General features: G+C 36.5%; 3 protein-coding genes across 4 annotated transcripts; all 3 read left to right on the top strand.

Annotated features, from left to right (window-relative positions):
* Positions 1-8,780: 8,780 nt before the first annotated feature.
* Positions 8,781-10,828, top strand: LOC133854448 (non-specific lipid transfer protein GPI-anchored 7-like). Its single transcript, XM_062290659.1, has 3 exons — positions 8,781-9,171; positions 9,797-9,832; positions 10,542-10,828. Exons 1-3 carry the CDS (start codon positions 8,862-8,864, stop codon positions 10,637-10,639), a joined length of 444 nt encoding a protein of 147 aa, XP_062146643.1. The 5' UTR covers positions 8,781-8,861; the 3' UTR covers positions 10,640-10,828.
* Positions 10,829-16,296: 5,468 nt separating this feature from the next.
* LOC133854234 (FAM10 family protein At4g22670) lies at positions 16,297-26,303 on the top strand. 2 transcript variants are annotated; one of them, XM_062290325.1, is made up of 12 exons: positions 16,297-16,520; positions 16,607-16,658; positions 16,773-16,919; positions 17,017-17,104; positions 17,192-17,272; positions 17,390-17,454; positions 22,784-22,924; positions 23,700-23,816; positions 23,905-24,058; positions 24,095-24,165; positions 24,459-24,516; positions 26,012-26,303. In XM_062290325.1, the coding sequence occupies exons 1-12, from the start codon at positions 16,411-16,413 to the stop codon at positions 26,107-26,109; spliced, it is 1,182 nt and encodes a 393-aa protein (XP_062146309.1). In that variant the 5' UTR covers positions 16,297-16,410; the 3' UTR covers positions 26,110-26,303. The 2 variants fall into 2 exon arrangements, with proteins under 2 accessions (XP_062146309.1, XP_062146308.1); XM_062290324.1 differs by having other exon boundaries at positions 16,298-16,520; positions 23,905-24,165.
* A 22,465-nt stretch (positions 26,304-48,768) lies between these two features.
* On the top strand, positions 48,769-50,363 carry LOC133854921 (MYB-like transcription factor ODO1). The gene is made up of 2 exons (XM_062291198.1): positions 48,769-49,148; positions 49,677-50,363. The coding sequence occupies exons 1-2, from the start codon at positions 48,886-48,888 to the stop codon at positions 50,164-50,166; spliced, it is 753 nt and encodes a 250-aa protein (XP_062147182.1). The 5' UTR covers positions 48,769-48,885; the 3' UTR covers positions 50,167-50,363.
* Positions 50,364-58,882: the final 8,519 nt, after the last annotated feature.

Below are 58,882 nucleotides of genomic sequence, written 5' to 3'. Positions count from 1 at the left end.
CACAATGAACGGCTAAATTCGTAATAGGGTGTTGATGTAGCCCTTTCCAAGTAACAATGGTTTAATTATATTTTAATTTGAAATTTTTTATGTGCATGATTGTTGTATAACTGTGAGAATTAATCTTATCTTGTTTTAGAAAGTCTTTTATATTGATTTAACTCAATCCTTCATATTTTCTATGATTATGTGAATGATTGTTATACAACGGTTTTAATTGACATATGATTAAGAGAGTTAGATAGGTCATGCCTAAGGAATACGGATTGTATTACACCCTAGTTTAGTGTAATTTAGGTAGATAGTTCATACCAACCGAAGATGGATTATACTATTCCATTGTTGCACATTCAAGCTCCTTAACTTGCATATGTCAATTCCTTAGTATTGTTATTTGTTTAATTTTGTATTGTTTTATTGTTTTCAGATTTTAAATAAACATGCAATTAATTTCATTGATTTTGGGCTTAAACCACACTTTAAGAAAACCTAGAAAATATGGTTAAGCTTAACCAATTATAATAGAAGATTTAGAAGATGTAGTTAAGTATAATCAAATCAAGGAAATGATTAAATCAGAATTTCTCCAATTTGAGTCAAAATCATATTAGATTCAAATTTGGATTCTGCACATATTTCAGTATTTTGATCATAACTTTTTGCTCAAGTATCTGATTGCGATAAAATTAGTGACGTTGGAAAGCTAAGAAAAAATAAAACAAATATGTTTGAAGCAGGTTTTTCCTACTATGGATGATTACTATACCAAAATTGCCCCGCAATAAATGATCGCAAATCTGGACGAATCCTATTCCAATTTGTACTAGGATTGCTTCCTAATTTGACTAGAAGACTCAAGTATGATTTTTATGGAATTCCTAGGACTTCTTTGGCTTGTTTGCTCCCTATAAATAGACCCCTGAGTTTCAAGAGAATGTGCGGTTAGCTTTCAACAGAAAATACTTCTTGGAGGCTTGATAAGTTGAAGAGGAAAAGAACATGGCAGGAGATCATCCCAACACCACGATAAGTGGCTAAATTCGTAATAGAGTATTGATGTAGCCAGTTCCAAGTAACAATGGTTTAATTGTATTTTAATTTGGGATTTTCTATATGCATGATGGTTGTATAACTGCGAGAATTGATTTTTATGTTTATATTCAATCATTATGAATTTCTTATCCTTGTTTTAGAAAGTCTTTTATATTGGTTTAACTCAATCCTTCATATTTTATGTGATTATATGAATGATTGTTATACAACGGTTTTAATTGACATATGATCAAACAAGACAGATTGTACTATACCCTAGTTTAGTGTAATTTAAGTAGACAGTTCGTATCAACCGAAGATGAGTTATACTATTCCATTGATTGTGTATATCCTATTAAAGACGTAGCTAATTCATGCCTAGGGAAAACAGGTCGTACCGCATCTTAGTGGTTAGGTGGACGGTCTGTGCCAACTGAAGATGGATTATACTTATTTTTTAGAGGTAATTTATTGACTACTCGAGTGAGAAGAGCCATTTATCATGCATAGTATGAATTTTTCTTGTTAATTTATGATTGACATTGTTATGCGGTGAGTGGTGAAATTAATTCCCTATTCTTTTTCCCATCACTACAATATTTATTTTTACGTCTTTAGTTTTATTTTTATTCATTTCTTTCTCCCTCTCTTCATTTCTCTTTCTCACCCTATTATAAAAATAAATAAATAATTATTAAAAATATTTTTATAAAATAGAGAAAGAATTTTTTATTTTTTATTTTTAAAAAACATGTACGATGTTTTTGCGTACATGTTTTTGAAAAGTGGTTAGATATAATAGAAAAAGTAGTTTTTAGTTAATTATTTTAAATAGAAATTTAGATAAGTCATTGGAAATGCTCAACAATAACGGACGATTAAGCTACTTCCAATCAAGTCTAAACAAGAATTCTAGCTTAAAGGGATTGGATCTGTGTTGTTGTTTTAGCTGCTGTTTGTTTAAGTTACTAGGGTTATTGTTTCTCTTTATAGGAAACTACTGTATTTGAATTTGTGTTAGTATTTCTCTTTCCAACAGTTCTATTTTCGGACTTTAACAACGCTTTTACGGTGTCAGCCATCTTTTGGTGGTTGTTGCTAGTCTTAAGTGGGGATGCAGATGGGCTTATCATAATCTATTTTCTTTTAGTTTTTATAACCGCCTTGCATGGCCCCTTGAAAGGATTGGGTTATTTGTTTGATCAGTTTCTTACTTTTTATAATTATTTTAGAGCTGTTTTAATTTGGTTTGGGTCTACTGTTAAGGAGGTCACCCATTTTTCATTAATAGAATCGTCCACTTCTTCTTCCTTTAGGATTAGAAGTGAGAATGATCTACTTTTATAACCCTTTTCCTCGATCAGTTAAAAAAAAGAAAAAAGAAAAACAAGATCAAGGATTGTCAAATTTCACTTGGTAATCAAACTTAAACCTCAATTTTAAGGAAGCGCGTTTGCAGCCACAAAATCCTTGCCCACTCTACAGGATGGTTACACTAACTTTGATTTTAGGGTTAGGTGGAAAGTTAATCTAGATCTAATCAATACTCATCGGTGCCTAAACCAAAACTTCTAAATGCAATAAATACTTACTAACATAAATTAGTTATAAACTGATTTGTAATAATTAGCTACAAATCAATCTAATAAAATAATATGTTGTTTAATTTGTGAAAAATACATATTTTTTTAGTGATACATTCTTCAATGGTATGTTACTTTATTAAATTGATTTGTAGCTAATTTTTGTCCGCCTACTTCTGTCTAAACCAATATTATTAATCTCTCAATTTTCTTTTTTTTGGTTTAGTCCCCTAATTCCTTAAAAAAAAATCCATAACGTCGTCTTACATTGGCTGCCAAAAAAAAAAAAAAAAAAGAGAAAAGAAAGAAAAAAAGCAAGGTTTACATAATTCCTTGTTGCCTGGCTGGCGATAACCTGGCATCATTTTTCCTTTGGCCTTCCAACGCGCTACGATTGGGTCCCCGTCAATACGCCAAAGTCAACATCCCCAAAGTCCGCATCACATAGGTGGCGCTTGGCGCTCGGTGCTTTTGTTGAATTTTATCGTTCTTTTGCTTTTCTCTGTTGACTCCGGCGTAGTCTTTGATTTTTTCGACGACCCAAAATGCATTCACATTACTAAAAACCACTTTTTAGGCAAATTTGAAAATTCTCAACTTCTATTTAAACTTAAATAAAAATACCCACGTCACGCGCCGTATCATAATCTATATTAAATTAATTATTTTTATGAACTTAAATTTTTTAAATGAATAATGTTATTTAGAATATCATTATATAATTGTTATACGATTAAAATAACGTGACAGTCGAAATTATCATTCATATCAATAAAAATTAAAGGTTGATTTTCATTATTATGTCATTCTAATCGTTTGTATAACAGTCGTATAATAATTGTCTACTACATAGCATTTCTGTTTTAAAATAACTTGTGAGTTTGAGTCTTGTCTCCATAATTAACTTTCAATTTCAATTAAATATATTACATGCTTAACTTAAATTTTTAGGATGAGCGGGTGATGTACCGCATGGCGACATGGATGAGATGTGATATTTATACACACACTCACATTCGGTGTGAGACCCGTCTCACATGCATGGGTCTCACACTAAATGTGAATGTGTGTACAAATATTATTTGCCGACATGGATAGATACACAAAAGTGAGAGAAAACAAGAAGGCAAATGATATTTGTACACACTTTTTTGTGCACATTTCACATGTATAGATCTCACACCAAATGTGAATGTGTGTACAAATAACAGAACTCAAACAATAATATTAAAAAATAAAGTTGCTTTAAAATTTTTCTTTTTAAAAAGGGTACCCTTTGTCTCAATATTTCAGAAAATTATCTCTTTACAATATTTTTTTTTTGTTTTTAAGATAAACATAGCCTGAGAGACATAGAGGGTGAGAGAGGTCTTTTAATTTAGTTTGAGATTAGTTTTGGGTGACGCACAATTAGTGCTGGGAAAAGCTGGCGTGTGGCACCATCATACGGCTTGAAAGGTTGCATGAGTGATTGAGTGTTTTTTTGTGTGTGAATGAAGCTTCCAAAGCTCTAAAGGTGTGTTTGTTTCGTATAAAAAGTTGAATAAAGTTGAATAATATTCAACTTTTTTTAAAAATAAATCATATTTTATTTAATTTTTTTAAATTTTTTCAAATTTTATCTCACAAAGTCAAACCTCGTAATTCGCGCAGTATATTCGAATAGTATTCGTATTCAACACCCAAACGGACCATAAATAAACAAAAGTCCTTTTCGGTATTCCGTTCACATTTCACACTTTTTAGGTGATTTCTAATTTTTAGTTTTAAAGACCGTTTATTAAATAGAGAATTGATAGGACCGTCACCGCTCCTCCTTTTAATATTAAAAAAAATAATTTTAATAAAAAAAAATAAAACAAAACAAAAAAAAAAGGAAGTATAATTCTACTTTTAAAATTAATTTTTTAATATTAAAAGGAGGGGAGGGGACGTTTCCCCTCCCTATCAATTCTCTATTAAATATAACCCTCAGTTTGTGGGGTACCAAATCGCACTATTTAAAATGCCGTCATACAAATTACATGGGCCCATCACCCACCCACCCAACAAAAAAACAAGACTGGGCCCATTGCGTGTGAAGTCACACTCCTTGCTTTTACATTACACGAGGATAAGGCTGCTGCTATCCTAGCGCTTCTAGCAGTTTCTCATTTTATTTGTTCAGAGGTAAACTACATATAATTCCTTTAAATTATCATTTTATTATTAATAATTTTTTTCAAATTATTATTTATGTCAATCTCTTTTTTTAAATTATTAAAAAATATCAATGTCCCCCTTAATATTTAATAACAAAAATATCTTTCATAAAATTAATTTTTTTTATTTTTTATTTTAAAAATAATAATAATAATAAAAAGTTATACAAAAATAAACAAAAATAAAAACAGATTTTTCTTTTTCTTTTTCTTTTTTCGTTTGTTTTTCTATTATTTTTTTAATAATTTTCATTTTTCTTTCATTTTTTTTTCAATTCTTTTGTTCTTTTTTTTCTTTCTTTTTTTTTTATTTTCCTTAATTTTTTATTTTCTTTTTTTTAAAAGCTATTTTTATAGTTTTTATTTTTGGTTTTTGGTTTTAGTATTTGTTCGAATTTATAAAGAAATTTTTGTCTTATTGAAAAAAATTTAAGGTCATTTTTATTGTTTTGTTGGTCTTGAGGGAGATATTGACATATTTTGGTAGTTTGAGAGGGATATTGACACAAAATAGTTTGGACAGACATTGCCAATTGAGTGGTAGTTTGAGGAGATATGTGTACTTTTCCATTTTTTTAAAATTTACAGAACAAAATTACTTTTTATTTCACTATCTAATACACTCTACAATAGCTCTTTTTTTTTTTTTTTTTTTTTTAATCTTTGGATATACCTATTGAATATTTTTTCTTTATAAAATACAAGTTTCCTACCAATCCTCACATTTTTTACAAAATTTTAACACAATCCCTAATAGAAATATTTTGCATTAAAAGCTCTACCCTATACATTGGGTGGCACTGTAGCATACCCAATGTTCAATAACCTACATAAAGCTGTTGTAAATGATGTTTTGTGGGTTTATTACTTTTCCTTTATATATATATATAAGGAAGTGTAGTAACTTTAGGGTAGCTGTTGGGAATGTTCTGACACATTAACACTCATAAAAATAAATGTCATCTTCATGTCTGATTAAACATTTTTCAAGCTAGCGAGAGCAGCCCTAGAGAGAAAAAGAAGAAAGAAGAAAGGTGTTTGAGGAGGAGGGAGGCTCCACACCTTCCTCCCTCAAGTGGTGATTCCCTCCTAGTCCTTATAGGGCTATAGAGATTTTTTGTTTTTCCCTGACTTAGATCCATTGGAGCCTTTGTTCTCCTAGTCCTTCTAAAGTTATGGAGCTTTAGGTCTCCTAGTCCTTCTAAGGCTATAGAGCTTTGCGTTTTTTCTTATTTTTTGTTTCTTCAGGCAGGGATGAGACGCCTCGTAGGAAAGCGGCCTCTCCGTCTGTGTCGCCGGCGAAAGTTTGGCTGAACTTTCTTCTTTTACATCTAGTTTTGAGGTTAGATCTATACTTTTCCGTTCGTTCGTGCAAGATACGCGCAGTTTCTCTTCCAATGTCGGCTTATGTTGGGTGTTTTTTGTAGTTGTTTTTTTCTTTTTTTCTTTTTAGAGTAGTTTTTGAAAGTCTGTCTGATAAATTTGCAGATTTTACTGGACTTTTTATGACTTATTTGCTAGATCAGTCATCTTTTCTTTTTTAGGGTAATGGAAATAATATCTAAATTTGGGGTAAACCTTTCAAGATAAAAAAAAATAAATAAATAAATAAAGCATTTTTCAAGGTAAAAATACCTTAATGGAAATAATATCTAAATTTGTAAATTTGGGGTAAACCTTTCTTGTGAATCCAAAATATTTTCAAATTGTTGTCCAATTATTTAACACCTGCAATCAATGATTAAGATCAACCTAGTGGAACAAATAAAAAAAATCAGAAGGAAGGTTTATTCAGCCGTTAGGGATTTAGAATATGGACCGATCACATAAAAAAAATAAGACAATTTTTTTGTCATTTAATGGGACTCGGTTAACGGGGAGACTATTCTACAGTGAGAAAAATCTCTGTTCTAGATCCTTTCGAAGCCTTGAGAGTCGCTCAACGTGATGAAATCAACAAACAGCAACATTAAAAAAGAAAAAAAAAAAGAAGAGAAGTATTCAAATGCAACTCATGCTCAATTCAAACTCCAATTGCTGTTGGTCCTAATTGAAAGGTTGAAAGTAAATTTAATAATGGGTCCAAGATTAAGGGAATTATTTAAAATATAATTCACCCATCGTCGGCTTGCACAAGTCTAAAACATATTTATTTGAAATAATGAAAGAAAAAACTAGAGCAGATTGTCCAGCAAGAAGTTGTTCCTTTGTTAAAATTTTTGTTTTATATTTTATATTTTTTTTAAATAAAAATATTAACAAACAACCTAACTACTAAATACTTTTAAAAATATAAAAACAATTTTTTAGAACTATGTAACATCAAAACATATTTTCAATACATAATTATTGGAGATTGTCAAGACCATGGGATTTGATGAAAAATAAAGAAAAAAATGGAGAGAAAACAATGCATAAAAAATTTACATGCTTACATTCACAAGAGCGAACGGATTTATTTATTACAACTTATATATAACCTCCATTGAAAATTCTCGGTATACTCTAAGAACAATAATACTAAGAACAATTCTAAAGACTTATGCATTTTTAAATGCAAAATGGTTAACCAAAATCTACTTTATCTATTTTAGCTAATGAATTTTAAAAGGTACCATACATCTGATTATCTATTATTTCTTTATATTTTCTCTTTATTATTGCTTTCTTCCTTTTTTAATGATCGTATTTTTTTTATTGACCTTTTTTTTCAAATTTTTTATTTTTTTCATACAGATATTTTTCTAATGGTCATATTTGTTAAAACGATCATTTTTTTAATGCAATAATTTTTCAACTATCATTTTTCTAACTATTATTAAAGTTCACTACTATTATGCATCATGTTATAAAAAAAATTAAAATTCTTGAATTGTTTATATTGTAGTGACCAAGTTCGATTAAGACTAAGAGAAATAGTGTAACTCCACACTATTCACAAATCTAAGATAAATAAATTTTGCATTTTTAGTAGATAATGAGGTGTATAAGAGCTTTTTTTTTTTATTTTTTTTTAATAATTTTATCCTCTTTTTTACAGGAACGGATACTCCCAAGGATGCAAATACCACCCCAGTAGAAGCATCGTAAATAACTTTTTAAAGTTTGAAAAATATTAAAAATTATGTAATAATTTGAAGGACTTGGTAATAAGTTTGTACGCAAGCGATTTCTCTAATAACGTGTCTAAGAAAGACATTGACATGGGAAGTTGTAACCACCAAAATATCTTCCTTAATGGTCGCCACTTCAATTACATAATAATAATAATAAAAAAAAAATTTCACAACTCAAATTCATAATTCTTATGCAATTCAAAACACATCGGTGAAATTCATGCATAAAAAATACTTAAAAAAATGATATTTACACAACAAAATTTACACAATTTTTACATAACATACTCATATGAGGTGGGAGTGTTATGTAAAAGTTGTATAAAAATCTCTTCCTTAAGACTTATATACATAGGTCTCACTGATGTGTTTTGATTGTGTAAAAATTGTGCAAAATATTCTTAATAATATTACATTAAATGCAGAAATTAGTATGGTGAAAATATTAAAAAAAAATCAAAACAAAAAACTGGAAAAGCTAAAACGGCCATGGTGGTTGTACAAGATTCATCTCTCAATTCATATATATACATAAAAGTCTCACATGTGTCTTGCAAGAGTCACACTTATTTTTATTTTTAAATAAAAAAAATCAAAATTTATTATTTGATGACAAATTTATATATATATTTTTTTTAATTTTAAAAATTAAAAGAGAGTAATGAGAGACCGTTGTTTGCCCCACATATAATTTTTCAATACATTAAATGCTGCCTATAATTTTTCAATACATTAAATGCTGAATTTGGTAAGACCAAAATAATAATAATAATAATAATAATAATTATTTGGCAAAGCGAAAACGACCACGGCTCCTTCGTTGATATAAAAGGACCAGAAAACAGCTCCAAAGTGAGGAATTGTAAGAGAGGAAGACGAAGAGAGCAGAGTGTCGGAGAGAGAAGCAGAAACCCCAAGAAGGAAAAAAAATGGGTAACTGTAACTTGCCCATCTTGATGACCCTTGTGGTGGTATCCGTGGTGGGGTTCACGAGTTTAGCAGAGGCACAGAGCGCAACTTGCGCACAGAGTCTGATCCCATGTGCCAACTACATCAACTCCACCAGCCCACCGGCCAACTGCTGCAGCTCAATCAAAGACGCCGTGGACACCCAGCTCAGCTGCCTCTGCGGCCTCTACACCAGCCCTGGTTTGCTTCAGTCTTTCGGCGTCACCGTTGAGCAGGCTCTCAAACTCTCCAAGGCCTGTGGTGTTGACACAGATCTCACTAAATGCAATGGTACATATTCTTCTTTTTATCTTCTTATAATTTTTGTCTTCTTGTTGATGAGCCTCAACCAGCTTTTGGGTTTGCCGTTTGCTCCACCCGTTTTTTAATCCTTTCTATCAATTTGAGACAAGAACTTGTATGGGCCACTAACTGCAATATGCATGTCTCTATAATATTTTCTCTGGAAATTATTACCAAATTAATGAACATGAAAGATATTAGAATTGCTAGCATCTTAATTTTGTCTCTAAATTTCCTTATCTTGCCTCAACTTCATGAATCTTGAATTTTCTATATTTCGTATGAATTTCCTAATTTAGGGAGATTGTTCATATAAATTTGAGCAATTTTACACGGTATAATACCCTATGAATTGAAGAGGATCTCTTGATCCAAATTTTACCGTCTCTCAGCTTGATTCACCCTGTTTTTACATTTTTTTTTCAACTAAGCTAGTTATAGAATTTTATTACCATAACTTCAATTTGATACCCAAGTTTATTTTATTTTTAAAATTTTTGTTTTGCGATTTTTTTTACATTTTACTTACAAACGCGATTCATTCACATGCATTCTTATTCTCAAGTTACTTTTGTATATTAACTAATTATTTTCCTAATTTTTCCTACCACAGTTACAGCCGCTGCCGGTCCTGGATCTTCCACCCCAGGTAACAGCTTCTCACTAATTGCATTTTTTTTTTTTTTATTAATTATTATTGGTTGGGAAAAGACTTAGATTTGGAAAAATGGTTGTTACTATTCAACAGAAGCAAATATCATGATCGTTTAATTTAGTTTGGTTACTCCATTGTTCTGAGGTCAAACATTTGATCATTGCAAGTGTTGAACAATCATGGTCTAATGGAGAATCTTGGGGTTAGGTCTACCATTCTTTTTGGCTATCTTAGGTGAGCTGATCGGCCTGCCCAACTGTTAAATAATGTGCTATACATAATTTGAACCTTAAATATGTAAAAGTTGACTAGGGGTGACGCCAGCTCAATTCTTGGGAACTAAGTGCTCTTCAAATTTCTGTATCTTAGTTCACTTTCTTCTCAAACACTTGAAATTTTTTGACAATTCGGATAGACAAAGGCCGCTATTGATGGAGACTTCTCATCATCAATGAAGCACTAAAAATTTAAAACTCTAACGAGCCTGTTTCGATTTACTGAAATCAGAACACAGATTAAAAAAAAAAAAAAAAAAAAAAAAAACTTGAGCAGCCGAATAATTTATGAAGATCTGTACGTGATACTGGTGGTAGGCAGGGTTTGGTCTCAGCTCTCAGTGAAATGTGTCTACTTGTGAAGAAGTAGATTATCTAGCAATTTATGTCCTCTTAACGTTGTTGTCAATAATCAATATTTATTACAGGAGTAGTACCTGGACCGGACAAAGGTGGAGCAGGCAGGATAGGGTGGACTGGCTTTTCAACTTTATTCTTCGGCTTGGCTTCTATGATGTTTTATTAGGGCTTCCTACACACAGGAATAGATTATAGATAGCGTGCGTTATCAGGATAAATAATGCTGAGATCATTTCAGTATTAGGCAGCTGCCTTCCGATATCTTATTTGTAATTTTTACATGTTCTCTATTGATATTTAATTCATTTGAACAATGTTATTATCCTACATCATTTACTTAATCATGTTTTGCTTACTGCATTATTCAATATTACATTCATGTCGTGCATGGTTCGAATGATAAGATCAGATCATTGCGTTAGATTTTTCACATATCGTCTGAAACAAGTTTGTCTTCAATTTCTAAAGCATTTATAATCAATATATTTTTGCTATGAATGGAGTACCGTTGATTTGGTTTTATCAGTAGGGTTGTAAATGAATTAGTCCGTTCGACAACCCGCTTGATACATGTTCAGTTAAGTCCAACCTGAAGTCGGTACTGTAAAAACTCACTTATTACTGTAGAAGTCCTTTCGAGTAGTAAGTTATACATACCCGACTCGTTCGACATAACTCGATAGAAGCTCGTGAGTCTAGCTCGCATAAAGCTCAATTCGACTCGACTCGACTCGTTAACTCGGTCATATATATATATATAACTTGAAGAGATCATACTTCCGTTACATGAAAACATTATATAGTTTTTTTGAAATTCCTGAAATTATAATTTCTGAAATGCGTATATGAATGGAATATGATCAAGATTTTAGTAGAGGGAGAAGAGAAAGGATGTTAGAATTGTATCTGGCTTTGGAAGAACCCAATGCCTTCCTTCAACAAAATGTGGTCTTGAATAAGTGAAAAGAAAGATGTTGTAGGAAACTGTTCTATGGCATGTTGTATGCCCCAGTGCAATTAACTAACTGGAAGTTAACTTCATAGTTCGTTTTTCAGTCTTACTCGATGAAGAACAAGACTACATGGATTTCATCATCTCTTAAGAGAGAATCTGCAGCGGAAGACTTTCACTTAACAATAAATATAGCAATTCAAAGCCTACAATCACAAAATAAACAACTAGCGCATTACTAAGGCATCATAACATGGATAATCACCACATGTTAGTAAGACCAGTCTCCGAAATTACTTAAATATTACAACTTAATACTATTACTCATGAAAATAACATCAAAAGAGTCAAGGCCTAGTATTGATTAGATAAAGCACACAGATAATCTCAAACATGCTATCTTTTTGATTTCATCGTCCTCATCCCACATTGCCTTAAGCCGAACCAGATCAAATTCTTGGAAAATCACACGGATCACATCCTCCAAACGAACCATCCTCCTCTCTGGCATTGACATCTAAATTACTAGATATAAAAAAACACATGTTTCATAGGTGGAAATGATCCACAACTTAATGAGCAATAATACACATGAATCACATGTTATCATGAAGTGAACTCAGATGCTTAAGATATAAATCACATGCAACAATGTACAGTTATAATTTTTCATTTCGTAAATGGTCATGAATGCAATATAGATATTGTTAGTTTGTGATTGGCTGCATTCTGTTGGACAAAATCATTTCTATGTAATATTGCTTATTAATTAGGGATACTAATATACTATTTATATTCAGAGTCTACATTTCAATTATGTGCTTCAAGAAGATTCTGTGCGGATTTCAAGACAGAGAAGTTGAATCCCTTGCATCCGTCTGGACGTCCTTGTCAACCGTTCGAACGCTCATCAGTCAAGCAACATCCGTCCGGACGATGTGGTTATTCCATCTGGATTCCCATCAGTGTTCAGAAGCTTCGAACTGTTCAAGGTTGCATCCGTCCGGATGTCTCAGCAACACATCCGGACGCCATTTAGTGTTCAACAAGTAAAAAGATTTCCTTCGAAGACACAGACATAGGAAGACAGCTGCAACCGTCCAGACGATAAGTTTACACCGTCCGGACGCTATCCTTGATAAGGCAAGACATGGAGCAGATTTGCAACAGTCTGGACATCAGGTCTACACCGTTCGGACACCAGTCCTTATTATGAAAATTGTGTGCAGTTGAAATGCAATCGTCTGGACGCTAGGGTAACACCGTCCAGACGCGGCCCTATTCAGGAAAGAATATCAGCAAATTTGGAAAGCCGGTTGCACAGTTGGCCGTCCAGACGCTCTCAGCAACCGTCCGGATGCTGCTTAGAGAAAATCGTATCAGACTCGATTTAGGTCTTCTGTAGCCTTTAAATATAAGCCTCTAGGCATGTAATTTGTAAGAATTCGGTATTGAATTCCTTAGATTTTAGAGAGTATAATTTAGGAGTTATTGTGCTGATTAGTTTGCTCTCAAGCCCTTGTTCAAGTGCTGTTGCTGTGCTCGTGTTGAAGTTTATCTTAGGGAGGAGCCCTAAGGTAAAAGATTCCATTGAATACTCCTTCAAGTAGGTGACTTGGTTGAGAGGCTTTCGCATTGGGTTATGCGTCAGAATTCAAGGTACGACCACTGTATCAGGGGTATGTGAGTGCTACTGCTTTGTAACTAGTTTTGTCTACTGAATAGTGGATATCCTAGGCTTGGCTGTACCGGAGTGATTTTTTTCTTAATTGAGTTTCAACTTCGTTAACAAAATATTTGTGTCATTTAAATCCCGTATTTACAATATTTTGTTACACGTTGCACACACACATGGTTAAATTAAAAGTCTCTTTAATTTTCAATTGGTATCAGAGCTTGGTACACTCTGTTTAGATTTATTTATTAAGTGTTATCTTTTTTACTTCTATTTTATCTTACCATGTCTCAAAATCTTATGACCGTTCCTGCCTTTGACGGCACAAACTATAGCAATTGGAAAGCTCGTATGTGTTTCTTTTTAAAATCCATTGATTGTTGGGAAACTATTGAAACTGGTTGGACTAAGCCAGTGGATACAAATATTGAGCTTTTAACTGAAAAGAACGCACGACTTGCCAATGACAAAGCCCTCTATGCTCTATGTCAAGCTCTTTCACCGTTTGAATTTACTAAAATTTCAAACTGTGGAACTGCTCAAGAAGCATGGCAAATCTTAGAAACAACATATGAATGCATAAAACTTGTTAAATCTGTCAAACTTCAAATGTTGATTTCTAGATTTGAAGAGAATAAGATGCTTGAAGATGAGACATTCATAGAGTTTTACTCTAAGACGAGCTACCTAAGGAACTCGATGGTGAGTCTTGGAAAGTCCGTCTCAGATGTAAAGCTCATCCGAAAAATTCTAAGATATTTGCTTGAGCGTTTCAGAATCAAGGTGACTACCATTGGAGAAAGCAAAGATTTAGAAGAGATGAAGATTGAATAGTTGGTGGGATCTCTTCTAACCTATGAGCTCTCACTGCCCCCAGTCAAGAAGCTGAAGACTATTGTCCTCAAGGCATCTAAAAAGAAATTCAAAGTCTCATCTGAAGAGGACTATGAGAAAGAAGAAGATGCAATGGCAATGCCGGCCAAGAATTTCAGAAAACTGATGAAGAATGATAAATTCAAAAAGAAATTCTTCGAAAGACTAAAGAAGGCCCCTAAAGAGTCTAAACCTGAAGAAGCTGAGAAGAAAGACCCAAGGGCCCCAGATGTTTTGAATGCTCAAGCTTTGGGCATATACAGGCTGACTGTGGGAATTTCAAGCAGGGAAAAGAAAAGGCCTACAAAGCGACTCTCATTGATGAGTTCAAATAAGAAGAATCTCCTTTTCAAGATCAGTTTCTAGCCTTTGCAGCTCCACATGAAGAAGATGAGGATTCTTACTACTCTGAGCACAGTGATAAAGATGAGGAAGAACTCAAAGAGGCCTATAACATCCTCTATGTAGAGTTCAAGAAGTTGATGGAGACTCATAAGCAGCACATTCATGAGCTGAATAGTTTACAGACTGAGAAGAGTTCATTGTTGCTCAAGATACAAGATCTAGAGGAGAAGCTACTGGAGGCACAATTTCCGCTGGAGAGGGTAACTGATGAGAAGCTGACCCATATGTTGTCAATCCAGAAGAGCCCAACAGACAAGATTGGACTTGGGAGTGTTTTGGTTGTGGAATAACTAGCGGGTTTGTCTAAGTCTCTTGTGGATTTGGTTTGCCAATAATGCCTGCGTGGGCCTATTGAGTGCTCCTAGATCGGGTATTCGCCATGAGTAATCTTTTATTTTTCGAAGAACAATGGCTTGATGGCTTGAATAACACTATTGTTTTCTCTCAGATCGCACTAACTATTTATACAGTGGTCATGTATGTCGAGTTATTGATACTGGAGTCTTACAAGAAAACCAAAGGTGAGAGTGATACGCTGGTGGTGATGGTGAAACCACATCTGATACCTTCGTTAGTGATAGAATACAAGGAGGATAGGAAGAATTTGGATATGAATAAAGCTAAAGGAATGTATATGGTCAGAATGTACCTTGATCGCCTATTTTCCTCACCTTTTGTAGAGTTTGTGTGTTATAGATTGGTGCATACCAAATAAGGAAAGAGTCATCGGCCAGGGGATAACCGATTGCATTTGCCAGTTTCGTTTTCAATATTCGTCAAGGTCACCGACCTTATTTCCTTAATGGTCACGTTGTCAAAAGATAAGCTCCTTAGGCCTGTAACCGACTTTCCATGAAGGGAAGTGCCAATGCTTGCCTTACTTTTTGATGTTTATTTGATTGACATGTCATCTTTTTTATTGTGATTCCTTGCCTTTTTTGTGCTTCCAAGTTTGGCGAATTATAAATAAGTATGATCTCAATTCCCTTATTTGATCCATTTCTATTTGGGGCCCCAACCATGGAGTGTAATTGGGATGAAAATCCGGAGCCGGTTCTCGGTTATTCATCAAAATCGGTAACCGGCTCTGGGGTAGCAGGTTATTGAAATTTACTAACCAGCTCCAGTAACTAACCGGCTACCCCGGTTGGTATTCGGTTATCTGGACCGGGTACTGATATTTCATTGGTGAAAAGGAAAGCGAAGGTGCAGAGGCTAAGACTTGAGACGTGGAACTACGAAAGGAAGTAAGGAACGAAACTCAAAAAGTTGAAAAGTGAAAAAAAAAAAACCCTAGTAACCGGTTATATTTTAAATTTCAAAATATTTTTTTATTTATATATATATACCCGATTACCTGGTTATAATCGGATATATTAAAATGCTAAAACTGGTAATCAGCTCTTGGTAGTTAGTTACTGGTTGGTACTCGGTTATCGGTATAACTGGCCAAATTTACATCCCCAAGCGTAATCTCATACGCTAGCCTCTTAATTGGAAAATATTCCTATGTGTGCACTATTTTGATGAACATGGGCAATTGGTTAGGGTCGAGCTGTCTTTCGGGCCCATGGGCCCTTTAGGGTGGGCCCATTAAGCTATACCATGCCCTAGTCATTCCATTTTGTATTTTAAACTATTTATTAATATAATTGTATTGATAACATAAAACAAACTATAGATGTTGTTAAACATGGCCAAATATTCATGTACAATATCGAACTTTTGTACATGTCCAAAAAACCTGAATGGGCTGTTGAAACGCAATAAAAATTGGCCAATTTAGAAATCAAAGGAATCGAATTTAAAAACAACCAAACAGTTCTTGCCATGAGCTTTACTGGAGTAATGCGCGTGAAGCAGCCCACAGTTTTCAACAGTGCAAAACCAGACCCTAGCTTTAAATTACAAAATAGAACCTACTAGAAGAGGGCAGAGTCCCCAGTACTAGTCTCGCCGCTTTCCCTTCTCCTTTGACGAGAAAACCGAAAGAAAAGCACCGATAGCAGAACCAATCCAATAGAGAATAGAAATGGACGCCTCGAAGCTGAACCAACTGAAGCAATTCGTCGAGCAGTGCAAGTCCGATCCCTCCGTTCTCACCGACCCTTCCCTCTCCTTCTTCCGCGATTACCTTGAAAGGTTTAAATAAATCCATTCCTAACTGTTCATTTTTTTTTTCCAAATTCCTTTTTATCTGTTTAATCGCACCAAAACGATCGTTTCAGCCTCGGCGCCCAGCTCCCTCCCTCTGCGTACGAGCATGGCGACTCCAAATCCGTACTCTCTCACTCTCTCTTCGCTTTTTCTTTTTTTAATTTTTTATTTCTAGGGTTTATCACATGTATTTGAGTGTGTATGTATGTGTGTGTGTGTGTGTGATTGGGGGTGCAGAGGAGCTTCGTGGTGGAGGAGAGCGACGAGGACATGGATGGCGGGAAGGGAAATGCGGACGATGAAGTAGAAGAGGACGAGATAGTCGAGTCCGATGTCGAGCTCGAGGGGGAGACTGTGGAGCCTGATTGTGATCCTCCGCAGAAGGTCCTCTTCCTCTTCAAATCAAATCGCATTTCTAATTGTATTGTGATCTTTTTGGTGTGTCTGTGTCGTATTGATGGAGGTTCTAATGTATTTGCAGATGGGAGTTCCATCAGTCGAGGTCACAGAGGAGAGCCGTGATGCTGCGCAGGCTGCTAAGGCTAAAGCCATCGAAGCCATTTCTGAAGGTATTGAATACGAATAATGATACATATAGATGTAGATATGTGTCTCATGAGGCATTTTGTGAATGGTGTGGTATTGTGGAAATGTAGGAAATTTAGAGGAGGCGATTGAGAATCTCACGGAGGCGATTTTGCTCAATCCGACGTCGGCAATTATGTATGGGACCAGAGGTACGATTTGGCTTTAGCATTCAGTGTTACTTGACGTATTTTTTGTTTGAACTTGTGAGGATAATATTTGGTTTTCTTAAATGTTAATAATTGGTTCTTGTATGATGTTTTCTACAGCTAGTGTCTATATCAAGATGAAGAAACCAAATGCGGCTATCCGTGACGCCAATGCAGCTTTGGAGGTCGGTATTGTTTTCTTTATATGTAACGAATAAATGTGATTGTAATTTTTCTTGTGGTTCACACGATGTCTGCTGAATATGTATATGCTTGTATGTATGGATGATAGGTAAGTATAGTTCCATACATACTACTTTGATCTAGTTCTTGATGATTGAGCTATTAAAGCCATAGTAAGTTGAAGGTAGTTTGTCATTAGTGTATAAGGAATTATGGTGATTTGTGTAACTGTGTTTGATGCTTGACATCTGGTGCTGGAGAAACTCTTTCAGCAATTATGAGCTTATATTCTTTTCTCCCTCCCTTTCTCCTCCTAGGTTGCACATGTAGGTGTGTTTGCTATCTCTCTGCGTTGGTCCTTCGGTTCTCTTTGTATTGTAGCATTTCTGGTATTGGCTTGGTGAAGGTTGTCACGGGTTGATTCTGTCGAAGATGTTTGGAGGGATTGTTGCATGGTCTCTGTTACTTTGAGTTTGCTGGTATAACGAAAGACCCACAAGGAGGTTTTTCTTCGTAGAATCGAAATCATTTGAGTTCATTCTCGAGCCATGTGGTAACTTCTCAAGGCTTTGGGTTGTAGAACATGGGAAGGGTAACCTTAGATTGATTTTTGTGGGAAGGGAAGGTGATCTTTGGTTGCTTGTGACAGTCGATGGTGTGCTCTAGTGTAGTTGATGTTATGCCACCTTCCTCGTGCAAAGAGGGCACACCCTTTGTATTGATTCCATGTATTCCTTGGTTAATTCCTCAACTCCTAGTGCGAGGCAAAAGGAGAGCTCAGAATGGGTTAAGAGATGCATGTATGGTTTAGAAAAAGTTTGGGAGTTTTTTACGAAGGGTTTGAACAAGAGGTTCAAAGGTGTTCTTTCCTATAGAATACAAACATAAGGGTTAGAAAGAAGCGCTAGGTTCCATCAAAAGAGATACAGGGAGCATTGTTAAAGGAGTTGGTGAACTTCTCAATCTGGCAAGTTCAGTGAACTATGATGCCAATAGGAACCTGCCCAAACCCTGCCCATCTTCTTGGTATCGTGGTAAGTCTTGTACCCTGTTATGAATCTAAACGTTTGGAATGTTTGAGGTAGGGTTGGCAATTTTGACACGACCCGCGAATTCGACATGAACATGACACGAATATATAGGGTTTGGGTTTAGGCTATAACCCGTTTATGACTCGTCAACCTGTTTATGACTCGCCAACCCGTTTATGACCCGCCAACCTGTTTATGACACGTTTATGACCCGCCAACCTGTTTATGACACGTTTATGACCCGTATGACATGTTTATGACACATTTTTTTACCAGATTAGCTAAACAGGTTGGCACGCCAACTCGTTTTGCCAAGCCTAGTTTGAGGTATAAACAACGCAGGGAAAAAGCTCAGCATTAGCAATTTATTGAGAAATTGGAAGCTTGACTTAGTGTGTCTTCAAGGAACAAAATTGGAGTGGATTTCCGCCAGTGTTGTTCGGGGTTTGTGGGGTGGATCATTCACATGAATTCCTCTGCCACCCTTAGGAACCTCGGATGGTATTCTCTTAATGTGGGATAAACGAGGAGTGAAATGTATTGAGGAGGCGGTGGCCACTTTCTCCATCTCCTGGAAATTCAAATGTTATGGACCAATTCGTTTGGGCTTTCTTAGGCGTCTATGGTCCCAATACTGATTTCGAAAGGTATCCGTGGGAGGAATTGTTAGGGATTTTTGATTGGTGGGAAGTCCCTTGGTGCATCGGGGGGAATACTTCAATGTTACTTGTTTCCCGAACGAAAGGGTAGGGGCGACTCGGTTTACTTCTGCCATGTTGGAAATTTTAGATTTCATTTCAGAGTAAGGGTTGATACCCGTTGGCTGGAGGCATCTTTACATGGTCTAACAACCAAGATCCCCCTGCTATGTCCAAAATTGATAGATTTCTAGTTTCTCTGGATTGAAAAGAGCATTTCCCATATTTGATTCAACGCTGTCTTAATTGACCCTTATCAAATCATTATATTATTTGGCTTGATATCGGTGGTATGTCTAGAGGATTGTGCTCATTTAAATTTGAAAATATGTGGCTGAAAGCAGAGGGTTTTGTAGACATTGTGAAACAATGGTGGGATTCATATAAGTTCTTAGGCACCCCCTGTTTTGTCCTTGCTAGTAAGATAAAACGGCTGAAAATTGACTTAAAGTGATGGAATAAGTAGGTCTTTGGTAATGTTGAGGAGAGGAAGAAATCCTTATTGGAGGAGATCCAGTCTATTGATCACCTAGAAGAGGAGAGAGTCAAGAGGGCTAAGGCGAAAGCAGATTTGGAGAATGTTGTCCTTATGCAAGAAGTTAGTTGGAGGTAGAAGTCTAGGGCGACCTGGTTAAAAGAAGGGGATCACTACATACAAGATTTTTTCACCACCTTGCTAACTCTCGCAGGAGAAATAACTTTATCTACAGTCTATGTATTGACGATATTGTTACCTCTAGGGTTGGCAATTTTTGACACGACCCGCGAACCCGACACAAACACGACACAAGAAAATAGGGTTTGGGTTTAGTATAATCGGGTTCGGGTCATAATCGGGTCAACCCGATTAGAATCGTGTCAGGCGGGTCAACCCGCGGGTTGACCCGTCTGACACGATTATGACCCGGTAATATTATAAAAAAAAAATTTAGTGCAAGTGAAGAATGGGCTTTTATGACACGGAACCGGTCCTGGACTCCTGATGGTTCTCGAAGATTCTAGGGTTTTGAGGATGGTTTTGCCATCGTTGGATGGGAATCAGAGGTTCTGGGAATCCTGGGACGAATTGAACATCGAGTCGCAGTGTGTCAACGCGTACACGCCTTCGGTGAAGAAGCCGGACCTGCCGGCCCCGTACTTGGGGTTTCTGGAGGGAGTGGCGAGTGTGCCAGAGTTCATGTTGGGGCTGATGAGGCTGAAGGAGGAGTCGAAGAGAGCAATGGAGATGAGGAGGGTTATGGAGGAGCTGAAGAGGAAAAAGAAGGACCTGGAGAGGATGAGGACGGAGAGAGAGATTCGTGTATGAAAATCTGAAATTTGAATATTGGATTCTTGATGGTAACAGCGACGAAGACGGAAGATCCAGCGCTTGATGGTAACAGCGAGTTAGCGATGAAAGACGGAAGACCCAGCGCTTGATGGTAATAGTGAGTCAGCGATGAAAAACGGAAGACCCATCGCTTGATGGTAACAGCGAGTCGACAACGAAGACAGAAGACCCAGCGGCTGAAAGCCTGAAATTGCTGAATGAGTGAATTGTGTTACCCGGGTCGTGTTCGGGTAACACGGATGGCAAGCGGGTCGTGTTCGGGTTCCACAATTCAACCCGATTAATAATCGGGTCAGCCGGGTCGACACGAACCCGACCCGCCAACCCGAATTGCCAAGCCTAGTTACCTCCGCCCAACTGGAGATCAATGACACTATCATTTAGTATTACAAGAATCCCTTTAATGAATTTGTTAATTGGTGCTCCAAAATAGATGGATTGGAGCTTCCGTGTATAGACTCTATAGAAGTAGGTGGGTTGGAGAGACCGTTCCAAGAGGAGGAAGTTCTTCAGACTTTCCTTAATATGGATGGTGACAAAACACTGGGCTTTGACGGCTTCACTATTGCTCTTCTTCGGTCTTGTTGGGCTATAGTGAAGGGTGACCTTATGCATGTCTTAATTTTCATGAGCACGAGCTGTTCGAAAAGGGTCTCAACACTGCATTTAGTGCTCTCATCCTCAAAAAGACTAGGCAGTTGGGAGTAAAGGATTTCAGACCTACCAACCTAGAGGGGAGTGTTACAAGATTTTGGCAAAAGTTCCTGCTATCAGAATGAAACAGGTGTTGGGAGTGTTCGTATTGAACAATTAGAATGCCTTCATAGGGGGATGACGAATTCTAGACTCATTAGTCATAGCTAATGAGTGGGTGGACAACAGGCTGAAATCGGGTATTCCTAGTGTTATTTGTAAGCTAGAATTGGAAAAAGCTTACGACCATGTCAACTGGGAGTTCCTTTCCTATCTTATGGGCTGTCTTGGCTTTGGTTCTAAATGAAGGAATTGAATGTCTACTTGTATCTCCATGGGCCGCTTTATCTTGATTACTGGTACTCTACATGGCTTATTTGGTGGTTCATGAGGCCTTTGCCAAGGGAACCTTCTCTCACCTCTCCTCTTCGTGATTGTCATGCAGGCTCTTGGTAAAATGCTATCTAGAGCTATGGTTGGGTGTAATCTATTAGGATTCCAGGTAGCCACCCAAAATGCTGCCTTCTTTGAAATTTCCCATATTGTCTTTGCTGATGATACACTTATTAAATGGGTGACCTCCTGGGAAGTCCTCGTGTTGCACCCCTCGTTACATATCAAAAAAAGATGATACACTTATTATGTGTGATGCAGATCGTGATCAAATCTATAATTTGATTTACATCCTCCTGTATTTTGAGGTTTCGGACTTGACGGTCGACCTTTGAAAATTTGAATTAGTTGCAGTTGGTGGGGGTGGTTTGCATTGGGAAGAGCTGGCCGACGTTCTCAATTGTATTATCTTTTCTCTTCCCTTGAAATATTTGGGACTTCCTTTGGGTGCCTCTTTTAAGTCAAAAGCTATTTGGAAGGGAGTGGTTGAGAAGATGGAAAGAAGATTGGCTAGTTGGAAGAAGATCTATGTCCCGGGATGGATGCTTGACTATAATCAAGAGTACGTTATTTAATTTACCTACATACTTGTCACTTTTTCCTTGGAGTGTCTCCAAAGAGACTCTTTGGGATGGACTTGGAGGTGAGCATAAGTTTCATCTGGTGAATTGGAAGACTGTATTCCCCCTGGTTTCTAGAGGAGGGTTTGGAGTTAAGAATCTTATGCTGTTCAATAAAGCTCTATTGGGGAAATGGTTATGGAGATTTAGATCTAGTTAAACTTTTTGGATTCTTGACACCCTTAGGGTGGGTGTATCTCTAGTGTACTTTTTGTGTACGGCTTTGTCTTCTTTTTTTTTTTTTTTTTTTTCTTTCAATAAATTATTATTCATAAAAAAAAAAACGTAGCACATTTATCAGCTTGAATACATGTATTCTTATTTTGATGAGATGATCGACTCCTGTAAAGTTGTGACATCCTGGTTGATTAAGACATCCTGTGATGTGCACGGTTAGATGTGCAATGTTTTTTTATTGGAATTTGTTGCGAATTTAGCTTGGAAATATGTTCATTTTATTCAAGTTTATATGCCAAGTTAAGCTACATGTTCAAATCTGTGTTCAAGAGCTAGTTGCATGCATTGTGCAACGTGACAGTCTGAAAAATGAGATTACATTCTCTCAGATTAACCCAGATTCTGCTAAAGGCTACAAGTCTCGTGGCATGGCACAAGCAATGCTCGGTCACTGGGAAGAGGCTGCAAAGGATCTTCACCTGGCATCAACGCTAGACTATGATGAGGAAATCAATGCTGTTCTTAAGAAGGTTTCTTTTCTCTCTCTTCAAATAAGTAGTCCCATGATTGGCTGATTCTTAGTTTTAGGAATTCTGTATTCTTTAGATATGTTGATATCTGTTTGTGTGGTTTTTGCACCGTGTATTGTACCACATACTGTTAAAGTCATATTCTTAGACTTACGACATAAGTTGGATATGTGCAAGATAAATGTTACTTTGCAATAAATTACTCCTCTTCTTGGCCATGTTAAAAAAAAATGTTTTTATTCACTGAGGTAGACAAAGATTGTAAATGAGTTTATTGCTAATGTGCTTAGATGCAATTAAAAAAACATGTAAATGAGTTTGATGAATAGCTAGGCTTATTCTTTCTCATTTTTCAAAGAAGTGGTTTCTCACACTGTATTTTGACATGAAAATGAACTTCCTTACAATTGTCATTTTATCTTTTGGAGAAAGATTGAGAACTGGTCTGCTTATCTATAGCTGACCAGATTTTGAGTTTACGAGTAGCTTTCTCTTGCCTATTGAAAGATGCAGTTAAGATTTTATGCATCTAGAAGGTGCAAATTGTTTTTGCATATGAAACATGTTATAGTAAATGTATTTTGTGATGCTGATAACTATTGGCCAATGCGTACAAATTGGCATATTTGACATGGCTAAAAATGCCAGCGCAGGAGACTTATTGTGGCATAAGTTTTTACTTATTTAGGCATCTCTCTCTCTCTCTCTCTCTCTCTCTCTCTCTCTGTGTGTCTCTCTCTCTCTTGCATCTCACAGTGACTCCTGGACTGTCCAGGTGGAACCAAATGCACACAGGATTGAGGAACACCGTCGGAAGTATGAAAGGTTGCACAAGGAAAGAGAAGAGAGAAAAATTGAGCGTGAAAGACAACGTCGCCGTGCAGAAGCTCAGGTGACCTTTTAATATTTGGCTCCTTACAAAATGATCCAGCAACCTTTTTGCTATGAGAATGACAAATTGCTCGTGCGTTCTGTTTAAGGCTGCATATGAGAAGGCCAAGAAGCAAGAGGAGTCATCTTCCAGCAAGAAACCTGGAGGCATGCCGGGCGGGTTTCCGGGTGGGATGCCTGGAGGCTTCCCAGGAGGTATGCCTGGGGGCTTCCCAGGAGGTATGCCTGGAGGTATGCCTGGAGGTATGCCTGGAGGCTTCCCAGGAGGTATGCCTGGAGGTATGCCGGGTTTCCCTGGTAGCACGCCAGGAGGGGTGCCTGGAAATGTTGATTTTGGCAAAATATTGAAAGTAAGTTTGATGGGACTTTGTAGATTTTTCTTTAATATGTTCATCATGATTATTGGTGATACTTTCTAGCTAAGTACTACATTTGAGTCTGAGTATTTGAGCAAAATATTAGTATTTTTTGCAAATTTGTTTTTGGCTCAATTACAGAAAAATATGCTATGCGATGAGCTATTTCCTGCATATGTTCTATCTCTTCTTCCATAGTGTTATATCATGCAATTCAGTGTTTAAGTCTGGGATGTGTTTCATAGACTGGTTGTTTGATGTGTTTTTGCTTTCTATTTGTTGAGTAGGACCCTGAACTGATGGCGGCATTTAGTGATCCAGAAGTCATGGCTGCTCTTCAAGATGGTACATTTTCTATAATCGGACTCTTTATTTTAACTTTTGACTATTTTTCAGTTTTTTCTTAGTTATTTAGTTATTTGTCATTTTTCATATTTTTTTTCGTATTGGATTGAACAGATTTACTTAAAAATAAAAATAAGAGTTGGATTAAATAGATTTAATTTCTAGTCTATTTAAGTTATATGACGTCAATTTTAGTCTCATCCATTAATATCTCAAGCTTCTGCTCTTTTTGATACATGAATTTGCAACTACACCATCCCTACTCCACTTCTTTAGTTGATATTTAGGCATTCTTTACTGCAATGGTTAGCACTTACTTTTTAGTGGCTCAATTATTTTGTATGGTATAAAGGCGGCATGGGTTGTGTCCTGGTTGGTGCTTTAAATAACGTTCTTGCTTCTCAAAAACTTTGAAAAAGAAATAAAAAAGAAAAAACAAAAGGTGCATCCTAGGTACACTAACACTATGAAAGGAACTGAAGTGATAAGAAGCATTTAATACGATCACTCTAATCACAATAACGTTAACTACATCTTTTACTTAGTAGGTGAAAGCAGACTTGAGATTTCCTTCGTTTTGCCTTCACAATTTGCAAGGTACAAATGCCACCAGATGGTGGGGTATGAATTCTAAGACTACCTTGTTGATAAGATGATAGATTTCTTTTGTGAGAGGTATAAGATAGATTTCTTTTGTGAGAGGTATTTCTTGTAGCTTGAGAAAGTGAATATCTTCTGTTAAATCACATTAGAAATAGTAAATTTAATCATTTAATTAATATTTTAACATCTTCTTTTGCTTTAGGTATGTGCCGCCATTAGTTGTCCTGTGAGGCAGTTTTGGAAAGAAAGTGGTTCTAGTATAAAATATAATTGATTTACAAAACAGAAATAGATATTAATACATTACATGAACATAAGCTGGAACATGCTCTTGAAAAGGTTCTGTCCTGCCGAAGGTTAAAACGAAAGAAGAGAAAGCAATAAGGAATCATGTTTATGTTGTGATGCATGTTGTTGAATGATCTGATCAAATCTATGGCCTATGCAAGTCTGGAATGTCAGTCAAAGTAGGATCCATTGAGCTGTATGTACTATTTTTTTTTTTTTTTGGTCTTTTCACATTACTACTTGTCTGCTTATGATCTTGTCTGGTGTATCTTTGGTCATCTGGTCTTGAATATTGAGCGTGTTAATATCTTAATGAGCTTAATTTAGGACTCGAAGGGAATGTATGATTATTTTCCCCTTTAAAAGTATCTGTGAATGTAACATGATGTGGCTAATGCTGTCAAAATATGCTCATGAAAGGGCTGATTGTTTTCTCAAAAGTTTTTGTGTGAAAGCTACTTGATCTTGCTGTATCGTTGACGTTATTATTTTCAACTTCCCTTTTCCCTCAGAATCTTGCTGTGTGTACAGATAGATGGGTCACAAAGCTTAATAGGTTGTTTGACTGTATATCCTTTCCTCCTCTTGGCTGATGATTTTGCAGTAATGAAGAACCCTGCTAATCTTGCAAAGCATCAATCAAATCCCAAGGTGGCTCCCGTAATTGCAAAGATGATGAGCGAATTTGCAGGACCCAAGTAAACTGTTTCAATGTTAAAATGGTGTTTGTGGGAGATCAACTTTGTGTAAGTTCTGGCAGGCAGGATCTTTCATGTTAGTATGTTACATTGAGGTGAGATTGTCAGTTCCAACATCCAAAACCATGATGGTGTGAGTAACAATACCTGTTTATTTCAGATTTGAAAAAAGGTTTAATAGGAATGGTGGTTTGATAATCTAGGGCTATATGCACTGTCAATACTGTCGGAATGCCCCCCTTTCCCCTCCCCCCACAAGCAATTCAAATTCGTTACTAGGAAGCAAAAGTACAAAAATAGAGGCCCAGATCTAAAAGATCCAGCCATTAGAACAGATCCTGAAGTGGCTGAAGGTCCAGTACAGCAAGATTTGGTCCAAAGGCCAAATAAAGGGGGCCGTGGTGAAGAACCCATTGTAGGAAAACAAAGTAGACTTGGATATGATTGAGACATACCCGTGTATCATTGACGCCGGTGTCAATTGTTGTTGGAGTAATTCTAGATGTTATACTCATGTCTCTCTTGTGTATCTCTAATAATGATGTGTCTTTTAAAATTACTATTGAACTTGTGATTGATTATTATTGAATTTTGATAAAATGATGATTTTGAAAGTAGACAAGAGGAACATTAGTATGACGTGTAGAATTACTTGTGTTAGAGGGGATGAACCCTCAATGAGAAAGGGCTGCGATACCTTCCACGCGGATCTGTGGATGGTTGCTTGGGAGGACTCTTTCCCTCCTTTTCGCATGGCAAGCACAAGGGATAGGGACTTCTCTAGGGGGTTTTTCCACGTGACAACACTTTTGTATATGGCTTTCCTTTTAGATGGAAATGGCCTAGGGGGAACAAGTAAATTAGGTAATGCTCACCCATGAGTATGATGTAGGCCCAACCTTGGTCATGCTTATCATATATATAATTTTTTTTTAGAAGAAACTTTACTTGGTCCCTTTAAATTTTCAGCGCTTTTGCGATCATCATTTTAAATTTTAAAAACTTTAAATTTAGTGTAACCAACTTTAAAAAGTTTGCAATATGGGTAAAGTGGCCCATTTTGCTTGCTCCGGTCTAATCAATCTTCAAGAGTTGTTGCCTATAAATCCCGCTTCATCAAAGTTTTGATCAATTTTTGCCCAATTAATGCACGTTTCTTACTTAATATGCTTAATTTTTAAGAAAGTGCTAATGGCCTCGTCAAAAATTTAAGGTAAGAAAGAAAACTCTTCCACACTTAAATTGCTTAATTTTCTTCTTCTTCTTCTTCTTTTTTTTTTTTTTTTTTTTTTTTTTTTTTTTTTTTAAAAAAAAATTTATTTATTTTAATTCAGTTGCTTCAAAAATACGTATCAATCGTCGTTTGTGTGTCAATATCATGTGGAGATGTAGTACTAGTGGCTAGTGCAAAAGCGTGAAAAAGGCTCAAATTTTGGGAGGTCCGTAGTACCAAAGCAAAGACCGAGTTAAATAAATGGCTAATCTGGGGTTCATTTGGTACTTTTTCAGGCCTCAATTTTCAGCTGATTATGATGTTGATGATATCTTTGAATAGAAAGAAGTGATCGAGCTTTTATTGATGACTTGGTGGTGAGCTATCTTACTCAAGACAATGCCTCTCTCTGGAGACTATGACTGCAACTCATACAAATCAAATTTTGCTTTCGTGGGGATGGGATGCATGTGTCATTTTGTCTATTATCGTTTTCTGACCAGACGAAGCATCCAAACTGGACATGGCATCTACTCCCGAACGATAAAGCATATTTAGAAACTATATTATTGGAAAAAATTTCGGTTGCCCAAACCAAATTACCATTCAATTGACAATATTTTTCTCAAATTTTCAATTCGGACAATGTTCGTCTTAAACTATAAAAAATTGTCAATGTTCTCTCGATGACGAAAATACTCTTAGTAAAATTCACAAAAAAAAAAAAAGAAAACTAAAAAAGCCAAATTTAAAAATTAAAAGAAAAATTTAAAAGTTTTTTTTTTTTTTTTTAAAGAAATTAAAAATAAACATTTTTTTAAAAATAAAAAATTTTCATTTGTTTTTTGTTTTTTAAAAATTTGTAATGGTATTTTTGTTTTATTGAAAAAATTGTATATTATTGAGAAAAGTCCAAATATCCCCCTAAAAAACTATCACTTAATTGATAATGTCCTCTCCAAACTTTCAATTTGGACAATGTCCACTTTAAACTACTAAAAATTATCAATGTTTTCCCAACGCCGAAAATACTCTTAATAAAATTAAAAAAAAAAAAAAAACATAAAACCCAAGGGTGGCCAAATTTAAAAATTAAAGAAAAAAATTAAAAGAAAAAAGATACGTTGCGTTTATAATTTTAAAGACTTAACTTTTCATTTACCATTTTAGTTATTTATAAACGTATCGTATCTCAAATTATTACATCACCCACCTGAGCTGCTTGTCCTCATCAATATCATATTCGATTTATTTCCCATTTTAGGTCCACAAATATAACCACAAATACACATCAAACTTTCCTACCAAACTTTCTTTCTCCATTTTAGACATTTATTCTACCCCTGATGTGTCTTGTGGGACAAAAAGCAACCAAATCTTGGCTTCACCCAAAAATCAAAGATATTACATCCTTCACATGTCTTATCATTACACCACTACTTTTGGAAGTGATTGTTTTGGAGCTTTCAGTTCTGAAAAATGGTCTCCCTTCTAATTGAGTGGCTTCAAATTTTTCAGCGGTCCGATTAATTCTCAAGTGTGTGCACCGGATCATTCGCTTTCCTATTCGAGTGCTTCAACACTAAAACTTTTGATTTACCATTTTAGTTATTTATTTTTACTTTTTTTTTTTTCTTAAAAAAATTTTCTAATTATAATTTTCGATATTTCACCACTTTTTTTTTTTTTTTTTTAAAAAAACATACTTAAACTTTAAAAACTCTCAATTTAGGGAGTCCATATATATATATATATATATATATATATATATATATTTTTCAATTTTAATTCTCTGTTAAATCCTATCAAAATTCTCAAAATACCCTTGCGCTTATTTATTTTTATTTATTTAAAAAAAATTTCAAAGATTTAAGGATATGTATTTTTCCAAATTCTATTAAATTCTAACCAACACCTAAATCCTAATATATATATATATTTTTTTTCATTTTTCAAAAAAAAAAGAAGGTATTTTAAAATTTTTGATAAGATTTAACTGAAAATTCTAACTGAGGGTTGAAATTAAAAAAATTTAAAAAATAGATACCCTAAGTTGACACTATTTAAAGTTTGGATACATTTTTAAAAAAAATGATAAAATATCATGGGTTAAAAATAAAGTTCTTCCTTTTTTTTTTATTTAAAATATTATTTCTTTATCTACTTTTATTATTCTAAAAAACAGAATCAAATTAATTATATAAATTATGCACGGTTGAGCTACAATGGTAAATGGTTAGCTCAGCAAACCTTAGCTATTTTGACTAGTGGGATGCTGAACTTTTTTGAAATTTTTTTACTACATAATTAGTTAAAACAACCTTTTAAACTAATTGCATTGGCAGAGTCTTTGATTAAGGTTGTAGCTAGTTTGTGTGGTATTTTTTTAATTTTTTTATGTTAATTAAAATCTATACCTTAATGACGACTGCATTACCCTCTAATTACGTAATTTAGATGACTTTGCAAATACAAAAATATATATAATTCAATTGTAGTGGAGAATAGTTAGGTCCACGTTTTGTGAGTTTCAATGTGGTAGCTAGAAAGTCGCTTTAAGCTGTCCTTTGATGCTGCTTTGAGCCATGATGATGTCATTTTGGCTTCGGCTGCATCATTACAAAGGGGATAGTTAATGTAAAACTGTAGACGTTGGTTTTTTTTTTTTTTTTTTTTAAAGATATATTGTTAATTCATGTAAGGGTGTTTGAAATACTGAAATATGAGTATTTAGATACTGTTTTGACTTAAAAATGAAATCTACTGTTAAAGCTCATGTCTTTCATGTAAGAATCAAATTTTCTTAAAATAAAATATCAACTTAACTCATAACATCGGAAAAATAGTTAAGCGTGTTTACTTACAAAGATTAAACGGTAAAAGTAAGCATGAAAACGAAGGATTAGAGATTTAGTTAAGCTTATTACAATAAGGTACAAGCTCTCCAAACTTTGATGAGCAAAACCTCTAAAAAGCCCTCTTTCTCTCTCTCTCTCTCTCTCTCTCTCTCTCCAAACTTTGATGAGCAAAACCTCTAAAAAGCCCTCTCTCTCTCTCTCTCTCTCTCTCTCTCTCTCTCTCTCGCTCTCTCTCTCTCTCTCTCTCGCTCGCTCTCTCTCTCTCCCTCTCTCGGGTTTGGGTGTTTGAATGGATGAAAAATAGGACATAGGATTTACTCTTGGTCCTTAAATAGGGCCCTCCCTCTCTACATGGTTATAGAATTTTCTTTCAAAACTTTGTATGAGAGCATCGATCGTTCGACCTTTAAGTCGATTGTTCGATGCTACCATCAATGGTCGCTGAATCCTAAAATTTTTAAAATATTTTTAGCTCATTTTTGTGGAACACTTGTACATGTGTGCTATAGTATGCATATTTAAAAGGAAATGCCACACCTTACTATAGACTTTAATTGCAAGAGCTCAATAATAGGTTTGGTGAAAGAACGAAGAAACTTTTGACACTAAATCTAAGATTTCAATTGAAACCTTTTGAATTTGATGTACTTAATCATCCGAAATTAAAAAAATTTGACTGCCATTGTGGAACTATGTCAAGAATTGGTCGAGACAGAAAAATCATAGACATACCATCTTATTGATAGATTGATTTGTCTTGTTTTGACTCTCCCAATCTCTACAACGACTACCAAACTAGCATTTTCAGCTATGAAAGTTGTTAAAACATGACTTCGTAACATAATGGAGGATGAGTTTCTTGCAAATCATTTAGCTGTCTACAATGAAAGGAAAATTGTTGAAAGTTTCAATTTAGATTTGATACTTGATGATTTTGTTTTTCTTAAAAAGAGTTGGTTGCAATTTTAGACACTTTGTTTTTTTTTTTTTTTGCATTTTTGTTTCTTAGAGTTCATCTCTTAAAAAGTCACGTGCTACGCACCGTGACTGTGTTTTCGTGCAAAGAGACAGAAGATCTTCTTTACCATAGATACTTTGGGGAGGGGGAGGGGGAAGGGGGAAGGGGGGTCGATTGTCACTTTTTGAACATTGAACACCAAAACAATAAGTGTATTTTCCAACTTTTTATATTGTTAGTATTTTATGTTGATTACATTTTGGATGACAAAAATACTTTACGTAATGGTTGCTATTTAAACAAGATTATCGGTCTTATTTAGAATCTTCAAGTTATATGGACAGTGTTTATTTCAAGCCATGTGCCTTGTTACAAGTTTCTAGAAGATGTTCATGAAGATTTCATGCGAATTCCAAGTCAGCTAGCTAGTTCCTGTGCAACTGTCCGGACAGGCCTTTGAAGGCGTCTGGACACCCCGCAGTGTCTAGAAGCTTCAGCGTTGAAAACGTCCGGATGTCAGGGCAACACCGTCCGGATGCTAGGTCAAGCTTCTCCAATTTCTACACGGAGTTGGATTTCAGTCGACACTTATTTGGGAAGTTTTTGCAAGACGTCCGGACAATGTGGCAACACGTCTGGATGCTACCCAGCGTTTCAAAATATTTCGGGTTTTCTTTACGGACGCGGAAAGGAGTGATAGTGAAGACCGTCCGAACGCTCGGCCAAGCCATCCAGACGTGACCTGTTATGGGAGGAATCGAGCTATTCTAGAAAGGCGGTCGCAGAAGACCGTCCGGACGAGGCTAAATTCCGTCCGGACGCCAACTTATCAGAGTCTGAATTTGAGTTGAAATAGGATTTGTAAAGCCTATATAAAGAGGGCTCTAGGCTTGTTATTTGTAAGAATTCAATATAGAATTCCATAGTGCTTAGGGAGAATTGAAGATCTGTTAGCTCTCTAGCCGTTGTTGGTGTGTGCTACCTTTGTTTGTGTGAAGTCTATCTTAGGGGTCGGTCCTGAGGTAAATGAATTCATCAAAAACCCTTCAAGTAGGAGACTTGGTTGGGAAGCGTTCATAATGGGCTTCGTGTTATAGTTAAAGGTATGACTATTGCAATAGGTTTTGTGAGTACGAGTGCTTTGTAACTTGCTTTGTCTTTGGATAGTGGCTTTCCTGGGTTTGGCTACCCCAGAGTGGTTTTTCTCTTCACAGAGTTTCTATTTCATCAACAAATATCTTGTCTATTTTATTTTTCACATTTAAGATATTTTGTTGCACATGAACACACACTTGGTAATTTAAAAGTCATTATTTATTTTCATATATATAACAAAAACATAGTATATTGAAAATATAACTCAAGACTCCAAATAATACCTATAAGGGGTGTTGAATAGGTGTATGTATAATAATGCAAAATTTAAAAATAAGCAACCACACAAACATTCAGCAGATATAATGAAAGCGATAAATCAGTCAACATAAGTAATTTGATGATGAAGTGGAAACTCTTTGAGCACTTCAAAGAGAAAAACTAATCTAGGACAGCCAAATCTAGGAAATCAATCAATTATAAAAGAATTCCTTCTCAATCCAGATTAACCCTGGAGCGTGTCGACACCATTACGAATTTGTGTTTTTGCAAGAACGATAAATATCGTTTCCACAGATGGTGCCAAACTGTTAAGGACAGTTTCCGAATGGTGATGTGTCAAGCTCCAATTGGGTCTTCGAATGAGAAATTACAAAGAAGTTCACACTTACAAAACCTTTGAACTTGACACTCTCTTGTACTAGACAAGTGACCCGCTTGTTTGCTACCATAGTAGTTCCCCTAGAACCCCTGGATAATTCTTCTATTTGATCTTCTTTTACCGAAACTTCGGTAGGCTAATAGTTTTTATGAAGAAAAAGGGTGTGTGGTCTAACTCAACAAAACTCTAAGAGAAGGAAAGCCATGAATACTCTTGGGTCAATGAATCCTCTCTTAGCACATAGCTCTATGGGTTAAAGTCCTTTAAAAAATCATGCATGTTGGTACAGTTTTTGGTATGGTGTGAGCTGGCGATCACCAATATTCTTCACGTCCCAGAAATCCTCGTTCCACTGCAAAAAGAACCAACATCGTCAAGAGAACGCATCGAGGTTACCAGTGGGTCTCACTTCGATGCCTAAGTACGTTTCTAAGGAAAAATAATGCTTAAGCACCACAATTTAGTCTTAGGTTTATACTTGGTGTAAGGGCTTATTTATAGGCTGAGTGATGAAGGCTTCACTGCATTAGGGTTCTATGCTCCTTTCTTGACCTAGGAGTGTGGTCAGAGTTTGGCTTGGACTCGAAATCCACTACCTCCCCAAAATCGGATTCTTTCCTTACCTATCTCAAAGCAAGATTCTAGGTTGTAAATCCGGGATTAATATTAGTCCCGTATTTCCAGGAACTAGGTGCGATCGCATATTGCCAGCCCCGGTTAGTTATGTCAGTACCTGGGGCAGTACCTTCCCAAGGCTTCAACGTATCCAAATTCATACTCGTGGACTCGTACCTAATGGATTATGAGCCCGTAATTGCCAGTGAGTCACTGTAGACTCAAGCTCGTAATCTTCGAAGGGCTGGGCCGAGTGGGATTATTTCTAACGGTTACCCCTCAATTCCCTTATCCAAGCTGAATTCTTGGATAATGGGAATTTTGTCCTTTTCATAACCCGAGCTTCAGTTCCACCCGGGGTTTCGAACATTCTTCCAATTCCTCGTGTAATGTACTGTTTTGCGCTCATGTGTCAACGCTTTGAGGCCTCGCCAATTGTAACCTCTCGAGATTCCATGCTCGCGGTGGCACTCCGGACACGTGTCCATGATCTGGAGGTTTACCCATCGTTTTGGCTGTCATTCAGAGCATGCTTGGATGTGTCTTTCTTTGGCAGGTCAATTCTGCACGCCTTTTGATGGACCCCCCACGATGAGTTGTCTTTGTATATACACGTCGCTCCACCTTCTAGCATTTTTACCGTTGCACTCCCCAGAATATGACGGTCCGGGGCTCTGCCTAAGGTACTTAATGATTACCTGTTGGGGATAGCCATCGTACTGCTGCCACGTGTCCCGAGGATTTTTAGTATAAATACCCCATTCCTTTTGAACTCACATTTCCTTCATTTGTGTTTTTTGCCTTTGAAAACCTCCACCTCGCCTCCTCACTTTCCTTTTCTCACTCTGCAACCCAACCTTCTTCTCCCTGGAAAAAATGTTGTCCTCCGGCAGTTCCTCTTTCTTAGGCAATGATCTACTTGGGCAAGACAGCCCCGCCGTTCGTCTAGTCTTTTGCAGCGAGGATTAGCACATGAGGGTTATTCCGGACGATGAAGCCTCGGTTACCAACTAGGTCCTTACCAACAAAGATACTTCTCTCGACTTGGAATACACCGGTGGACTGTGCTCTATCTACACGGTGGCAGATGAGACATTTTTCTGGCATAATTTTGACATTTCTGTGTCTGTGCGCATCCACTACCTTGGGCCAGACCAGGGTGTCTTCCTGGAATCCGGCTCCGAGGATATTTGCTTTCAAAAGTGGATGCTCTTGGCTAGTTTGCATTTCCAACTCCAGCCCATCACTTAAGAATTACTATGCTATTTCCGGCTGGCCCCTTTCTAGATAATGCCCAATGGGTGGAGGTATTTCCTCGCTAAATATTTGGTGTGGTCGGAGATAAACCTTGATCATCAAATGTTAGTCCTGGATTTTTTTGCCATCTATCGAGTGGTGTACAGCAAGACTGGAGTCCTTGCATTCATGGTCCCGGCCAAGCTCTAGTTTGTCTTGCTTAAGCAAGTTTACTCCAGCAATAAGAACTGGTTTGCATAGTTCTTTTTTTGTCTCAAGCACCTGGGAGTCGACTCTGTCTAAAGGTTTCCTTGAAGATCAGAGGGTGTCCCGGGAGTGGGGTGTACTTAAGAAAGAATGTAAGATTTCGTAGCTTTTGTCCGTTTCCTATTTCCCCTCCTTATAGTGCCTTTATTTATTACTTATTTACCTCCTTTTCTTTTTGGGCAGGGGAGGAAATCCCTGCCTTGACTCACGAGCAAAAGAGGCGTGACTAAGCGGTGCTCGCATTTTCCTAGCTCCTGGTAAACACTGACAAGATGAATTATGACTCCATCATTATTGATGCTGCCCTTCGGGAGAGGTTCGGCTATGACATTCCCAAAGTCAAGGTCAAGCTGAAGCGGAGACAAAATTTTAAGAAGGCCAAGGCCTTTGGGCCTTCAAAGCCAACGGTTTTTGGGGCGTCCCTTGCGAAGAAAGCCTCAAAGAAAAAGGAGTGGGCGAAGAGGAAAGTTCCACCCATGAATAAGACTCCACCCGGGTCCCCTAAGCTATTCCTAGGCCTTCAACCAGTTCTCCTCTTTCTTCGGGACTTTCCCTCCAGCTGGAGGCCATTGATCAAGGGAATCCTGGGGTACCTTGGATGGCGGAGCTTTCCCTACAGCTGGAGGCCGTTGTTCAAGGGACTCTCGGGGCTTTTATTTATCATCAACCGGGCGATGGCTCGATGACCATCTCCTCGAAATTGGGCTCGGGCTGCCACGCTCTGAAAAGTGCGCTGGGGGTTCGCGATGGGCCTCGGCTTGGTGGGGGGAATCAGGGAGAGGTCTTGCTCGGAGTTCTGTCTTACCTAGCAAAAAAACGTAGGGCGGACAAGGGAAAGGCCAAAGTTGGCGAGTCTTCCAAAAGGCTTTGACTTGGGACTCGGGAGGGGCAACTCTTCAGCCTCCTTTCGGGGACCATTTCTTCCTTTCCTAGACCGAGCTTTATTGAGTAGGGGGATTCAGATATGTTGGTCATTCCTCTAGCGATAGGAAAAATGCTTGACGCTGCCCCACCAGCGACAGTGCCCTGCCTCCCCAGTCCCTTTGCATTCAGGGGCGTCGTTCTTTCGGAGATTCTTCATCCTTCCAATCCCCCGGTGAGTTCTCCAAGAGTTCCTTTTTATATCCGGTGCTCCCGAGAAGTAACCCCCCAAGAGCACCAGTGCGGTTTGTAGGGGTCCTCCGATGCTAGGCCCTTCCGGTCGAAGGGCACTTCTGCTCAGGTCCCTCGATGAAGGTCTTCAGGGGAACCCTCTCGAGGCCATCACCAACCTTCTTCCGATGGATTACATGAAGGGGGTCATGAGAGTCTCGCCCGAACGGTTAGTGTACATGGTCATCCACGACTACTACATGGTGAGTCCCTCGAATTTTCTGTTTTTGTTTTGGCTAAGTTATTTTACTTTTCTTGTGTTTTACTCCCGGGCTTTACCTTCCTCTTTTAGTCCTCAATTTGCTAGGCGGGGCTCTTCAAGGAGTTTGAGGAAGCGAGGAGAGGGTATCTTTCTTAGGTAGTGGAGCTCTGACATATGCTGGTGAGGTCTAGTGCTAGGATAAGCATTTCAAGGAGCTTCTAGAGGTGAGGGACCGGGATTTGAAGGAGAAGACTGCTCAAGCAAATGAGCTAGTTACTTTGTTGGATAGCTACTCGAAGAAGAACTGAGAGCTGTTAGCTTAAGCGCCTGAGGTTGACTTTGCCTCCATTAAAGCTATTGAAGAGCATGCCTGGACCCTGGAAGAGGTTGGAACATTTAAGGGTCTAGAGCTTAATCTAAGAAGGCCCAGGAAAATGCCCAGGACTCCCTGACAACCACCAAGACTATGCTTCTAGAGTTTGAGGGAGACTGTAACAAGCTCAAACTGAAGTATACGTATTGGAAGGCCAAGGCGCTTCGGTATATGAAGCAACTATCCTTCATACCTTGGCTCCGGGACCAAGTGTGGACTCGAGGATTCAACTGAGGTTTCAAGTCCTTTAGAACCATGGTTTTGCTCCAAAAACCGTGCCTACAAACTTCTTGCCTATCCCACAAAGGGCTGTTAAGGAGGGGGTGGAGATAGAGTCAGAACTGTTCCTCGACGTAGCTGAGGATAACATCCATGATCTTTATCTTGAAGATGCCGAGATACCTCCTCTTCCTCCGACTTCCTAGGAGTCTTTTGAAGATGAAGACGAACCTGTTGGGGGAAATGCCCCTTGATTGTACTCTTGTTTGTTTTTTCTGTACATATGAATTTTTATAATCTTTTTTTTTTAATAGTAAATGAAGAGGAGGATTTTTCTTTCTGGGATGTGTGTTTATATATATATATATAACACATGTGTACCCTCCCCCATCACTGGGGCTAAAGTGTAAATTAGCCCGGGTGATTGAGAGCCTGAGCCGGGATACCTTGCAATTAGGGTAGTATCTGGTCCTCAAACCCTTCCTTCAAGACTTGGTTTGAAAAACCCAAGTTTTTTAGAGCTTGGGCTCGAAAACCTTGTAACTAAGGTGAAATCCGGCCTTTCTTGAAGATATGGTCCGAAAAAGCCAAGTTTTGTAGAGCTTGGGCCGGGATACCCTGTAACTAGGGTGAAATCCAGCCCTTCCATGAAGACATGGTTTGAAAAAACCAAGTTTTGTAGAACTTGGGCCAAGATACCCTTTAACTAGGGTGAAATCCAACCTTTCCTTGAAGACTTGGTTCGAAAAAACCAAGTTTTTAAGTTTGGGCTGGGATACCCTGTAACTAGGGTGAAATCCAGCCATTCCTCGAATACTTAGTTAGAAAAAGCCAAATTTTTAAGCTTGGGCCGAGATACCCTTCAACTAGGATGAAATTTGGCCCTTCCTTGAAGACTTGGTTTGGAAAAACCAAGTTTTTTAGAGCTTGAGCCGGGATACCCTTTAACTAGGGTGAAATCAGACCCTTCCTTGAAGACTTGGTTTGAAAAATCCAAGTTTTTTAGAGCTTTTCCTTGCCTTGTTTTTCCTAGGGTTTTCTCCTTGCCTTTTTTTTTTTTTTTTTTTTTTTTTTTTCCTTAGGGTTTTCTCCCGAGAAATGATAGGGGTACCAAATTTTTTTACCAAAAGATGGGTACCAAATGATGTGGAGCTTATTCATTGGTACTTGTAGCATTTCTTTTTATTAATTGTTTTGATCATCTCCAATGAATAAGTTCCACATCATTTGGTACCCATCTTTTTGTAAACAAATTTGGTACACCTAGCATTTCTCTTTTCTCCCTGCCTCGTGTTTCTCGATAGAATCTTGTACAATTTATGGTCTTTACTGATATGGATTTGAAATTATTGAAAAACAACAGCATAGCTTGAAAGAGACATAAGTGAAAATATAAAGAAAAAATGAAGTGCCGTGACACTACTGCTAGTTTCTCTTTAAGTGCTCCACGTTCCAAGGTCTCGGTAAGGGTCATCCGTTTGCTACTCAGAGGTAGTAGGTACCCTTCCTTTGAGATCGAATTACCTAATAGGGGCCTTCCTGTTTCGGTCTTAGTTTTCCTACGGCGGGGTCTGCAAGACCCAATCTCCGACCCAAAAGTCTCGATGTCTGACCTTTTTATTAAAGTACTGCTCTGATTTCCATTGGTATGCTACCATTGTGAGTTGTGTCTTATCTCTTTTTTCTTGTAATAGGTCCAAGTGCAACCTCATACCTTCATTCTTTAGCCCCAGGTTGTAGTGCTCAACCCGGTAACTCAATGACCCAACTTCAACTGGTATTATTGCCTCGGTGCTGAAAGTTAAGCGAAACAGAGTTTCTCCTGTAGGGGTTCGGGTTATTGTTCTGTACGACCATAGTACCTCCGACAAGAAATCTACTGAGTCTCCCTTTTTGTCCTCGAGATTCTTTTTCAATGTTGTCATCATGGTCTTGTTGGTTGCTTCAACTTGTCAATTTACTTGGGAGTGTATCGGCGTAGAAAAGTAATTCCGGATACGTAGTTTCGCACACCATTTTCGGAAGGAATCATAGTAGAACTACTTGCCATTGTCTATTACAAAGGCGTGTGGAATGCTGTACTGGCACACGATCGACTTCCATAAAGAAGTTTCAGACATTTTCAGCCGTTATCGTTGGCAATGCTTCTACCTCGGCCCACTTTGTGAAGTAGTCTACTGCCACCACCAAAAACTTGCATCCCCCCTTTCCTACGGGTGGGGGGCCCATGATGTCGACCCCTATTGCACAAAGGGTCAGGGTGTCGAGACTGAGCTTAGTTCTTCCAGGGGGTTCTTCATTACTCTGGCGAACCTATGGCATTTGTAGTAACTTTGTATGATCTTTGTTGAGTCCTACTTCATGTGGGGCTAAAAATAACAGATCTGATTGCTTTGTGGGTCAGCATCCTACTTCCTGCGTGGCTGCCGCATACTCCCTCGTCTATTTCGCGTAAGACATAGTTTGCTTCGGCTTTAGAGATACACTTGAGGAGGGGTAATCCCATCAGTGGGAAATGAACCGGGACTATTTTATCCCGGTTTAGCTTTAATTTCTCGAAAGCCATCCAATACAGTATATTTGCCGAACTCTCGTTATCTCCCAAGATCTGATGGACATTGTGGTTTGCTATTGTCAGGGAAACCACCAAGGCATCGTGGTGGAGCCAAGAAATCCCACATAATCGTTGTTCAAGAATCCTTTCACTAAGGATTCTTTCTTCTTAGACTTTGGGGGCCTTTCTACCGCATATACTTCCTAATTTTTTACATGCTGGGCATATGCCTTTCTGCCTGAGTTGGATACGCCTCCTCCTGCAAACCCTCCGGATATAGTTCAAATTTTGGCTATAATAACCTCTTGATTGTTTGGCTCTTGGCATCGCTGACTCCTACTCTTTTCCCGCCTCCGATTGTCCCTTCTTTCTTCATTGTCTTGGGGAACATTGTCCCATCCCCTGTCATCATGCCGAGGATGGCCTCGCGAGTGGTAATCCTAGGCCTGATGATCCTGTGGTTGATATTCCCTGGCTCAATAGTTCTGAGGATGGTGGTCTTGGGGTTGGTTATCCTCGTGGATCTCACTCCGATGCCTAAGCAAGTTTCTGAGGGAAAATAATGCTCAAGCACCACAATTTAGTCTTAGGTTGATACCTGGTGTAAGGGCCTATCTATCAGCTGATGATGAAGGCTTCACTGCATTAGGGTTCTGTGCTCATTTTTTGACCTAGGAGCATCTTCAAAGTTTGGCTTGGACTTAGAATCCTCTACCTCCAAAAAGTAGGATTCTTTCATTACCTATCTCAAAGCAAGATTCTAGGCTGCAAATTCGGGACTAATTTTAGTCCCAAATTTCCAGGAACTAGGTGCGATCCTGGATTTTTCGGGATCGCATATCGCTGCTCCTGGTTAGCTATATCGGTTCCCAGGTCAGTACCTTCCCAGGGTTCCAGTGTATCCAAATTCATACTTGTGAGCTCGTACTTGATGGATTACAAGCCCGCAATCTCCAGTGAGTCATTGTAGATTAATAGGCTCGTAGTTTTCAAAATGGCCTGGGTCGAGTGGGAATTCGAAGTTCTTTGGCCCACGTCCAGATGGAGTCTGAGGGCGTTCGAACGGTTGCTAGCTATTTCCATGTCTGAAAAGGAATTCCAAAATTTCGCGAACTCTAGAGAGCGTCTGGACGCACTCACTTTCTGTCCAGACGCTGATCCGTCTGGACGTTTCTCTTGGCCGTCCGGATGGTCAAGTTGTATCATTTTTTATTAGCTTTCCAACGACACTAATTCATCTCAATATGATACTTGAGCAAAAAGTTATGATAAAAATACTGAGATGTGTGCAGAATCTTCCTTGAAAACCGAAAATTGACGACTTGTGTAGAATCTTCCTGAAAATCAGAAATTGCCTTCTTGATGCTTGTGACACTGATACTTGTAATATTAAGACCCTTTCCATCTGAAGACTCTGAATGAAACGGCAACCCTATATAAAGTAGCAACCTTACATGGCAGTAATTTTGTCAACAGAATGTAGCCAATAAAACTACCAAGTTTGACTCATTTCTAGTTCGTATGACTAAGTTTCATCAATTTTAAATTTTAAGGTAAAATATGGTTTTACCTTATAACTTTCATTTGAAAGTTTTCTTAATTCATAAAACAACTATAGAATCTAAATGATAATATATTTTTAATATTATAATTTATTTTTACAGATGAATTTAAAAGAGGTTAAATTCCTCGAGTGTTACAAAAGGCCTTACCCTTCGACTTTGGAAAATTTGCACATTCAGTCCAAATGTGACCAAAACCTGAACATTCATGACATTGTATGCCATGAGAGTTATTATCCTTCTCTTTCTTTCTTTGGGTGACTCTACCAAAATCGCCCTTGAATTTCTTAGCAAACTTAGAAGAGGTATTTCTAAAGTTTCTCTTCTAAAGTTTGAAAATTTTCTGAACCTCATCGGAGAAGTCATCGGCCTCTTTCTTGATAGTATTGAAAGTAATAGACTTGCTTTTCTTAGAATGAGGCAAAGTGTGCTCATAGGTTTGAAGAGAACCTACAATCTCTTCAACTCTCATGGAGTCAAGGTCCTTACTTTCTTAAATAATAGTGACATTGGGTCTAAATTGTTCAGATAGAGATCTCATAATTTTTCTCTCCATTTTAGAATCATAAACTTTCTAGATTAATAGTAGAATTACGAATGGCATTGAACTTGACATAAAATTCATCAAAGGTCTCATCCTTCTACACCCAGATTTCTTCAAATTTGGAAATTAAAATTTGAATTTTATAAGTTTTAATAGTTTTTTCATCTTGGGCCACAGTGTGAAACAACTTGTCGTTAACCACATATCGATTATATTCGAAGAATTTCAACTGGCCCTTTAGAATGCCATACAAGCTTACCCCCCAGTTCAGTTCTACGTGTCTGGTCCATTCGGTTGACCTGTGATTTTTGATAACATCACTTATAGTTGGCGGGATGTAGAAATTTACATATACAATAAAACGATCACCATTATTTTATAAACCACAAGAAATTCTTACGTAGTCAAGGTACCAATCACAAAATGTGTCCCAATGTTGTCGGTGCAATTCTCTGTCCAATAGTCGGCCCCTATTGGAGCCGTGCCTCAGCTCATCCAGGTGCATCCTATATGTTTGCAATTCACATTTAGAATTCACAAGTGTATGTTTGAGTTGAAGTAAGATGTCTTAAAAAAATATAGCTCACGTGCGCAATTGAAGAAACTCGTTCGAGTTAAAAATAACATATCGATGAACCTGTGTCAATGTCCGTTATTCGAGGTTTACTCGTGTTACCGCCCCTAGCCTCATCGAGGTTTCTTTGAGGCCTATTGTGGATTGTGGGTGCGTTCTTTAAGTATCTCGAACAAAATGTGAGCATTTCATCTGCTAAGTAACCTTCCGTTACAGAACTCTTAGGTATAGCTCTATTGCGCACTAATGATTTGTACCGTGGACCTACATAGAAATTATCTCTTGTATTATTTCTCAACTGGATACATCCACCGATAGTGCACAGGTCCACCAAACCGACATTCACGAACTAAATGTATGACAACATGAACCATGATTGTAAAGAAGCTCGGCGAAAATATTTGTTCAAGCTTGCACAGTATGATAGGGATTTCAGCTTTGTGTCGGGCTAGATCTTCTTCTGTCAATGTTTTCGAACATATACCCGTACAAAATGCAGACAACTCTATCAAAGGTTTTGCAATCTTCTTTGGCAAGGATCCATGCAAAGCCATTGGCAGGAGTTGTTGCATGAGTATATAGTTGTCATGACTCTTCCGACCACAATGGTACTGGCTTTAAGGTTCACACAACGGGACACATTGGGAGCATATTTGTCGGGTACTCTGACATCTCTGATCACTTACAAAAAATTAATTTTATCCTCATTAAACATTGTGTGGCATGCCGCGGGCAAATATGTTTTGCCTCACCTGTTGGTGAATGGATAAAGTTCTTTTTTCAAACCCATTTTACGCAAGTCCAAACGTGCTGCGTGGTTGTCTTTTGTTTTTTCTTTTATGTCTAGTAGCGTCCCAAGGATATTATTCGTCACATTTTTCTTTATGTGCATCACATCAAAGTTGTGTCGTAACAAATTATCCTTCCACTAGGGCAATGTGAAGAAAATACTTTTCTTCTTACATACCACATCCTCATTTGCTCCATGACCTTGTTGCACCGTTCTTTTTCGTTTGCCCTTCCTGTGTCTTTATGAATAAGAACAAGTTCCTGTAATTGTCTTAGGATTTCATTGCCATTTGGTACAACAAGCGCAACACCCAGCTCTCGTTTACCGTCAAACAATCTTGCCATCTGTCGCCACCTATGATCCGTATATATATAACATATATTGTATAGTTAGTATATATATATAAACACACATATATCACATCACACATGGTTAATTAACAATAGTTATATATTATAATTATATTATAGTTACTTAACTATATAGAATCTATTAGACTTGCTACTTGCTCACATTATACATATATATACCATTAATTAGTTTATGAACTCAAATGCCATTCTCAACGTGCTTGAACTTAAACACACATTTCGTAGATCGACTCTAGTTCGAGATTGACAATTTAAGCTCAACTCATAAATGAGCCGATCTCAACTTGTCTCAATTACATCTTGGCTCATCTCAATAGCTGGCTCTAGTTCGATATCAATTATTTAATTAAGCTAAACTCATATATAGTATATAACAACGGTAGGTGTTTTATACATCTCGACTCTACTTGGAGGCACTTTAGTTAAAATGATTGTTAAAACGGCTCCAACTAAAAACGGCTTAAAAACCTGGTTTTTTTAAGTGCCGGTGGGTTGTTTTGATTTTCATCTTTATCATATTCAATAATGTTATATTAGTTGAGACTTTGATAATTCGGTCATTGGACCACAAAAAAAAAAAAAAAAAAAAAATTTAAGTAAAAAAAAAAAAAAACTGTCATTTGTTTTTGGCATAACGATAGAATATATAGTACATTTATTAACGCCTTTTTCTATGTAGTGCTGGGCTGCAGTATTCTGAGTCTTTGACTAAGGTCACCTAATCCTTCACTAACTGATTGACGGTTTGACCGTTTGAGGAATTAATCGTATAGAAAGTTTTCAAGGGTATAGTATGATATTGTTGATTACTCTCATGTTTGAATCTTGAACAAAAGCAATAATTTTTTATTTTATTATTATTATTATTAATTTTTTTTTTTCTGATATTGGGGTGAGGGGAGGGTCCCCCGTTGCAAACTCCTTAATAAAGCTTTTGTTGTCCATCGGCCTAGAGTACTACTCTAGCGTACGTATGCCCCAAAAGACATGTCACCTGCACCATTTTTGCTGTTTGTTTCTTTTTCTTTTCTTTTTTTAAACTTGTTTCACATTTCTCCTTTGTTTGGTAAAAAGCTACGGTAAAACCGACTGTGAAAATCACTGCAGATCGAAGATATAAAGTTATCAACATGTTAAATATATGGATTCATTGGCTCATATGCATATGACTCATGACTCATAAACGATTAAACAAATGATCAGTTCGACCCTTGCAAGCAATGCCAACCTTTGCTCCGTTTCTACACAACATATATATGTTTATAGAAAATACATAAACTATTACGATCCACCTACTTCTGTCCAAAACTCTTATAGATTTAATAAAGGTGGCTAAATATACAAAACCAAAAAAAAGAAAGAAAGAAAGAAAAGAAAATGAAAAGTCTTCGGTCGAAGGTCATCTGTCAACAAGAACTTGTACGTGGTTGAGTTTGCATTAAGAAGGTGGTTGGGAGATTATGAGCACCCAGCAAGTGTAAATTATTCAAGTACGTACAATATTCTGATCCACTTTAATTCATTCCCTTAATTAATTTCCTTTTGGCATGCAAACAAGGAGATCAAATACTTGAAATAGAAAGTTCAAAATTAATTAATGTACTTGTAACTAGCTAGATAGATAAGATAGCCATCGATCAGTTCAAATTCAAAGTTATTATGTATAAATGGAGTAATGGCGGAACGCTATATTCTCAATTCGAGCTCTCGATTCACTGAGTTGATCAATATACTCCTTAAATCAGCCTTTCATTAAAAAATAAAAAATTCATGGACTAATATAATGGGCCAGAGAGCATATATATATATATATATATATATATATATATATATATATGTGGCTCCTATATAAAACAGAAAACCCGATAGATCGATCGATGGAAACATATGTATAAAAAAATAGACAAGTTGTTTTTGTGGCTTGCAAGTCATGTAACATATTTTCAAACAGATGGCAATTCGAAGTACGTACAACATTTTATAAGGGCAAGACGAAAAACTTGGATAAGATTCGTTATGAACAAACTATTACCGATGAATCAATTAATTAATTAATTTTGTAGACACCTAATGTAATGAAAGTGCAAACATGAGTTGTTGAACATTGAACAATACCCACCAACACCCAGAGATACAAGTCAAAGACCAACAATTTGGATAATCAACTACGTAACCCCCCTTTCTACCAATAATATATCTTATTAATTAATTAATTAATTAATATTCACATAACAGGCCAAATATTAGTTGAAATATTAATTAATCGATCTTTTTGACATGGGCTTCTCCTTAATTGGCAGGTACGTATGACACGTGTTACTGCAAGCCGAAATTTGTGTTCAGTGCTTAATTAGATTCTAGAATTATGCATACGTGGAACACAGCCTGTAATGCTACGTACTCGTATTAACATATGCATATCATGTGGTTAGTGTCAAACATACGAAAACCATTTTTGGGGTCTGTTTTTTTTTACTAAGATTCGCACGTATGCATGAGATCGAGCGGCCGATGATAAAGTATCCATTCGTTTAGGAAAGAAATTAAGACAAGCACACCTATTAATATGTTTTCCAAGCATTTTATTTTCTTTTCTTTTTTGTTACGGAAAATCCTTTTAAGGTAGGGCAATTTTGTATGCCAATGTATTCTTGAAAGACAAATTTCCGACCCATATAAGGTGCCCTCCCACGTTTAGTAGAGAAATAATTTTTTTTATATCTCTTATATATATATATCTTTTATAAATCAACTATTAGATCTGTAGGTCCAAAATATATATGTACATGTAACATGTCTATATTTAATAAGATGAATGATCGGTAATTAAAAAGAAACCAAATATATCTCGATGGTATCTCTAGCTCAATCCTTTCAGATTCAATTAAGCAATATTGTAGTGTGAACAAGAATGCATGAATGTCTACAATACATCAAAAAGTAATTAAGGAAGTTTGATTACAAGTGTACACTTTGTCAATAATGATGTGACGTACAGAATATTAAGAAAATTTGTCAAATTGTTAATTAACAGTGCCTGCCTACCCTAATTGCTTTACAAGTGTACTCATATATATATATATATATATATATATATATATATATATATATATATTCTGAGAGAAATTAATGGCTTATTCCTTAAGTGTTTTACAAGAAAACTAAATTGCCAGTTTGTTAATATCGAATGAAACATATGATTTTTTAAGAAATTAAAAGAGAGTAAATAGTAGTTATCTGAACGATAGCTCCTCTCTTGCTTAGCAGTATTGAAAATAATATTTGATAGTTAGCTAGGAATTAATCCACTTTTGGCTATTTTCATAATTTCGACTTCAAATCAAGCTCCCGAGGTGATGGTATATATAAATTCTTAATATATATATATATATATATATATATCAGTTTGTTAAAAAAAAAAAAATGTTGTAAAATGTTTTAGTGTATGTAGCAATATTGCTCATTTGGTAGATCGAGCGATATGTTGTCGGCTTAAGGTAGGTCTTGTTGAGATGACTCTTGAAAAATTTGTGGGGTTGATGTTGCCACCAAAAGCATATTCAAGGTAGGGACGGAAAAAGCTAGGGGTCGGATCGAGGAGGTCGTGGCTCCATAGTTTTAAAAGTTCCTCGTAAAATATTTATATATATTTATATAGATATATTTTGGGACTTAAAATTTAGGATTAATTTGTATTAAAATAAGGCTTGATCGATCATGCTTTGACCCTTAATGTATAAGAAATCTTGATTCTGAGACAATTTGATGGCTTTGTGTGATTGGCAGTTGAAAGAACAAGAAAAGATCGACGGTGAGTTGTTGTGAACATATATAGTCAGAGTCCTTTGAATAAACTCAACAAGATTTGGTGCATGGGTAGGTTTTATTCATCGCGAAATCAAACACCTAGCTTCAATTCAAAGGGCTTAGGTCCTCTAAATTAACAACCTGTTCATATTGTATGTGCATGCCAAGACTAATAGCAACTGCAACAATAAAGTTACGGTTGGTACGCAAAATGACTATTTCATTAGAAAAAATGTATAATTTTTATTATATGATCAATGGAAGAAGGTAAAATAAAATAACCTTGGTATTAAAGTATATGATAATTAAGGATTTAATATTTGAAATAGTTATTTCCTCAATTATGGACAATGCGAATGGCTATTCCAAGACTATTTCATTACACATTATTTAATTTTCACTAAAAGCCTTTCATTTTCTTAATGGAATAGCTTTTATTAAAAATAGAATAGTCTTGAAATAACCATTCTTATAGCCCATGAGAGAATAATTTTTTTTTTTTTTAAATTGAGGAATACCAAGGCTATTTCATTCCACTTTCTTATATTCCCAATAAAAAATATTATTATTTTATTATTTTTTTTTCTAATGAAATAGTCATTCTGTGCATCTAATGTACGTACTCTAAATTTTATTCAAAGGCAGCTTAGTAAAAATTGAGGCTTAATGCAAAAAGTTAAAATATGGCATTTTTAAATTTAAAATATTAATATAATAATTTTTTTACATTAAATCTTTAAAAAATTAATTTAAAAAACCAATTTTTCTAGCTTTTTGAGACGTAAAATTAAATTTTCCAATTTCCTACTTCAAGTTTTGTTATATATTATTTGTCAGATAATATAGCTAACCTATTTTATATTTTTCGTAAAATAAATGATTGTAAGTAGGCCGATTTGTAAAATCAAAACAATACACAATTGAAATTCGTAACAATAACCAACTAAAATCAACGTTGTCAATAGTAAGTATAACATATAAAATATCAAAGAAATAAGAATGCTACATCTAAAAAGAAAAATATTAGAAGTGATGAAAGAAAATAAGAGAAAAGGAAATATTATAAATTAAAAGAAAGTAGGTTATATATAAATATCATGTTACATTATTATTATTTTTTCACCGCAGTAACATGTCAAAGGACCTCATCTCATTTTATTTTTCTTGAGGTCTTTTTTGTTTTTTTGACAAATGAAATAAAAAAGAAAAAAGACCTGTTTTTTAAGGGCTTTTTACAAATTAAGGGCCAGTGACCCAATTGGCCGGAGCCGGCCCTATCTTATTGTGCATAATGGGGACACGTAAACGTGGTGATGACGAAATGGGTGATGGAATGGTTGAGTAAGAGTGCAATCTGGGTGAGTGGTAAAATAGGAAGGAGAATTTGTAGAATGCTTACATGTAGCTCTGCCCTTGGCTCACCAATATCTTTCCCTATCACCCATTTTGTGTAGCAGGACATGACCACCAGATTAACCCTTCGTTTTAGTTCTCATCTCCCTTTCACAACCCAATTCTGGGCCCCCCCCCTCTCTCGCCCTTTCCACACTATATTTGTGTTATGATCGAGCGTGCTCATATCAAATTCAATTTTGGCTCGGAAAGTTTTTCTTTTTCCTTTTTATCACACACACATATATATATATATATATATAAAGGTGGGTGTGGGGCTTTTGGGTCATTATAGCTTAGAGTACTTGTTGTAATAGTGGTGCTAGTGATATCAGATATGGGGAGGCAACCATGCTGTGACAAGCTTGGGGTAAAGAAAGGGCCATGGACGGCTGAGGAGGACAAGAAACTCATCAACTTCATTCTTACCAATGGTCAGTGCTGTTGGCGTGCCGTTCCTAAGCTCGCCGGCCTCCGACGTTGCGGCAAGAGTTGCCGCCTTCGCTGGACAAACTATCTTCGCCCAGACCTTAAGAGAGGCCTCCTCAGTGAAGCTGAAGAACAATTGGTTATTGATCTTCATGCGCGTCTTGGCAATAGGTGGCCGGTCGATCACTATATAATTTCATTTCATTCTGCATTATCTTGTGTTCCCAGCATTTTTAATTCATTATGAGCTTATATCATTTTATTTATGGTGTTTGGTGTACATGTTCTCTTGCCTCGATTATACGTTAAAATATTAAACTCTTAGTGGTCAAGTACAAGTTATTTACAACTTTCTTGTCTTCATGATCAATTATAAAGTTGAAAAAGATAATAATGTCTTTTTTTTTTTCTTCTTAATTTATTTATTTTTTTTCCTGGGCTTTGAAATAATGTACTTATGGACAGATGTTCATCTTACAGTCCCCCAGATCGGTAGATGTCATGTCATGGGTTTACAGTCTATTATTGGTTGTTCATGATGCATTCGTTATCTGAGATATTAAAGCAATTTGTTTGGTTGATATGAGATTCAAGAGCTAAAACAAGAAATATATGTTGCATGTTATCATTTTTTGATTGATCATTACTTTAATTATATATGCTTAATTATCTATCTGTTTTACTATATTTCGTTCTTAGGTGGTCCAAGATTGCAGCCAGATTGCCGGGAAGAACTGATAATGAGATTAAGAATCACTGGAACACCCATATAAAAAAAAAGCTGCTTAAGATGGGAATTGATCCTGTGACTCATGAACCGCTTCACCAACAACTTTTGTCCGAGGAAAAAGCTCCATCGAATGTTAGTCAGTCGCAAGAATCTGACAGCGGCCGCCAATGCGTTGCTGAAAATGATAGCACCATGAACTCAGAGGCCAACTCGAGCGACGACTCCCTCTTGTTAGAAGACATTAATGTTTGCAAAAATGAATCTTTAGTGAACAGCTTGTGGCTAGACGACGAAGCCCCCCTAGTGGATGCATCATGGGAGCCATCGCTGGAGGAGAACGACTGTGCATGGTTACTGCAGGATTGTCAGGATTTCGGTATTCAAGATTTTGGTTTAGACTGTTTCAGTGATATAGAATTTAACGTGTTAAACACATTAGACATGGGAGAAAAGCATTAACACGCGTACATACGTATAGTGCCATACTGGAGTGCGTACTATACTGATCGATGATCATCGCCAAGAAGATCGATCGAGGAAGAATATTGTTGTTAATTTGTAGCTTCAAATTAATGTGCACATGTAAATGTCTAGTGCTAATTGGTGTTCATGAACTTTTTCTATTTTATATATATATACATATATATGTTCCAGAATATTCTTGGAAGGTGGAAGGTGACCCTTGCCCTCTTATGAGGCCGTCCCTCACCAACCAAACCAAAAATACTACTACAAAAGCAAATCATCAAAATTTGATAATTATTTAGTTCCTTAATTAATGTTGTACTGTTATGTCCAACGTAGGGATCGGATCCACACAGTGGGCACTGTCCAACTGTTAGTGGGCTATGTCGATCGATATATATGATTCCTTTTCTATGTACTGTTTCTATGTTTATAATAAGGGCAGATCGAAGGCAGTCATTTTCTTCTGTTTATAACTTGATTCTACTCTTTAGATATATCATCTTTGATTCATCACTGCCTTACTCCCCTCTTTCTTCTCGGAAGGCAAAGGAAAAATTTACAGAACTGCAAATTTTTGCGTATCATGTGACATATTATGTATCAGCTACAGCGTTTTGATCCTACAAGATTTCCTCCAGCTTTGTAGTGGAAAAATTCACCTCTCGAGTCTTTTTCTTGTTCTTGAAAAATATAAAGCTCGTTTGGGTGTGCGGTTTTTTTATATTTTGTATTCTACTATTTTTGTTATATTTAAAAATGTGAATACCGAAAAAAATTTTATTTTTTAAAATTATGTTTAGAGAACTTGAGTAGAAGTTGAATTTAAAAAAATCTCCACCCAAACATGTTTTCCAAAAATAATAAAATATAATAAAAATAAAGAAATTGCCCAAATGATCGATCAACTCTTATATGTACAAGTGCTCTTAAGAAACATGAGTCTCAATCAAGATCCTTTAATTCATTTCAAGTGCAATAAAAATGAGTCATTTTATTTTTTAAGATTTTATTTTGTTGCTACAAAGGGTTTACATTGTGCATACTATTTAAAATTGTCAAATTACTTGACAAACATTAATTAACCATGTAGTAATATATAATACACCATTTTAAATCTATAAAATTTAATTTTAACAGTAAAATGGATCCTTGAAATGAAAAGAATCCGATGTATAAAATTATAAATATGAGTAACACATGTTCACACTTCACAGCATCAATTTAATTGCGCTGTGTATTTACAGTCACACCCAAACTAATGATTTGAACATTTCAAAAAAAAAAAAAAAAAAAAAAAAAAAACTAATGATTTGAAGCATAATGCTAGTTTATGTTTGGTAGTGGCCACCAGCCTGTAATGTTACCCCATTTAGGGAACCCGCGGGATAATTGCTTTTGGGCTCATTATTTTATTTAAAAAGTTAAAATTCATTAGGCCAAGTACAGAATCCCTACTAGTACCCTTTTTCAATATATATATATATATATATATATATATATATATATATATATATATATATATATATTATAAACTTAATTTTTCTTTACTTTTATAATTAAATATTCAAACTCTAAAGGATGTCAATTTAAGATATTTATTTTTTACTTTTTTTTTTCTTAATTTTAACAATATGTTAGAATTTTTCGTTAAATCCTTTCAAAATTTTCAAAAATACTATTTTTTTTTTTAAATTTATAGAATTTAAGTATTGGTCAGAATTGAAGGGAACTTGTAAACATATCCATGCCAGGATTTTTATTTTTATTTTTTAAAAAATGAAGAATATTTTTTTTTTTTTAAAAAGCATAGGGGTATTTTGGAAATTTTGATAGGATTAAACGAAAAATTATAACGGATAATTGAAATTAAAAAAAAAAAAATTGAAAGATGAATACCTTAAATTAACACTTTCTAAAATTCGAGTACTTAATTACAAAAGTGGTGAAGAATCAAGAGTTATAAAGGAAAGTTTTCTCTATATGTTTATATTGCGTTTTTGACGTAGATGACACTACCCAATAAGAAAACTCACCAATATCTATATTTGCAGATAGTCCAGGAGATCGACTTGGGTAAGCCATTCCTCTCTTGTTTTGGTCATTTTATTGACAGTATTAATTAAGCATGAGATGTTTTATTTTCGTTCTATTAAGGTTGTTCATGCACCAAGGGTGTTAAATTCAGTTGTCCACGTTCTAGCAAAGGAGGCATCTCTCCATTGTCTAGATCGTGTGTGGTTGGAGGCTAAGAAACCCCTTCTAGTATCCTTGATGTTATACTTAGGGAACAAGTGTGTCCGTAGATCCTTTTGGAGATCAACTTTTTCTCGATTCCTTGATGAATGAAGCATAAGCATGCTGAAATTTGTTAAAAAAAACAAAAACAAAAAGAACTTGTTTCTTGCTTTGACGCTTGAAGTAGATATATGTTGTGCAAATATCTACCTAAATAAATAGAATATTTATACGTTTTACTCGCAAGTCCACAAAATCAAAACGATAGTATAGTAGGCAAATACGAGATCATTCCCACGAGGATTGGTAAATTATACTTAAAAGATTTCCTAAATAATTAAGATGAGTAAAAAGAAATAAAAGTATTAATAAGATCTAATAAAAGAAAAGAGACAAAAATATTGAAGAAATATAATAAGAGATAAGGTAGGGCTTTAATATCCACCGCTAATCATACTCAAATAAGATTCACAATGCCAATACTACCATCATAACTTGATACTTAATTCTTACCAGCCACAAGGGAATGATATCTTCTCCTAAAGCTGTTGATTTCCCTAAGCAACGAGTTAGGCATGGTATCTACTCTAACTCTTTTTTTCATTGAAGGATTTAGCATGGTATCTACTAAGTTGTTCTTCAAGAAAGCGTAAATTTATGGAAATTGGTAAACACACTCACATTGGAACATGGTATTTATTCCAGTTGTCTTTATGTTGATTAATCCAAGAACCTGTGATGGGCTTCTTTTGTTACTTTATTATGCCCAGGACTCGGTCATCCAAATTAACAAATTCATACCACATGTATATGATGATCAAGCATAAACATGAGAGAAATTCAATAAAATAGGAAATAATCAAGTTAAGCATCAATAAATGAATTGTAGCAAAGACGCCAATTGAAAACCTTAACGAGACATAATTAGGGTTTCAATCGAGCCCTAACTAAAGTATTAGTTACACATAAATTGGATGGAAATCATCCTCATAAGAAAATAATAAAGGAAAAGAAAGAAAATAAAAACTAGAAAAAAAAACCTCATTCTTGATGTAGCCTTTGATTCTTCTTCAAAGCTTGTGTGCGTTTTTCTTCAAAGGCTAGAGGCCTATTTATAGGGATTAGAGAAGCTCTAGATGCTCTAAAAATCCTAGAACAATTACAAATAGGACTTCTAGTCCAAATAGAATAATTACAAGTATTTTTCTTTTCTGAAATTTCCATCCAAGTAAGAAAAGGATTCTAAAATCCGTACAGATTTGCGATCTTTTATTGCGGGACGATTTTTGCATGGTAACCGTCCGAATTAGGAAAAACATATTTCTGACATATTTGTTTAATTTTATCTTAGCTTTCCAACGCTACCAATTTCGTTGCAACCCGATACTTGAGCCGAAAGTTATGATTAAATTACTGAGACATGCTCATTCTGGATTCTTTCTAAGAATAACGATTTTTTTTGCCGACTTCTCTTTCCTTAATTTCAAAATTGATTTGGAGTTTGAATCTATCCAAAAGTGAGATATACAACTTCATTATAATCTTGGAATTTGATGGATTTTCTTCCAAAACCTATAAATTACAAGAAAACATAAAAACAACACAAAATATCAAACTATAACAAAACTAAGAGCTTAACATATGTAAATTAAGGGGTTTGAATGTGTAACATTCAACACTTATTACACCCCCAAACTTACATATTGCTAGTCCCTTAGCAATACAAAATTGAAAATAAAAGGAAAACTAAAATAATAACTACTCTACCTCCTCTGTCGCGGGAAACACGATTGCATTTAGCGTATGCAATAAGCCTTTTAAACCCTAGGACTCCCTAGTGGACGAGTGAAGTCTCGTGAGGGTTTGCCATGAATGATACCCACAAACATTATGTAAAAGTTCATATTTATTCCAAAGAGTTAAGTGTCACCAAAATTATGATTCTCATTCATTAGCAAGCTTAGAAAGATAAACTCCATCTTTAATATAAAATAGAATTCCTGTTGATACAGTTTCCGGCATGGTAACGTGGCCTGATGATGATTCGCTTGAAGATTCGCTTTGTTCTTTATGATCTGCAAAATAATAAACATTGCGTCGGGGGGTGCCGACGATCCCCCTCCGATGCCAAAGTCAGAAGATTGTTTGGATATGAGCGAAGTAATTTTTAGAAGCATAGAATAGCATGTACCTTAATATTAGAAGAGATTCTGGTATTTATAGAGATTGAGGAGCAGTTTAGGATTGTTCCCGGTTTGTGCAAGGATCGGCAGTTGAGGAAGACGTGGCCTCGGGCGCACGGACACTTTGGGTTCCATGATCGCGTATCTCGGGCGCACGATCCCTTATGGGTGACATGTTTTTTGGAGAGACTTCGGGCGCACGATCTAGTTATGTATAGTGTGTCGTGTCCCTTAAATCCCGGGTAATCCCGAGATATTCACGGACTCGGGTGTTATGAGGTACCCGGGTCGGGTGGTCGGACTCGGGTGGTCGGGTCGGGTGAACCGGTTAGGCCCAACTGATTTGGATGGGCTTTGGTAAACTAATATTTTCCCTAACAGTTACCCCCCAATTCTTTTATGCAAATTTTGTGCGTAAGGGAATTTAGGAATAATCAAGCGGCCTTAACTTATCACGGATTCGGAAGTTGAGTCGGGTGCATGTTACCGGGGAGGTTTTGATTTTTCAGTCGTTGCTTCACCCGAAGAGTGTCAGTCCAGAGGCCTTTGGAAGTCATCTTTGGAAAAATCCCGCACTTTTTCAAATTCTAAATTTCAAATTTGCTCACCTTCAAAATCTCGGGTTTCGGGATCGGCTGACGTATGCAATAAGGTGCATTTAATGCGATTCGACGTCGGTTCAGCTTTTGAGTCCCGGGTGTGCGAATCAGTGGTAACATTAGATCGAGTTTTGAATGACTTAACTGCGGTTAATGGAGATAAAGCCCAGCTGCCGCTGAGCTTGATGCCTCTCAAACTGAGGAAGGAAGCTGTTCAGTTTTCTGAGCTACCCCAACCGGGGAGGATAACTACCAAGTAGGAAGAATCTCAGTCCCGTGAATACAAGTGACAATATTGGGATAGAGATCCCTGTATATCTTGCCCATGTCTACTTTTGGGACCAACTAGATGCCGGATCTGCGTATGCTCTTCTTGTATTTCCTGGAGCGGAGCTTCCTGAGATGAAGTATGTTCCTGACCTAGGGGTCGGGATACTCATAAGATTCTGATGACCGGTCGGGTTCTCTAGTTTCATTCGACCCAATTGAGCTTCTGGTTCGGCCACAGGCCTGCACAATCTCGGGTGCATGCCGACAACAGGTGACTTGATGGGTGTTGACTGAACTGATTGATTCCCAGAAAGACAAAGAGCATCTTTTACGGAGCTTAATGTATCTCAGGCTTGGAAGATAGTGTTGGCTGCATAATTGTATGCCGCTAAGGCTGAGAAGGAACAAACTGTGACCGGGAAACAAGCTATAATCAAGCTGCAATAGAGTGCTGAAGGAGGATGTCCAGGCTGGGGATCAAGAATTGAGTGTTCCGGATTGATTGAGAGACTTGGGATCGGGAGCTCGAGGCTAGCTGAAAACAACGAGAAGAATTGCAAGGCCGGCATTTGATTGAGTTGTCTGAGTTATTCTTGAGGATGTTCATTATTTGATTTGACCGAGTTTGTAATACCCCATATTTTAATATATTGAATAAAATATATTAAAATATGATTTAAGACCTAGTAATATGATAAAAGAATATATATGAATATTTATGAAAATAAATATTCATTTAGAAGCATTTATAGTTTTAATTTGATAAAAACTCAAACGGACCTTAAACTTTGGAATAACAGAAATAGGGTCAAACAAACTCTGTTTTGGTCAATTCAAAAGCCAGAACGCTCGTCTCGAAGTCCTCTAACTACTAGCCGAATTTCATAATTTTTGGACTCCGTTTAATACCCGAAAACATCTGCGAAATATTATACCTCTGAATTGGACGAAAATTCAATTATGTAATTTGTGGGCTCATTTTACTTATCCATAAAACCAGCCCATGAACCCAGCACCCAGCCGCCCAGTACACGTCGATGATCTAGTTCACATGCACTTTCAATTAGAAGTTTATCAAGTTAGAAATGAACTAAGTAGTTCGTTAGGGATGATGAATATTAGCATATAATGATTATCTTATCCCTTTGCTGCGATGACTCATCGACTAGGTGAGATGAATTAACCCCCAGCCGTAGATCAGTTTAGCCCACATGTGTTAAAAAGGTGAAAACAATTATTCCTTGGGGATTAAAAGAGTCACGGTGCAGCCCCCTTTCCCAGTTAGTTCATTCTCTTCCTTTTCTTGGTTTTGTCTTATATGCCAAAACAAATATCTTACATCAAACTTGTTCCCCAAGTTCAATTTACGGCCCTTGAATTAAATCAAGGTGGAGCAATCTTCACCGTTCAAAATTGTATAAAAGGTGCAGCCCCTCTCCCTTCATCCACGCTCATCTCCTTCTCCTCGTTTTCCATCTCCGTTTTTCATCCTTTCTCTGCAAACTCTCTCCTTCCTTCTTCTTTCTTCTCTGTTCTCCTCCTGTCCCGTTCTTCCCTTTACTCTCTCTTGCCGAGAGATACAGGGAGACTGAACGAGAGAGTGAGAGACCGTGAGATGGAGAGAAGAAGCTGAGCAGGAGACCCAGAAAAACCGGGTCTCTCTCTCTCTCTAGTTTTCATTTCTTTTTCTTTATTACAATAACTTGTACAGCAGCAAGAAAGGACGTTCAGAAGACAGAAGGTAGTCTCTCTCTCTGACTCTCTCTCTCCCTTTCTCTTCACTGTCTTTCTCGGGTTTCACCTGCAGTAAAAGAAAATTAATAAGATAAAGAAGAAGAGGAAAGTCTTGAGTCAACTTTGATAAAGATAATGGAAAAGAAAAGAAAGAAAAAGAAAAAGAAAAAGGAGACTCTAGGACCCACCTCACTTTCTCTCTCGTAAGTCATCTTTCTCTTGTTTTATTACTCACTTTTCTAAAAACAAAGAACAAGTTCTTCTCTCCTTGGGCAATTCAGTGGATACGCAAAAAGAATAGGCAAAAAGCAAAGAAATAAAATAAAGAGAATGAACTCTCTTTTGCCTCTGACTCGGCCAATTCTATCGTGGATATTAATTAATAAATGCCGTAATAATGTCCGCATAAAATATGTGGTAATATAATTAACCTATTTTATGCCGTTATAATATCTAAGCGACATTAGAAATTAGGATTAGTGATTTGTAAGTCGAAAGTGATAAAATGTTCAAATAGGTTCTTAGTATTTTATACTAATATATTATCAAATGTATATAACTGTGCAGTTTTTATTCCGTGGATCTCTCTTTGTAGAAGAGAAATGTAAGTATCTCTATACTTACTGAGGACGAAGCTGGTGGATTTTTCCATAATATTGTGTTTACTGCTTTATTTAATTTGTTTGTGCATATGAATTTGCATGTTTTATATTTTAATTAAACTGTTTAATAACAAAGCTGGTATGTAACCGTAGGTTTACAGGCCAGTGGGACCTTAGGTTCCCGCAAAGATAATAATGGAATGCTGTAACCGTAGGTTTACAGGCCAGCTGGGACCTTAGGTTCCTAGCCCAAGATTAATTAAGCTTTAAGTGAGGAGACCGTAGGTTCTCGGGACCGTAGGTTCCCACAACTCGCTAATACGGACCGTAGGTTCCATCATGAGAGGAGTGCAAAAGATGATAATTAAACTTTGCATATAAAACTGTCACATTAATTACTGCTTTATAATTATGTATATATTCAATTTATGACTGTGATTAGTTACCACGGATCATGTATTGCATATACGCGTGACTATAAAGTCATATCTGCATTATGTGAGATTTATTAAATAAATCAGCATTCATTATATTATGGGAAACAGTGGACTCACTTTAATGTTTTGTGTTTTTTTTGTTTCTATATGTATATATATTGGTGCAGGTTTATAGACAAAGATTAGAGCTCAAGAGGTCTTAAAGCTAAGGATACATAGTTTGTATTTTGTTTGTAGTCTTCTGTGTTTATAACATTTTATGTTGACAAGATTGCTAATGAGTTCCATGTATTCCTTTGTGTCACTATTGACACATATTTCCATGTATTTGTTTTAAGTATTTTTAATGGATGTCTAGAAGTGTTTTAGTTAGAAGCTCTGATGTGTTATTTAATCCAAGCCTGTTGGATAAATTATATCTTTCGCTACCAATTTATAACTCTAATGTTTTAGTAATGTCACGTGGAAATCGAGAAATTTTCACTTACGTCTTTTTGAAAAAGGCGGGGCGTTACAGAGTTACTTTCCAATCCTGAGAAGGTGGCTCGTGCATGTGGCCGGCCTTTCAAACCGGTTGTATGTGAATTATTACCGAAGGGGATAATCGGAGTGACTTGGTTGTATTTCAAATCGAGGGAGACAACACT

This window comes from Alnus glutinosa, chromosome 13 (genome assembly GCF_958979055.1).
Source record: "Alnus glutinosa chromosome 13, dhAlnGlut1.1, whole genome shotgun sequence".
In the NCBI taxonomy this organism is placed as follows: domain Eukaryota; kingdom Viridiplantae; phylum Streptophyta; class Magnoliopsida; order Fagales; family Betulaceae; genus Alnus; species Alnus glutinosa.
The sequence above is the reverse complement of the archived record's forward strand: the minus strand, read 5'-3'. Positions and strand labels throughout refer to the sequence as shown.

What these genes read in the sequence shown, in the direction of transcription:
- LOC133854921 (XM_062291198.1), top strand. Translation starts at nt 48,886, where the DNA reads ATGGGGAGGCAACCATGCTGTGACAAGCTTGGGGTAAAGAAAGGGCCA. An exon ending in CATGCGCGTCTTGGCAATAG is followed by an intron (nt 49,149 to 49,676) that starts GTGGCCGGTCGA and finishes TTTCGTTCTTAG; the next exon opens with GTGGTCCAAGATTGCAGCCA.
- LOC133854448 (XM_062290659.1), top strand. Translation starts at nt 8,862, where the DNA reads ATGGGTAACTGTAACTTGCCCATCTTGATGACCCTTGTGGTGGTATCC. An exon ending in AGATCTCACTAAATGCAATG is followed by an intron (nt 9,172 to 9,796) that starts GTACATATTCTT and finishes TTCCTACCACAG; the next exon opens with TTACAGCCGCTGCCGGTCCT. An exon ending in TCCTGGATCTTCCACCCCAG is followed by an intron (nt 9,833 to 10,541) that starts GTAACAGCTTCT and finishes TATTTATTACAG; the next exon opens with GAGTAGTACCTGGACCGGAC.
- LOC133854234 (XM_062290324.1), top strand. Translation starts at nt 16,411, where the DNA reads ATGGACGCCTCGAAGCTGAACCAACTGAAGCAATTCGTCGAGCAGTGC. An exon ending in AATTATGTATGGGACCAGAG is followed by an intron (nt 17,273 to 17,389) that starts GTACGATTTGGC and finishes TGTTTTCTACAG; the next exon opens with CTAGTGTCTATATCAAGATG. An exon ending in ATTTTGGCAAAATATTGAAA is followed by an intron (nt 24,166 to 24,458) that starts GTAAGTTTGATG and finishes TTTGTTGAGTAG; the next exon opens with GACCCTGAACTGATGGCGGC.